The sequence below is a fragment of the Amblyomma maculatum genome, chromosome 2 (assembly GCF_055883805.1).
Source record: "Amblyomma maculatum isolate TAMU_Amacu chromosome 2, ASM5588380v1, whole genome shotgun sequence".
In the NCBI taxonomy this organism is placed as follows: Eukaryota; Metazoa; Arthropoda; class Arachnida; order Ixodida; family Ixodidae; genus Amblyomma; species Amblyomma maculatum.
The window spans coordinates 191907083-191979171 of NC_139345.1; the positions used below are offsets into that span (position 1 = coordinate 191907083).

Genomic DNA, 72089 nt, shown 5'->3' on the forward strand with positions numbered 1-72089 from the left:
TTTCCAGTTTTCTCCCGAAATCGAGGTGACGTTGCCATAAGCTTGTAGAGCTTCACAAATAAAGAAGTCATTCAAGCGTTCAGGCAGCCAGAGAAGTTTCCCCTTTATCTCCTTCGGTTCTGGATCCACAACAACACAGCGAGGGTTCTAAACCAATAAATCTCCACATGAGACTAGTTTTGCTTTAGAGTGCGCCGATTTACATGTAACCAAACATGCGACATTTGAAATTGTCCGATAGAGCTTATTTCTTCCAAATCCACCACGTTCCGAAGGGCGTCTCTGAAGTCTTGGACACGGTAGGGGCGACCGGCGAGGTCAGCATGCAGAAAAACAGAGTCGACGACAAGCTTACCAGGTGGGAAACGGGGAAGGCCAACACGGTGATCATTACTGCTGGCATTAACCTGAGCAGTACCTCGGCCAGAGGCCGATTGAACCTTTGTAGCGGAGAGCATCGTCAGACGCTACCACACGGTACAGCGTCTTCGTCGTTCTCTACAACTTTTCTTCTTCTTTATTGCCTAATTTATTATCAAATTTGACACATATAGAACATCACACACATACACACACAGAGTAAATATTACGCGACAGATACACTCAGTTCAGTTCAGTCGTTCAGTCGTGTCCGACTCTTCGTGACCCTATGGACCATTTCACGCCACGCTTTCCGGTCTCTCACTATCTTCCTAACATCACATAACTTCATCTGCAGTGCCTCGAGGATGCCATCTAACCATCGCGTTCGCTGCCTACCCCTTTTCCGGCGACCGTCAACCTTTCCCAACATCAAATCTTTCTCCAGCGACTCCTCTCTTCTCATCAGATGACCAAAGTAGCTGAGTTTTAACTTTAGAATTTGACCCTCCAATGAGCAGTCAGGGTTTATGGTCGACAATATCGACTGATTTGATCTTCTGGCAGTCCAAGGCACTCTCAAGAGTCTCCGCCAGCACCACAATTCAAACGCGTCAATTCTTCGGCGGTCAGCCTTTTTCACAGTCCAACTCTCGCATCCATACATCGCAACTGGAAAGACCATAGCACGAGTTATACGGATCTTGGTTGGCAGTCTGATGTCTCTGCTGTTTACTAGGCGATACACTACATGGGTTAAAACCACGCGATTTGGGCTGCGTGATCCATTACAAATCAGTCATTTGCAGCAACACTTCCATTCTCGGAAGCCACTCAGGCACTTCATCTTGTGTCTTGGGAACTAACCACTACTCTACAGCGGGCTATGTTTATGGTGGTTATGATTCAGTATATGTAGCTAACTTTGCTATTTCGTATTTTGCATATTTTCCTTGGGTTGTAGAATTTGTGGCCGTAATTCACCGATCGCCCTTTAAACACGCTGAATCTTTTTCCAGGCTATCACGAGGGTTCACAAATGTCCGGTATCTTATAATGCGTCGGTTTATTGCAGGCAAACCTCAAGATATCATAATTTACTAGTGCTGATGTGTTTTTCATCGCCTACGAATGCTTGTAAGTTTTTCTACGTACAGAGATATCCGGTGCACTAATACTTGTAATACTTGCTTTTAGCTTCACGTGCTCCCAGCGGAGCAGCGACGTCGATGAATACACTTCCGACTGAGTGGTTTCTATATGTAAACATTCGAGAAAGCTTCGCCCGGTGTGCGGCTGTCTGTGCAACTTTAGATTGTCAGTGATGTTTATTTTTTCTCAAGCATATTTTCGTCATTGCTAGCGAAGCGGTACGTCCGTGCTTCCACTTTCGCGTTGAATGCGGCAGATATTCAGTGGCCGATATGAAGACGCACCGCAAGATCGTACGAGTTGCAGCGACTGTTGCACGCGCAAAAGCGACGCGACGCGCGTATATGCTTGCTAGCGCACACTTAGGCGGCTTCGTAATTTCCAGGCATTTGTGAAACTAAACATTCTCTATATATACAGAATAGTTGTATAATATGTTTGTTATGCTTTTTTAGTTCCCTGGTGTGTCTGGCATCGTTATTCTAGTTAAGCTTCGTCGATCGGCCCGGCTTCTGTTCAGAAGCAGAAATACTCTGCCCGGTATCAGTTCCAGCAATGACGGGTTCGTCCGGTTTCTGGTTAATTGATACAGGCAGAACCGAAATGAAACCACGCGGAACTCTCATTCCGAAAATTCCTGTATAGTCCGCGGTGCTTGCTTCAGAAAAAAAAGCTGGACGCCAGGCTGGAAAAAGCATGCAGAGCTATAAAATGACACGACTCCTTTTGGAAAAAACAAAACACATGTCGTGACTCAAACTGCGGTCTTTACGGCAACAAGCAGACACTCTAACCACTGCACCACGGCTCTGTTTTTTCTTTATTTCCGAAGTATACATGAACAACAAATGGTCACACATAATAAAACACTTCAACTGCCCTTGAGCTGACGCGTGTGAGGTTAAACTTTCTTCAATTTTACCAGGTCATCCAGAACTTCTGCCCACAGTGGTGGGTCAGGGAGCGCGCAGATACATTCCCGTAGATAAACAGCACTTTCAACAAAATTTTCCCGTACACTTCGAATATTAATATCTTCATGCCTTACTTGCATTCGTGTTTTCCACAAGCTGTGGAGGCCCAGTAGCATTATTAAATCATAGGGTACGTCTTCGTTCTCCACCGATAAAAACCGGATGCCATAAGGGTTTAGTGGCAGCTCTTTTTTAATTGTTCCCAATGAAATACTGCATCCCAGCAGTCTAAGAATATGTTTTCGATTGTCTCTGGCTTCTTGCAAAGCTGGCAGTTTATCGTCCAAGGGACATAGATTCCTTTTTCGTGAAGCCAGTTTTTGACGGGTAGAGTGTGCGAGTGCAACTTAAAAAAAGAACGTTTTGGCAGCCGGTCGAACTGGCATCCTCTTCACTCGTTTTAAAATATCCTGCCTTGGGCCTCCATGGTACGGCTCCCGATACAAAGGTGCCGGCTTCATGATTTCCACTAGGTCCTTATACAGCTTTTTCTTGCCAACACTGTACAAATATTCAAGGGAAAAACGCACTTCTAACAACTTGTAAGAGAGAACTACCTCGCGCAAATATCCTGTGACAGCACCACGCATGTTTTCACTTGAGGAGACAACAAGTCCGGGTAACAGCGTTTGCAGCCGCACTTGCATGACTGTTCGTAAAAAGGTGTCATTTTGGTCGCGAAGAAAAAAAAAGCGCGATACCACTTGGCGCAGAAACAAATGAATCAAATCGACTCCTCCGCTTTTTAAAGAAAAAAATAAATTCGTTCGCCTCGTCTTTTCCCAGGTCGAAGTCCAAAGAAAAACCGCAAACACACGATGAATTTTTTTGAATGGCAGTTCGTGACGCACATAGAACATTCATTACATACCATATATTTGAAATCAAAAAAACATTGCAGATGAACGCTCGTGAAAGGATTGACAGTTGCCTTCCCTGCCATGCTTCCGCTTTCTCTCGCACTCTATTTGTTTCTTCCTTCCAATGTAAGCTAGGATCGCGATAACATTTTAGGGGCACACCCAGATACTGCATTGGCACGGAAGACCATTGCAATCGGGAGAAAGAAGCCGGTTCGTCATCCCATAAGCCGTGCCAAAATCCGGAGCTTTTTTCCCAGTTAACCCGACATCCAGTCTGGTCACAAAACTTTTCAACAACGTTAACCACTTCACAAATGCTCTCTGTTTTTACAAAATACTGCAATGTCGTCCGCGTATACAAGTAGCTTCACATGCGCCGACTGAAGCTTGAAAGCCGAGATGCATTCATTATTGAGAATGGCCAAGCATAATGGCTCGAGAGAGGCTGCAAAAAGCAGAGGAGAGAGTGGGCATCCTTGCCTCACCGAAGAACGCACTGCGAGACTGTCGGTGAGATCGCCATTCACTATAATACGCGTCGAGCAGTTTGCGTACGCCATTCTCACTCCCTCCACGATTACCGAGCCCAGGTTACAATGCTCTAGAATGGAGAAAAGGATATCGTGTGATACGCGATCGAACGCTTTTTCCAAGTCCAGCTGAATCATGGCAACCCGACTTCCAAGCGTGTCTACACATTCCAGTACGGTTCGTGCCACATGTATATTTGTGGCGATGCTGCGACCTCTTTTGCCGCACGTTTGGTGCGGTCCAACTAATTTGGCTATTACACTCTGCAATCTCTTCGCTAAAACCTTCATAAAGATTTTGTAATCAACATTTGTCAGGCGTATTGACCTACAGGACTTCACCAACAGGAGTTTCTCTGGATCATCCCTTTTTGGAATAAGGGCGATGTGTGACGTAGTAAATGATAATGGCACTTGTTTGAGTTCGTAGGCTTCCCTTATCACTTCCAATATAAGGCTGGATAGATGGTTTTTAAATGCTTTGTAAAAGGAGGCACTGAGCCCATCTGGTCCAGGGGCTTTCCCACATGGGAGGTCATCTATGGCCTTTTCTATCTCTTGCATTGTAATAGGCATTTCAAGGCTCTCTTTCACACGATCTTCGAGCGTTGGCATTAGCCGTAAATATTCTATTGGAAACCCTTCACTACGTTCGCGCGTATTACTCAGAAGCTCAGCAAAATGTAACAGAATCGCACACTTTATATCTTTAGCATCGTTTGTAATCTGCCCTTCAGGTCTTATTTGCCTGATTTCCTTCTGGCAAGCACATCTTTTTTCATCTGATAGCGCTCGCTTTGTCGGCGCCTCGCCAGCCCACAGTTTATCGCTTCTTGCGCGTATAACCGCGGCTCTGTACTTCTCAGCGTCGATTCTTTCTAAATGATATTTCACATCTCTTATTTGCTTAGTGAACTTTCCTGGCGCACAGCTTTCCATGCACAACAGGCATTCAAGTTGTCCATGAAGTTCCTTTTCTGTTTCTGTTTGTACCGAATAACACTGCTCTATACTATTGCTTTTATCTTCACCTGCTCTTTAAATCTTTCCCAGTTATCTGCATGGCTTTCTTCATAAACCTTAAGCAAACATTCCAAATCGTTCGTGATTGCCTTAACAAAGTCTTCATCCTCCAAAATTTTCTCGTTCAGTTTCCATAGATGCCAGTTGAAAACAGATTTCTTAACCTTCATTCCAAAAGTCGCACTAACAAGGCAATGATCACTAAACGAAATAGGTTTTACATTCTAGTCGGTACAAATGGGAACGAGATCAATAGATACATACAGCCTGTCTAGTCTCGCATGACTACCGCGTTGAAAGTGCGTGTATTCCGGACGGGTTCCAGAAGAAAACACATTTCCAATGTCTTCCAAGCAATAGTCATGCACAAATACATTCAACAATTCAGCGCTCTTGTCTTTCACTGATCTAATCTTCACTCGATCAGTAGCAGCACACACACAGTTAAAATCGCCCAATACAAGCAAAGTTTGTCACATTTCAAGTACGGCTAGACTGAATAAAAGAAGTTTTGACGATCACTTTCAACATTGGGGGCGCACATACAGACAGCACGCCAAACTAAATTTGAGAACAAAAAGTCAACAACCAAGAGTCGGCCACTTTCACATGCAAATACGCAGTGTACGCTTATTCCCAAAGTATTGCGAATGAAAAGAAGGCATCCGCCTGATGCCCCCACAGAGTGACAAACACACACATCAAAGTTTGCATGGAAAACAGACACCATGCGGTCTGCATGGTCCTGAGATTCTATCTTCGACTGTTGAACGGCTAATAAGTCGATTTCATTATCTAGCAACAGGCGATTCGACTGGCATTGCCGCCTTTGGGCTCCAAGCCCTCTAACATTCAAGGTTGCTACACGTAATGGGACATCTAGCTTAATTGCCATGCGCCTAGAGAAAAAGGCGCCCGATCCATGTGATGCCTACCTCAATCGTCCATGCGGTTCTGCTTGTCTGAGGTTCCGAAGCGTACGCGCTCGTATCCGGCCTCCCAAAGGGATGTCTGAATGCGTACTGAGGCGTGCCTGACCACCGCACTTGCCACCTTCCATAAACACAGTCAAAGAGCCACAGCCGAAAACAGGCTATGACATGACCTAATGCAAACACATGCATTAGGTCACGTCCAAAGTACGGAGGCGGTTTCCCCGCCTGCCGCGTCTCGGACGAAACGTTCAGCCGAGGCTTCAACGTCGAACCCCCGGTGCTTTCGATGGCGGCTCGCCACTGCCACCACCCGGCTGCAGATCCTCACCGGCGCTCTCATCATGGGGCCGCTTCCCAAAGGGTAGGCCGCTTACTCCTGCGTTGAAGTCCATAACGTCGGAGTTGGGAGACTCCGCGCTGCCTTGGCTTTCGAGCACAGGTTCTCTGGCGTCCGCCACGCTGTTACTTGGGTCCAGTTGGGAACCATTCTCCAGTGGTGCAGAATCCGTTGTCGCAACGGCCGTGGACGTCCTCCTCATTGTCAAAAGGGTCAACATCGGCCCATCATTCCTTGCCGGTTGCCCGGTTGTTTTGGCTGCCTCTTCCGCGTCCGCCTCATCCATCAGATGCTCGGAAGAATCTTCGCAGTTCCCACGACCAGCAATGCTCGCGTAGCTGCGAGAACACTGCCCTTCTTCGTGGCCAAAACGACGGCATGCACCACAACGCGGAACCTTACACTCTTGGCGAATGTGGCCGGTACTTCGACACCGGAGACATAACGGAGGCCTTCCAGGTACTACGACGAGCGCCAACTCACCGCCGACGTTCAGCTGGTGCGGCAAGTCGTCCAGTTTGACCCCCACTTTCATCTTCAAGGTGACAATCCTGGTAGTTGAACCCTTATTCGATATGCCATGCACGCGCCAGCGCTCCCTGGCCACTTCGGAAACCTTTCCATACGGCTCGAAGGCCACACGCACATCTTCATCCGGAACGTTGTGAAGCCACCAGTGGAGTTTCAGCCTCACATCCTGGTTGGCCGGATCAATAACGAGGCAGCGACGTTGCTTCACACTCAACTCACCCACGCCAGCAATCTCCTTCACAGCATCCGCGTCTTTCAGGGTGATGGCCCAGATGTGGCTCATGCGATACGCCCCCATGGCGATAACGTCAGGTAGCAGCGAACGCTGAGCCAACGCGTCTCGGAAATCTTCCACCCGGTACGGGCGGGCCCTGATATCCGCGTGCAAAAAAAACTGTGTTTAACACAAAACGCCCTGTTGGAAGACTTGGCAGAACAACCTGGTAGTCATTATCCTGTTCCATAGCCCTGTTACCGCGGCCAGACATGGCCGGTGAAGCCGCTCCTGCGCAGCTCGTCATTACACGTCCGTACGCTGTGGCGGCCGGAAGTGGAATTCACCACTGCACCACGGCGAAATGCGGCTCCACTGGTTATATCTCTATTTATGTAGTCGACACTGCTCTTTCGTACTTTGTCTATTATTGTAGGGTATAGAATGATTGGTCGTAATTAACCAATCGGCCTTTAAACACGCTGCATCTTTTTCCTGGCTGTCACGAAGGGTTGTCCGTGTCCCGCACCTTTACAATGCATCGCTTTCTTGCAGACGAACCTCAGAATGTCGCATTATACTAGTGCTGATGTGCTTTGCCATCGTCTTCGAACGCATGTAATTTTTGCTACGTACAGAGATATGCCACGCACCAACGCTTGTAATACTGTTTATTTTAGCTTCACCTGCTGCCAGCGAAGCAGCGACGTCAATGAATTTACTTCCGAGCAAGTGTTTTGCATACGTAAACACTCGAGAAAGCGACGCCCGATGTCCGGCTAACCTGTGCATATTTCGATGGTTAACGATTTTACTCTCGAGCGTATTTTTATCCTCGCTAACAAAACGCTACGTTCTTGCTTCCACTTTCGCGTTGAAGATGGCAGATATTTAGTCGCATATATGAAGATGCACCGCAAGATCGCGCAAGCTGCAGCGACTGCTGCACACGCGTAATCAACGCGATGCGCGTAATATACTTGCTAGCGCACACGTCCACGGCTTCACATTGTTACGAGGCACGTCGAGATGTTAGGAAGCGATGGTAGGTCGTAGCCGCAACAGTTCACCGTCAGAGAGACACTCACAGGAGAACCAGACGTAGCTGCAGCGTCGTCTTTCTCCACTAGCCCAGCACTTCGTCATCGTCTCTTTCACTGCGTACCGTAACAATACCCCCCCCCCCCCCCCCCGCGGAAGAAGCACGGTCCCGGTGCGTAGGCTACACAGGTGAGCGCGAGATATAAGGTTTCAGACGGGCGACATGCACGACTTCTGGATGATGGTTTGCAGGAGAGTGGCGGTTCACAGGGATAATCTAGTACGTCACGTCGGTAAGTTGCCGTAAGACTTGGTAAGGGTCCACGTAGCGGGGCAGAAGTTTCTCGCACATGCCTACACGTCGAGCAGGGAGCCAGAGGAGTACGAGGGAGCCAGGAGGGTAGTAGGCGTCACGGTGCAGGAGATCGTAACAGTGCTTTTGAGAACGCTGGGACGCACGAAGCCGGTCTCGAGCAATATGACGGGCGGCATCAGCGCGAGCGATGGCATCAGAAGCTTAACTGCTGGAGGAATCGTCAAGAGGCAGTAAGGTGTCGAAGGGAAGTAGAGGGTCGCGGCCGAAGAGCAGATAAAAGGGAGAGTATCCGGCGGTATCATGCCGTGAGGAGTTATAAGCGAATGTTATGAAAGGTAACGAGATGTCCCAGTCACGGTGATGGTCAGAAACGTACATTGACATCATATCGGTCAGGGTACAATTAAGGCGCTCAGTAAGACCGTTCGTTTGTGGATGGTAGGCCGTTGTGAAGTTGTGGCGCGTAGCGCATGAGCGCAGAAGGTGACTAGCTGCTCACACATATCTCTCACCCACATTATGTAGAGCCACACCATGGAGAGCATTCTGACAAAAGCTGATTTTGTTCTCTGAGCCATGTCTTGGGACATTGAAGTGAAATTGCTGTCATGCAGACGCATCCTTTATTGGGCTTGTTGCCATTTAAGATAATGAAAAAAAAAATGCAAAAGAGAAGGCACCTTGTTGCAAACATCTCTGTCAGCTGCTTTGGAAGACAGTTTAATACTTGCCTATTGATAGTAATTGTTCTTGAAGCTAATAGTTTAAATGCTAACTATATAGACTAAATCATTATAGGGCTAAACAATGAAACACCAGCCTAGGCCAGGCAACTCTCAACAGCCCGCAGCTGGATTAATGCACTGGGCTAGGGCACATCGATTTTCTGAAAGCTAGGACACCTGGTATATAACACACTGCATGGTCCTTTTTTTAGTTGTTTTAATGTCACAGCCACCTTCTGTTTTAAGTACATAACACAATATGCTAGGATTAGGTTTCTGGAACTTTATGATTAAAAGAATGTATTCTATTTCACACATCAATGCTTTCATAAAGCAGCAGCACCAAGAGAGCTCTTTGGGACAAACATCTAGTAACAAGTAGTGACAACAGGGCGAACTGCAGCTAATGTAAATACATTAACTGCCATCCTGGGAAATAATTACCCTGGCTTTAGTCCCACATAGCAACAGCTACACATGTTTCATGCTGAAATCAATCAGTTGTGAGTGAGCTGTTTTTCTCTTCAGGTAATGCCGTTGAGTCTCCACATTTCCTTTTCGCACCTGTGTCCCATATTTCATTTTAATTTTCCTTTAGGAGGATGGGGTGGGAGTCGTACCAAAGCTTGCATTTGTTCATACTAGAGGCTATTCAATGTTAGATCCTATTCCATAATTGGTATCTTTCCTGGGTTGCGCTGGTTCAGTCTTCACTACATTTTTTTAGCTGTATGCTGGAACCGTCGACCATATCATTCCTTTTTTAATGTTTCTTTCAGCATTTGTGATTTTAACGCCTAGTGAATGTCGCCATAGCAGATTCTCGTCTTTTATCCCTACTGCACACATATACATTGGCATATATATATATATATATATATACATCTTTACTGGGCTGACTTGGGCCCACAAAACAAAACGGCTTCATCAATAGTAGCAATCGTGCTCAACGGTCGTCGAACTATGAATGCACGTTCCTTCGACAGTGCTCAATTTAAATTCGGCGTAGAAACATCTAAAGAGATCAGCGAAGGCATACTAGAAAAGTCAGAAAAATGGACAGGCGATGCGGCGGCTACGAACCGTGCGAGCAAAGGTCAAATCAAATTTACAGTGGTGGCCATGTAAGCGCTCAAGAACTGTGGTGAAGCACTACTCATTTGGCAGTTGACGAGAGCCCATGATCACCGGAAGAAGCACGCCATGGTGATCTTGAGGCAAGCGAATAGCGCCGAGGTGCCGAAATCGTTAGCACCCCACAACACGGGTTGCGCGCCAGCTTTGAATGTCATTTGAGGGAGCATGCTATTGGACCGAAGGCGATGCCCGGGTGCGCCAATCGGGACGCTGGAACCGTCTGGCTGAACGGCAGTCAGCAAAACGATCGTACAACACCCCTTCCGCACCACGTCTGCAAGCGGACAGAAAACGTGCGTCCGCACACGTGCGGAGCGGGTCTAAAAAGCAACCGTACAGCGGCCTGAACACATACACAGTAGCATTAATTTATAAGGAACTGCATATAGACCTTTTCACAAACCGTCGTTTCAGTAGCATAAGAACAGGTTATGCCGCCATTTTGGACTGTGCTTGTGAAAGCTGAACTTCAGCCGGAAGCCGCGCATCTATTTTGTGCCCTTCAAAACTCCCTATTTGTACAGCTTCTTTCTTTCATTTCACCTTTGTAGTGCCGCATGACCTAATACGCGATTCATATGCTCGCATGAACGACCAATGTGAAGTAATGGTCAACGCAAACGCAGCCAGCGGACCCGGCGCTACGGCGTCGGCATTGATGTCAAATGCGGAGGGTTAGTCGAGGCCTGGCGTCAGCGGTAGTTTTTTGTTTTCTTTATTAACGTGAAACCATTACTTTGCTATGTTCAAAGATTTCTGTCCGCAGACCGTGTCCGCAGACGCCAACTGCAAAATTGTGTCCGCAGCATTTGCGAGTGATTGAAAAGCGGTAGAGGTTAATGAGTCCTGTTAATCTATAGAGGATTACGTAATGTTGTGTCCGATATAATAATTGGGCCAATAAGATAATGAGGCAATTATTTAGAGGCAGAAGACACAAAGGTGTGTATACGCAACAGTTGTGACTAATTGAGAAGTCGTAGAGGTTAATGAGTAGAGTCAATAAAGGGTCACGTAATGTGTGCGAAAAAGTAATTAAGCCAATGTGTTACTAGGTAATAATTAGAGGCAAAAAATGAAAGAGTAAAGGCAAATGGTGCGAATGGTGCCACACTTAAATGTATCGTATACTAAAATAGATAATTAAATCAGTCAGGCTGACGGCACGCAACCTGAAGACTATCCAAAAATGTGCATAGGAAGGGATTGGCGCCAAATCTGAAAAAACAAATGCTAAAGTAGTTACAGCAGTCAATTAGTATGACATCAAGAATGTGAAGTCATGCAACCGGAAGTAGAACCGAAAAAGGGCATAGGAAGTTTTTGGCGTGCAATTTAAAAGTACCGAAGACTAAAATGTGTAGACAAGAAGTGAATTAATGCGACATCACGCAACCGGAAGTAGAGCTGAAATAGGGATTAGGAAGGAATTGGCGCGCAATTTGAAAGCACGAAGGACTAAAATGAATTCAAATTGCGCGCCAATCCCTTCATATGCCCTTGTTTGACTCTTCCGGTTGCGTGATGTCACATTCTAGAGTCCATGTTAATTCACTTCTTGTATACCCATTTTAGACTTCGGTACTTTAGAATTGCGCGCCAATCCCTTCCTGTGCCTTTTTTGTGCTCTACTTCCGGTTGCGTGACGTCGCATCCTTGACGTCACCCTAACTGACTGCTTTAATTGACTACTTTAGTGTATGGTACTTTCAAATTGCGCGCCAATCCCTTCCTATGCCCTTTTTCGGTTCTATTTCTGGTTGCGTGACGTCATATGCTTGACGTCACACCTAATTCGGTTCTATTTCGGGTTGTGTGACGTCATATCTTTGACGTCACCCTAATTGACTGCCCAATTAACGAATTAACTTCTTGTTTAGGATTGGATTGGTTGGGTTGGTTGTAGGGTTTAACGTACAAAAACGGCTCAGGCTATGAGAGACGCCGTAGTGGAAGTCTCCGGCTATTTCGACCACCTGGGGATCATTAACGTCCACGTGCGCAGCATACGGGCGCCTTGCTTTTCGCCACTATCGAGAAGTGGCTGCCGAGGACGGCATTCGACCCCGCGTCCTTGGGAACAGTAGTCGAGAGCCGTAACCACTGCGCCGCCCCGGCGGGGTGGACTTTGGCCTCGCACTTTGGAGCGAGCGGACGCAATCACATGAGCTCCGCTACTTCTCAGCAAAATTCAATGTTTTTGGCCACTTGTATTCACCAAGTTTACCCTGGACGTTCATCTACCGCTCCGGACCCGGTGTGGTGATTTCCAGACCAAGGCAAGCAAAGTTTGATGATTATTCAACCAAATGCTTTTGGCCGCAACAGCTGCGACAGGCGACGTCGCGTCTCGCTAAACCCAACAACGCCTTGACTATGCCTTACACTGTGGAAGGCACCGACATTACTGCCGCGGAGTTATCCGATGGCTGATGGACGGCGTTCGAGAAGCAACACCGATACCGAAGACCATATCCGCCCTAGAAATAACCTGCCGAGGCCAAGATGCCAGCCACGACATCGACTTCACCGAATCCGCGGTCAGGCGGACACCCTCAACCTTTGACCAAAAAGCGTCCTCTTCCCCGCCTGTCCTCGAAACACTTCACGATCGTGCTCCCCCCACAAGGCACGATGAACCTCCACACCGTAGGCCCCGCACGACTTGCTCTTGCTATCTACGCTGCTGCCAACGTCGACCACCGCCTGGCGGTTGCTGCCGACCAAGTCCGTATCCGCCCCAATAACTACACAGTCACATTCAGCATGCGCGACAATGCCCGTGCCGTGCCTTACGCCAAGATTGGCGCCATTATCATCGACAAAACAGTAGCCCCGATAGCCGCCTAAGCCCCAGCCCCGGACAATTCCGTACGGGGGATTCTGTACCGGGCCTACAGCTACGACAACGATGCTGAGATCCTGGCTGAGCTCCGCGCACGTAATCCTTACCTCCTTATCATTGCTGCGCGCCATATGGGCGAGACACAGCACTTCGTCGTGACGTTCATCAACACCGAGCTGCCCCGACACGTGCGGTACTTGGGGTCTACTCTCGAAGTGTTCCCTTTCAAGTCTCGCCCGGAAGCGTGCTTCAACTGTCGCAAGCTGGGTCACCAAGCGGACGTGTGCCCCAATCATGAATACCCACTTTCCGCCGCAGCGGTCTCGCTCACGAGTCCCCATCAACCGGCCAACCACCTACTTGTCAAGCCATCTGCATTGTATGAAAATGCTCACATCCCACAGGAAGCAGAAGCTGCAAATACCGCTTCGTGCCTAGCCACAAGCCCAAATCCTCACAATCCCACACGGATACTGCCACTGACCTAGGCACTTTGCCAAGCAGCCTCCAGTCCCGTCCCCGAGAACGCGGCCACCAACCACCCTCAATGGATGAATCCTTTCCGCCACTGCAACGCAGCAGCCCCCAACTGTCCCAGCCACATCATCATCATCATCAGCCTGATTATACCCACTGCAGGGCGAAGGCCTCTCCCATATTTCTCCACTTAACCCGGTTCTGTGCTAGCTGCATCCACTTGAACCCTGCGAACTTCTTAATCTCATCCGCCCACCTAACTTTCTGCCTCCCCCTGCTACGCTTTCCTTCCCTTGGAATCCAGTTTGTTACTCTCAGCGACCATCGGTTATCCTCTCTTCGCACTACATGTCCTGCCCATGTCCATTTCTTCTTCTTAATTTCCACTAGAATGTCATTAACTTGAGTTATTTCTCTGACCCACTCTGCACGCTTTCTATCTCTTAACGTTACCCCTACCATTTTTCGTTCCATAGCCCTCTGGGTTGTCCTCAACTTAAGTAGAACTCTCTTGGTTAGCTTCCACGTTTCAGCCCCATAGGTGAGTACAGGCAAGATGCAACTGTTGTACACTTTCCTCTTGAGCGATACCGGTAAGCTGCTAGTCATAATCTGCGAGTGCTTGCCAAATGCGCTCCATCCCAATCTTATTCTTCTTGATATTTCCTTTTCATGGTCTGGATCTGCGGTTACTACCTGTCCTAAGTAGACATATTCGCCTACTATTTCCAGTATTTCGCTACCTAATGTAAACTGCTGTTCCTTCCCGAGGCTGTTGAACATTACCTTAGTCTTCTGCATATTGATTTTCAAGCCTACCATTCTACTTTTTCTGTCTAGGTCATCAATCATTATTTGCAGTTCATCCCCCGAGTTGCTTAGCAAGGCAATGTCATCAGCAAATCGCAGATTACTGAGGTATTCTCCATCTACCCTTATCCCTAACTGCTCCCATTCCAAGTCTCTGAATACTTCCTCTAAACAAGCTGTGAATAGTACTGGGGAGATTGTGTCTCCTTGCCTAACACCTTTCTTTATGGGGATTTTATTGCTTTCTTTATGTAGAACTATGGTTGCTGTGCAGCCACTATATATATCTTCCAGCACTTTCACGTACGGCTCGTCTACCCCCTGATTTCGCAATGCCTGCATCACCGCCGAGGTTTCAACTGAGTCAAATGCTTTTTCGTAATCAATGAATGCTATGTATAAGGGCTGGTTATATTCTGAGCATTTTTCTATCACCTGATTGATGGTATGGATATGATCGATAGTAGAGTACCGTTTCCGAAACCCTGCTTGATCCTTTGCTTGATTGCAGTCTAAGGTTGTCCTGATTCTATTGGCGATTACCTTAGTAAATACCTTATACGTAACAGACAGTAAGCTGATTGGTCTGTAATTTTTAAGGTCCTTAGAGTCCCCTTTCTTGTGAATGAGGATAATGTTTGCATTCTTCCATGCTTCCGGTACCGTCTATGACACCAGGCACTGCGTATACAGGGTGGCCAGTTTTTCTAGCACGATATCCCCCCCGTCCTTCAGCAAATCTGTAGTTATCTGATCCTCTCCAGCTGATTTTCCCCCCCTTTTCATAGTTTCTAGTGCTTTCTTGACCTCGTCCTTCGTCACTGGTGGAACGTCTGACTGTTTTTCCCTACCGCCAATCTCACTACGGTCCTGACTACTTTGGCTACTGTAGAGATTAAGCGGCAGGAACGAAGGGATGACTCTTTTCCCCCTCTACGTGGACGCAGTTGGAGCAGAGATAGGAGCAGGTCGTCGTCACAGAGACGCAGCGAGCGGACCAACTCCAATTCCGGAGAAGGAGGAAGACCTGCCAAACATTTGTCATGGAAGACGCCACTTACTAACGACATGCAACGCCGAGCACCCGACCCACAGGTAATGGTTTGGTTTGGTTTGTGGGGTTTAACGTCCCAAAGCGACTCAGGCTATGAGAGACGTCGTAGTGGAGGACTCCAGAAATTTCGACCACCTGGGGTTCTTTACGTGCACTGACATCGAGGTGCCGAGTTAGTCCCACAACTGCAAGAACAGTTGGCTCATTCTAATGCAAAAATCAAACAGCTAGAAACTATAAATGCGCAATTAAAAAATGACAAGCCGTCTGTGGCTTGCGCTCGCGTTGAAGTCACAAACGAAAGGCACCTTTGATACCTCAGCCAGATACGGATGACTTAGAGAATATTTACGAAGAGAGATTTGGAAAAATAAACCAGCGACTCGCCAAGGTGGAGGAAACTATCCTGAAATTGTACCACAGCTTAGCAAAGTAACCGACGCAATGGCAAAGTTTTCAACTACTTTCGAAACTTTTCTAGCTAAACTCGACACAATTACAGCCAGGAATGATTCACTAGTATCCCCTAACAACCTGATCATGACGTCTCCGACGCCAAATGTAGGCTCTTTGCCTCCCGCTCACACTGCATTCTCCCGCCCAGCCGACGGCGCTTCGGCGCGTCCGTCCACCAGCAGCATTCTCAGATCCAGCGTCTTACAACCCACGCGAGCTGAACCTTACCCAATACGCGATGGCTAGTGCACCTCTTATAGCGTGGCAATGGAACTGCAGGGAATTGAGAGCCAAAAGTAAGACTCTGGAATATGCATTGTTTGCCCAAACAAACAGACCGGTAGTCATAGCACTTCAAGAGACGAATATAGAAGTAAAGCTTGCAGGGTATACAGCATACAGTGAGAAAGTGTCGACTGAGCGCCGGCCGATCACAGCTACACTTGTAAATCGCAATCTAACTGCAAACTGACTAGATTCGGAAACACCGGAGGTCTCTCATACATTTATACAAATTCTACCGAACAAATGAGCACAATCTCCCCTTTACATTCTAAACAAATACAGTTCACCTAAAGACAACAGCACGAAAATCGCCACACTCTTCCGTAAGGCGCATGTAGCCGCCCAAAATTGAATGTTGCTGACTGTTGGAGCCTTTAACGCACCCCATGCAGAATGGGGCTACTCAGTTAAAAGTAGAAAGGGAACTAAATTATGGATGGCAGCTCAGACGCTAGGGCATACCTTACACGTCGACCCTGATAAATCTGCGCACATTGGTAACAATGTAACCAGGGATACGTGCCCTGACCTTACCTTTGCCAGAAATATCCCTGATGCGAGATGGGAAAATCTAAATATAAACATAGGAAGCGATCACTATGTACTATGTACCACTTTCCGAGCCACGCATTGCAAAATGCGTCCCCAGGAAGTCAAACACACGAATCAGGACGCCTTCAGATATGTCCGCTCGCAAATGCCAGTGGAAGGATTTAAGACAATAGGCGGAGCGTCCGTTGGAAGACGCCGCAAACACTTCAAAAACTGTGACACCGGTGGACAGTAGTTTCAGTCCGGACGCTAAGCTAGAAGCACAAAGTAGTAATCATGCTCGATGGCGTAAACATAAGCACAATTGACGTTTAAAAATTTGGCTAACGCGGCTTGAAAAAGAAATCGAGGCTTATTCTTGGGAACGTAGCCGATAACAATGGCATCAGACTTGCGACCGCCTTAATGGGCAACTGGTAAACAAGAACACAGGGTTTCTACTTATTCATTTACCCGACCTTGCGGGAATCAAGGCTGAATCCCTCACGAACCTACATAGGATCTCCCAATCTTTCCAAGGCACCGACGAAGAGCTCATGCAACATTAAAATATCAATACGTTAACACCTCCCAGGATATACCCACGCTAGATGGGTACTCAGGATTGGATAATCCTCACATGGATAGCGTGTTTAGAGTAGCAGAGATCAGAGCTGCTCTTAACCAAATTAACACCACCTCGGCACCGAGGGAAGATTGCATCACAAATAGTACGTTTCGCAATGTAGAGAACTAGTCAGTATAGGCTCTTACGGACCTCTTTAACAATTATGGGACAGGGGGCAGCATCCCTGAGGAATAGAAGCACGCGAAAACTTTTCATACCTAAACAGGGCAAAAGACTCGAGATGGGTAACCTCCGCCCAATCTCGCTAACCTCATGTCTCGGGAAGGTAATGGAACACGTCTTAACAGGCTCCTTATGTACACCGATACGGAAGGCACGTTTCCCCCGTCCATGATTGGTTTTCGAGCAGGTCTTTCTACACAGGACATCATATGGCAAATTCAACCTGACATGCTAGATCGCGAGCCATCCTAGGACTCGATGTAAGTAAGGCCTTCGGCAATGTATCACACGCTTCCATCCTCACTCACCTCTCTCAGATAAACGTAGGCAAACGGACATACGACTACATCGCTACCTTTCTGAATGCGCGTAGGGCTACTCTCCATTTCGTTGACAAAACTAGAGACAAAATTACACTAAGGACGAGAGGAACACTGCAAGGCGCCGTTCTTTCACCTTTTCAACATCGCTTTGAGTGGCTTCCCGCGTCTGTTAGATGATATGCCACACAACAGCATTCCATATACGCCGACGACATCACCATATATGGACTAATTCTGGCTCCGATGGAGAAATTACAGAATCATTACAACGAGCTATCGACACCGTACAGTCTTACGTGCAAGAAAACAACCTTACGCGTTCACCGGCTAAATGAGAACTCTTAGTTATAAGGAACAAACAAGCTTCACAGGCACAACCAGATTCTCGAGAACCTATCCAGGTACACATTGACAACCATCCGATACCTCCGGTAGCCATGATCAGAGTTCTCGAAATGTTGATTCAGAATAATACGCAGGACACAAGCTATACGCCGGCTACGCATCACGGCGCACCAGATAGGTGGGCTGGTGAGGCGCATTGCCACACGCCGCAGGGGTATGAGAAAAGCCGATCTGTACAGGATTATTCAAGCCTTGATGATAAGCAGAATCATGTACGCTTCCCGTACTATCATCTGCGTCGTAGGGACGAATTGCACTTTATAGCAGAATTAGAACAGCATACAAAGCGGCCCTTGGCTTGCCGGTATACGCCAACTCAGATCGACTACTGCATTGGGGAATTTTTAACACGCTACCTCAACTAATTGAAGCCCATAAGACAGCACAAGTGGCACGCTTGTCAAGCAGGGTTGCAGGGCGCGTAATTCTAGACAAGCTCCAAATACACCCTACTGAGGCGGTGTGCACAGCATCCCATTTATCGGCTGACATTACTAGTCGACTAGGTCTTAAACCAATAGCCAAAAACATGCTACCAGGCAGACATGATGTCCGCAGAAAGACAAGGGCACAGACCCTTGAGAAACAGTACGAGGAAGATCCACAAGCAGTGTACGTGGATGCAGCTCAACACATCAAAACCGGAGCATACGGGGCATGTATGGCCACTCCAAAATAGGCCTTCATTAACACCATAACATTTCATGCTAGCTTCATATGAGAGGCTGAGGAAGTAGCTATCGCACTGGCCATCGCGGATCCCCGAACCAAAACTATTCTGAGCGACTAAAAGAGCGCCGTTCAAAATTTCGCCAAAAAGTGTGCAAGCGCACTCGCGACGCGAATTCTGCGCAACCAATCTCTCAATAACAGCATCAATGTCGTATGGGTTGCGGCTCGCGCGGGTAACTCCGGAAACGAAGGGGTCGACCGTCTAGCTCGAGGCTTAACCAACCGGGAGACGGGAGATCTATCGAGAACGGACGCGCTCGTCGATGCGCCGCGCACATACGCGGAGATAACAAACTTTTGTCGCGAGCTAATATGCACTTACCCAGCCCCTCACCCAGGTCTCGACCGGGCGCAAGCCACGACACTCAGACGCCTACAAAGTCCATTCGTAGCCCCTACCGATTATCGTTAATTACGAACGGAGAATACAACCCTACATGCCGGCACTGCGATGACGGGACGCAGGCCACTCAAGACCATATACTGTGGGAATGCGCCAGTAATCCCCCTCCAAAGACACTCTTGCCAGCTCCCTCAGCAGAGGAATGGGACAAGCTGTTGGCCAGCCCAAGACAAACTACTCAACTGGCCCTCGTCACGCGAGCTCAAGAGGTCGCCCCCGACTGGAGGCCATCCTGGAGTCGCCCCTGCCCAAAATAATTCAATTTGTGGCAATAAATGTTTTTACCACTACCACCTGCCTTAATTAAGTATTTTAGTTTTTGGTACAAGCAAATTGCGCTCCAATCCCTTCGTATACCTTTCCTTGGCTCGACTGATTGATTGATTGATTTTTCTCTATGTTTTTCTCCATGAAAATAGCCTTGTCTGGATGACGCATTCCATAAGCTTTCCAATGCATGAGGTTAGAGAAATATGTCTGAGGTTTTTCAATTTTGATGGCGTGCCAGGTTTTGGAATTAGCACAACGTTGGCACTTTTCCACCCCTGAGGAAGACGACCGCTACTCCATACTTATTGCATGTAGTTGGTTAGTGCAGTTAGGGAGGCGTCTTTGAGGTTTCTTACAATTTTATTTGTTACCCAATGGAGCCGGGGGCTGATCGCGTCTGTAAGCTCAGGATTTCAGTTGTAACCTCCGCTTCTGAGATGGATGCGTCGAGGGCCTCGTTCGGAGGGCCCGCGTATTGCGTAATAGGGAAAGGTGTTATATCGCCAACATACGTATCTACAAGTTTAATTGTTAGTTCCGCGTCCGTCCCCTCGAACGCGTACCTTGCCTTTGCTGTTGTTGTGTTCGATTGTGTTTTCGAACTGTCGGGATCACTACGATATCGTAGCAGGCTCCACGTCTTTGAAAGACTCTAGTTGCCCTCCATTTCATCGCACCTGTTACTTCAGTTTGCGTGACGTCACATATGTGACGCCACTCTAATTGATTGATTTAAATAACTAGTATTTGATACATTTAAATGTGGCGCCGAGGCATTTGCTAATTAGACCATTTTCGCCTTTACTTTTTCATTTGTTACCTTATTAACGTATTGTCTTAATTATTTTTTCCCAAACATTACATCACCCTCTATCGATTGACACCACTCCTTAACCTCTACGACTTGTCAATTATTCACAACTGCTGCGGAATACTTTTACATTTTTGGCTGTAATTAATTACCTTATTAGATTTTGACCCAATTGTTTTTTAGGCAGCAACATTACGTCAGCGCCTATCGATTGACACCACTAATTAACCTCTACCGCTTCTCAATTAGTCACAACTGCTGCGGACACGATTTTGCGGATGCGGTCTGCGGACACTGTCTGCGAACTGAAATCTGTGAACATAGCGAAGTAACCCTTTCACGTTAATATGAAGGACTGGCCCGAAGGCAAGAAAAGCCCAAGTGCAGCGCGGGCACAGCGTTCACGTCAGTCTTTATTCCGCCGACAAAGTGTCGTGAGCAAACCCGCGACCAGGAACTCGCTGTAAAATCCTTGCAGTTGACTGCAGCTATGCACTGCCTTCTCAGATCGGGTGATGCAGGAAACCGTTGCAGTGTAAACATATCACATCGTCAGTGTTCACGCGGAGTGCTGTGTTGTGGGCACACTTCAGCCCACAAAATTATTATTTTGCGCTGGTTGTTCGTACACCCATACACAACACAGTTCTGGCCTGCAGACTTTCGATTGGCGTATGCCATTATTTACGAGGGGTATTATTTACGACGAAAATAAATGCAAACATTGATGGATATCTACCGCTTCCCTACTGAAAATATTGTGCGAGGCTCTGCGCGGTTATCTGTGCGTGGTTATCGACCCTCACAGCGCGAGGTTGTGCGATGCGAGGGTGTGCGATGCGAGGACGTGCGACGTGTGCACGGTGGGAGAACGTGCGACGTGTGCACGGCGCGAAGGCGTGCACACTGTGAGGACTTTTGTACCCGTGTGTGTGCGGCAAAATTTGTGCATAGCTATAAACATTCAGAGTGCACGGATGTGGGCACTCACTTAGTGCAAGGAATGAGTGCACTCTGAAGGTGCAAGACAGTCTGATCTCAGACGAGAGACATTCGGCATGGGAATGCTACCATGCTATGGTGATAATCTGCATGGTTGCAAGGCTCCTACATCACACCTCATGTTTGTGTTGCACATAATACTAATATGCCAGCTTTAGGCCTTGTGCAAGGCCTCAATCAGTGTCTGCTACAGTTATGACACAAAATGTTTTGCAGAAATGATGCTCTCCATGAGATGACTCCCCAATGCAAAGAATGCAAGCTTCTAAAAGATACATGTGGTCACCTGGATTGGCTTTATTGGCTGATACACCGTGGTCACAAAACATCTGCTTTCGGTCCAGCAGGTTCGAGCTTAGATACAGGTTTCCTTCGTCAGCTGCTCTTGGCCTGTGGGATTCGAGCTTGGATACAGGTTTTCACTGTGCGACGTCTGCAAAATGCAAAAGAAAGGCAGGACTATATTCCAAAATCTGAAACTTCCGCTCATGTCTTCACAAAACATTCTGAGAAAGGGGTAAGTCGGTGCTCTATTATTGTTTGATAACAATTCAAAAAGTTTCGATTCTGAACTACGGAATCTGAGGAACTGACACAAGAATTTCAGGCTGTTCAGCATCAGTCCATCACAAAATCTAATACCTTAGTCGAACAGATATTTCAAGGATCTTTGAACCATATCCTATCAATCAAAAACATTTGAGCATCGCTTCATGGAAAGCTACAATAACTAGAGCGAACAGAGCAGTGCAAAACTGGAGATTTAAATGGCCTTTGAGAAATAGAAGTGTGCATTCTTGAATATGGCTTAGCACGCAGGGCTAAGGAATTAAACCAAACCTGAAATGAAAGATTATGCAATCCTACTTATATGATCATAGAAGGAAAACAAAATTGCACACTGAACAGTGCGGTAAGTATATCATCATTGCAACTTTACAAAAACAGTTGATAACACATCTCCAAAAGTGCACGAGTAGTAATACTCGTGCACTTTTGGAGATGTGTTATCAACTGCATTTTGGAGATGTGTGCTGGGAGATGTGAGCCCAGCAGCGAATTATCGATTGCAACAGCGGGGTACAAGAGCTTACAGTGAAATGATGGAATCTTTCAATGGTGATCGAGATTGCCATGCAGAAGTGGCACAAGTCCCAAGTTTACTAAAAGCTTGGTTAGGATTCATGAAGGCCCCTTAACCTTCCTTCCAATATGGTCTTGAGAAATACTCTAGCCACCCGAGGCAGTGGAAACACTGCATAGGGATCAAGTTCACTGATATTCACAAACATGCCTTGACTAACACCTTTACTCCAAGCGTTCCTCGACGCCTTTTTTAAAAAAATGAAGCTCCACTTGAATTGCTCCTCGAGGGCATGAGAAAACAGAACATCTATAAGTGGCAATGACACTACGGGGACACCTAGACTTCCACTTGCAAACATGGGGCATCGCAACTTTCACACACTATGCAGACTTCGTTCTACTGCATACCCAGCCTTTCATGAAAGTGGATGCAATAAAGATTCACAGACCCACTCTCTGAACCATTGGCTCTGAGAACCTCAATCTGACTCGAAAATACTGAAACATCGTTTCAAGTACAACCAAGACAAGCCTCCTAAGGTTCTGCGGCTGACGTTGAGCATGGATAACTATCGTCAGTTGCAGATTTCAATGCTGTAGTTGATCATCGCATTACGCTACTGTGGTGTAGGCACATTTAAAGACATCACCAGATACATTAGCAACATTTCAGAGCATGCCGAGTGCCAAGTTGCAGAAAGCATTTGATGGCTAACAGCAAATGAACCATGTGCAGTGGTTTCTGTGAACCACTGTGGACAGTGGTGCCATCGTGGGGAATGTCATATTGTAAATAGGAAGACAGCCAGGTACCGGAGGTGCAGCTGTGCCATGGAACACCTGTGCTGCACGCATCAAAGGCTTTCTGATTGCCTCAAATATACCTGTATGTCTAGATGTAGTACTGAAGGGGGGGGGGTGTCAATTTTGTCTTTTTAGCTATGGAGAGATATTTGCAGTTGGTGAAAGGCATGGCTTTTCAAGTGCGCTTACAATTATAACTCCTAGCTTGCTTGGAAACAAAAGCGGAATTTGCTTCTAGAAAGTCAAATTTGTTGGCTCGGGTGCATGCGCTATAACATGCTTCTTTGCACCTGACATGTGCTCAACGCTCGCCGCTGAGCACTCAGAGGGCAAATTTGCAACTAGGTCACTAGAGTTCACAGCACTTCGAGCAGTTCTCAATGCCTAAATCCTGTTCTACATGAGCCATATGTCACTGGTAGTGAATGTTGATGTGAATTCTTTTCAGCCATTTTTCACAGATGCCTTGTTCATACAGTCTGCAAAATATATTTTACTAGGCTGTGACTTTTTTTGTAACATCCAAAAGCGACTCAGGCTATGAGAAATGCTGCACTGGAGAACTTCAGAAATTTCAACCACCTGGAGTCCTTTAACGTGCACTGATGTCGCACTGCACACGGGCACCTTGCTTTTAGTCTCCATCGAAAAGCGGCCGCTACAACCTACTAGCCTGTGACTCTAAAGGCAGCTTGTGGATGCTGTTCACAAGGACTTGACATTAGAAAATGAGCATGTTACACGTAGTGGCATGCTCTTTCCGGGCCAAACTTTGGCCTTATGGCCCATTCGGTTGGGGGGACGGGAGCAGAGGCGCCGAGCAGTACAGAGAAGTACAGGAGCATGCAGAGCGAAGGTGTAATTGTCCTCCCACGGGAACGCTCTCTGCGTGTCGAGAGCAGCGCACCACGACCATTGTGACCGCACTTCCCTCCCCAGCATTCTCCGCCTTCCCGCAGTAGCAGCAGTTGTAACCCGAGAAGCAAACACTCCGTGTAGAAGTGCTTGCTTTGCATGCCTTTTTTCTTACAGCGCGGCGATCTGCCTCCTTTGGCCCTTTCGATGCCAGCAGCGACTCTCAAACCTGAGCAATGTTTTTCAGCCGCCATTTAGAGCGTCACCGACTCGAGTAAAAAAAGGATGGCGCGGTTATAATGCTTTATGTCATGTGACTTCCTCTACACTTGATTTAGACGAGGGAGTTGCCGGCAGTGAATTCAGGTGCTCTAAGCGAAGGACAAGACCTCCTCCTCTACCATTGGAAGCCAGTGATTGTACTCATGCTCTACCACTGGAGGACACCCGCTTGTTGAAAGCACTTTAGAAGTGCTCTCGAGGGCGCCTGCTCTCCCACTCGAATTCGCCATTAGTCTTGTCCCCGTATGCCACTTGTGCTGTCTGGAGTGGAGAAATATTTCTGAAGGGTAAGTCGGAGGAAATGCTGAAAAGCATTCAAGGATCTGAACTGAACCTTAAGTAGAGAACAGACTTTTTTCTTCACTTTATGGAGCTGAGGTAGCGTCGAGTGGAGACATGTTTTTGAATACGGCCACAAGGGTAAAATTTAAATTAAATATTCCACACGCAAAACACTCATGTCCTAATGTCAAGTCCTCTGAACATTCAGAAGCAAACTCAATATTCACAGGCTAACAGAACATTTTCCCAGGCTGCATGAAAAGGCAGCTGTGAAAAACAGCTGAAAATGCGTAATTTCAGGCAATATGTCGCTGCCGCTGTGATACTTTCATGTAGAACATGAAGTATGCATTAAGAAATGCTGTGAAATTTAGTGACCAAATTTGTTTACTAAGGTTTCGTTTGAAGTTGCTACACTGGATCTTTGAGCTTGCAGGGCTCAGGGGCGAGGGAAGAAAATATGCGTGCTTCTTCGCTACATATACACCCAAACCAACAAATTCAACTTGCTGATTTCAGTTTCCAAGTAAAGCTAGGAGCCACAATGGTCACTGCACTTGAAAAGCCATGCCTTCAGCCTACCGTGAATATCTCTCCACAGAACAAGTGAACCAACCGCTTTGACAGCACCGTGTGTCCGAAGACGTACATAGTACCCTGATGTGACAAGCTAGCCACTGATGCCTGTAGCACAGATGTTGACATTGTTCACAAGGCTCAATAGCACTACTAGTGGCCCCAGCGTCCTTTATACGTACTTGCTAAGAACAAACATGGGGAGGAGGCAGCATTTGTGTACAAAAGGAGGAGGGGGCTGCTACTTTCAGGCAGTGTCTGATGCGTCCTAATCTAAACATCCTAAGTATAAACACATGCAGCAGCAAGCATGCAATGCATGTCTAAAGGTGTGCGTCCGTCGAGATATCTGCAGGCCGCCACCGAGCGTTCCCACTACGTCTCTATAGCCAACGCAAAATTGATCTGCATGCCCACAACCACATTTTTGTCCCAGCACCATCGGAGCGCTGTTTAAGTTTTTTAATGCAAACCCATAACTAGCCCTTTTACACGTAATTTCGTCCGTGACCGTTGTTGGCTGCGTTGGTTCCGAAAGAAGGGCAATCACGCCATAGTTGAGCATAGAGCAGCTTGGTAACATAAGGCATGCGGCTGAGCTCAATAAGAAGGATCAGATAACATGACATTTGGACAAAGCCTTTAACCTCAAGTACACTGAGTGGCTGCCCTTAGCTAAGATCAAAAGCGAAGCCAGCAGAGCATCTATATTTACTGTGGCTGCATTAGCTGTGCATCCCTGCCTACAAGAAACGTAGTACGCCAACTGTTTTCGCAGCCAGCGACACCTAATTTTGCTCGGCTAAAGTCTGCTTTGATTGATTTCCTGCTTAGCCAATGATGCCGATTATGCTTGTGTGGCCTCTGATAAAGATGCTCGAAATTATAATGCGGCTGCTGATTTCTCGGTGCCGGGTCCGCAAAAGCCATCCTTTGCAGGCAGAAGCCCCTTATCGAAAGATTTAGGGCAGTGATCGTGCAATCAGAAAGTTTGGTCAAAAATCTGAAGTTTTCTAGAAAATCGGAAGGGTTGGCTGCAGGTATGTACGCAACATGCCTTCCCCACAAGTGTGTCCTTGTCTGTGGAAGCCACCACGCAGAACAAACTTACTATTAGTCCTCAAATTTGTACCGTAGCTCAGCACTAAGTAGGTTCTGAAACACTGCTCATATACAGTGACAACTTAAAATGTGCAGCACCACAGAAGTATGTGATGATCAATTACAGCACTGGAGTTAGTGATAGGCCATGAATATGCATACTTGTTGTCAGAAGCTGGGATGTCAGGAGGGATGCCAAAGCTATACCCAGAAAAAATAATGCGCCAGAAGTTCTAAGTTAACCAGCGTTGACCTGGGCTGTCACTCAGCCAATGCTTCAGAGAACAGATCTGTTCATACTCACTGTATCCACTTTAGTAAAAAGCTTGTAAACCCGCAGAAGAAAGCCCACAGAGAGAGAAAATGATAAGATGTCAAGTGTTTACAAGTTGAGTGCCAGTCTATGAGCCCTCAAGGTCACATAACTGCCAATAAACAAAAAGCAGGCATTCAGGGCTGCGTGGAGTTGAAGTGAATGTATTCTTATGAAGTGAAGATTTCCTGTCACTATACTCAATCTCACAAGCTGTCTGCTGCACCTGGCCTATTCGAGATCATATAGATTATAGTAGGTAATTGTGCTCTTAAGTGCCTCTCACCCCCTGAATTGGCCAGGGTGAAAGTAGGAGCACAATGAGCTACTTGGACCCTTTGCAAAACTCAATGCGTCACCTATCTTATATAGTAAAAGCCTTGTGGGAGAATATTTTTGCACGTCCTGGTGCACAGTCACGTGACACATGGGTGACGTAGCGTATATGTCCCATACACATATCTCCTAGATTTTTTTCTACAGAGGCATGCTGCTCAGTCAAAAGACGCGATGAGCGGGAGTGTAGTGCTCACCGATTCTGTGCGTTTGCAATGTGTTGTTTTCGTTCTGTTTCTTCCGATAGTTTGGTGGGGCGGCGGTATGCAATGCGATGCGGGGATTCTGGAGTCGTGAGTCTGCTTTGTCGCAGCATGCCGCAGAGATGGTGCGTTTGATTTCTTCAGTCTAAAAACAATGTGTAAGAGTACTTGCCGTGTGCGGGGCTGCATATATATTGAGTACCAGAGTGCGAGTTATTTGCGCACACGCACGCCGATATGCGCCCATACACATGCAGTTTTGTAGTGACGCAAAAAAAGTAATTCTGTCAAGACAGAGCATCTTCTAAAGGGCACGTAAATTTTGACGTTAGATTAAGCAATGAAATTATACAAGATGTTTCGCATAAGGTTTGCTTTATGGGGTTTAATGCCCCAAGCCGACCCAGGCTTTTATCACATGAGGGGCTTAACTCAAGGTACAAAACCAGCCCATGTGCGGACACAGAAGCAGTCAAACCTTCGGTGCCACAAAAAAAGCAAGCGTGCATACCACTCTGTGCTTTGCCGAGGCAGCTCCAAGCCATCACTCACTTCAAACCATGCCCGTTGGACAGCCTGCCCCCCGATTCTTTCATCATTTCCGCACTGCTAAGTAAAAAAAGCAAGCGTGCATACTGCTCTGTGCTTTGCCGAAGCAGCTCCAAGCCATCACTCACTTGAAACCGTGCTGCCTGCGATGACCAGCCTACCTCCCCCCCTTCGATTCTTTCATTTTTCCGCACTGCTAAGTGAAAAAAGCAAGCGTGGATCCCAAGCAGCACATGACGACGGTCCAACGTTGGGCCTGAGCTGGCAAACGTCGGTCCTGTGAAGGCCCCGCGTTGCCTATGTACTCCCAGCCTCGGCTAATCCATCTTTAGAAGTTGGCGTCATTGGACCAATGTCTCGGATGTTTTCCCAGCCTTGGCTCAGCCACTTTTAGAGGATGGCATTATTGGACCAGTTTCTCGAATGTGTTCCCAACCTTGGATTAGCCACTTTTAAAAGATGGCATTATTGGACCAGTTTCTCGAATGTGTTCCCAGCCTTGGTTTAGCCACTTTTAGAAGATGGTATTATTGGACCAATTTATCCGATGTATCCCCTATCTTAGCACTGCCATTTTTAGAAGATGGCAATAATGGACCAGTTTCTCGGACATTCTCCCTGCCTTGGATCTGCCATTCTTTGAAGTTGGCAATAACGGACAAGTTTTTCAAAATTTTTCCCTGCACTGACTGTGCCATTTTTGGACGACGGCAGTATACTAGACAATTAATTTTCTACAATTGCTTTCCGAAGTAGGCCGCGCCGCGTTAAAACGTTTGCTACAGAGGAACATCGCTTGCTGCGTCGTTCGACTTTTTCTTACTCTGCGAGATCGACGCGATATTATTTTGCATGGCGTACATGAGCTCGCAGCTTGTGGGATATATACATGTATATCTTCTGCGTTAACTGCAGTAATTATCCATAAAAAAGGATACCTCGATCCGTATACCCATTCGATTCTCGGCAAAAGCAGGCGGTCGTCAACACAAGGTAATGCAGCTGAAGTAACGTATGTCCATTTGTTACCTATCTAATCGCTTGCTATAGCGCGTATACCTGACGCCCAGTCTTCGAGACTCTCGTGGAGCTGCTGAAAAGAGTTGTGTACGGCGCGCATTGCTGTCACTTATACGCGCGCGCTGGCTGTAGGCGAAGCTACGTATGTGTACCAGCAGGTACACGCATCACATTCGCGAGCCGTTCAAAATAAAGTGTCATCTCGATCTGCTGCACCGATCGCCGAAGACTGAGCGCCGGCACAACACAAAAAGTTGTGATCTGTGTATGAAACTTCTTTGCTACTTCTTTACGTGCACGCCAAATCTCCTAGAGGCGTTTGGCGATGACCAGCAGGTGGTGGTGGAAAACATTTATATCTGATACAAATACAAGAGCTGACCATGAGCAGGCCGTCGAGGAATGTCGAGGCGAAGACGTGCTGCATCGCAATGCATGCGATTGTATACAGCAGGTAGCGCGAATGATCGATCTGTTTCCATACGAAGCAGTTTCTCTGGCGAAATTTTCGCGTACAGCAAGCAGCAAACCCCTGTAGGTTCAACGTAGCGCGAGTCGATCGAGTGGCGCCCCTCAGCCGTCGTCACACTTCGGTAAATCCCCATATAAATAGCCAGAAATAAATACTACAGTTCAACGCTGCTGTCCAGCGACTTGTGTGAAGCAGTGTATACAAACGGAAGACACGCTGGTTTTCACGCACGCGCGCAGCACAAACTGACAATTTATTGGTGGCACACTCGAACTTCGAATAGGACACCAATCGCCGCATTTCGGGCAGTGTGTAGACACAAGAAAAACAGTCGCTAAAGTTACCCACCACGCGGCTCACATTTGAGCAGTTGTGTCAACTTGGTTTGTCCTATAGTTACTACCAATAGTAGATCGAAGCACATATGTGCAGCATCGTATCTGTCGTACCAAACCTATGCGAAAACCTCAGTTGATATGTCAGATATGCCGAACTTAAAATACTGACGTACCCGGGGTAAATCTTTAGGCTGGTGCGACGCATTTTTAGTTACAGCACTTAAATACAGCCGTATCTGAAAAAAAAAAACGCATCAGGTCCTTGCGATGTACCTGTATCCATAGCCCCTTTAACAGTTTTCTTTTTTTTTAAGTGAAAATGCGCAAAGTTTCTTCGGAGGCATGCGAGTGCCCCCTTTTGATTGTCTCCTATTCGTCCTTTAAAGCAATGTGCAGTCATGCAATTATTGAAGTGACTGTGACATGAGACTGCTCAGCAGTAACAGAAGCATATTTAGCGTGCAGGTTTGATAGAACTTCGCCTTACTGGCTATATTTCATTTTCAACAAATTCAGTCAGATATATGTCTGCAAATTAATTGCCTCCACAACTGATCTTTTGGTTCAAATTTAAATAACTAGGTACAGAAACAAGTTATAGAAGCAACTCGATTATACCGTTAGATTTGCTGTTTGGTCATGCACTTGGATATCACCAACGCTTTTGTCAGTACTTCTATGACATTAGCAAAACTGCACAAGAACACATATACATGGCAGAACTTCGGTGCCAAGACGACATTGGCTTATGACAAAAGGGCCATTTGTTCAACCTAAACCAGCTACACCAGTGTAGGAAATGTCAGATACCTATAATGTATTTTTGCTGCACTGGTGCAGCAGGTGTAAATTTAAAAAAATGGCCCTAAAATGACACCAAATGAAGTGTCCATTCCGCCACACTTTAGTAGCACTTGCAAGAGCTAACTTTTCTCTTCATCCTCCAGAATGTGCTACATCTTCCTTGCTATCATCTAATGCTTACATCTGCTCTTGAAGACGAGTAAGGATGGAAGTTCTATATTATTTAGAGTAGCTAACTTCCCACTGCATAATCAAAAGGAAAAAGTGTCTATAGATGTGTCATTTATTGCTGACACGTTGCAATGCTCATAACACGATTGAGATTCGTGATGGCACAATTACACAAAATGAAACATCCACAAGTAATTAAGCATTTCCATTGTTTTCTGCTAGCATTGAAGTTACATAAATGCATTTACTTAAACAACATCATTTCAAAAATGGCAGGATGAGCTTGAACACAAATTTGAATGCCAGGCGACTTCCACCAACATGTACAGCTGAGGAAAGAAAAATATAAACCTTGCTTTGGCATTCACATGCTTGTTCCTTTCATGTGCAAGGAGAAAAGCAAACCAGAACCTGTAATATGCACCTAACAAATAATGTTTTCAGAGTAATAGATCACAATATTTTAACCGCTGAAAAGTTCACACCATCTGAAACTGATGAAAGCCATAGCTCTAGTGTTCTTGAACTTGTAGTGTATTCGGTGTGCAGCAAGAAATTGTAATAGGTGCACAATCAATTTGCCTTCTTCGTACGGCACGGACAGATACATCAAGGCAGCCAATAAAATGCATTATAAAATCATGGTGTATATGCTTCCAATAAAATGCTTGATCGCACGTTCTATGCCGAGATACGCGCAGGTTACTTTGCTCGATATTCGTCAGCATTATGCACATAGAACCCGTTGTTGCTATCAAAAAGGATGGATACTAATTTGAGATGTGTACGGTCACTGCACGCTATCTAGCAGTTTAATTGTATTCACTTCATCCATCAGATCTGATGGAACAGGGCATTACAGGAAGCTCACAACACGCCTGTGCGAATGAATGTTTACCAAGCTGTATTCTAATATAAGGCACGTTTTCATATATCTTATGTGACTCCAGTAGGTTAGGTATAGAATAACTTGGATAAACTGTATAAGGGCATACACTTGTCAGTTTTGTGATGAGTGTGAGTTGACACTTCAAATGATAAATGTCTCGCTGCAATTAGCTCATGAACACCTATCAAGTTTTTCGTTTTCATTGTAACACTGTCGTCTTGATAAGAAAATTTGCCCACTGAAGAAACTGAATGTATGTTCTTTCATTGAAATAAGTTCATGAACTTTGAATGTCTCGGACTGAGAGAGTAATGAGACGTACTGCACACTTTTATAAAAATTCACTTTTCCCACAGTACACATTTCAGATTGAATTGAGTACAGATCCAAATTGAAGGCAGCATTTATGGCTGCTTCTGAAGATATACCATCACAGACGAGAGAAGTGAATAAGTTTTGCACAGTATAGTTAAGATTCCAGGTCCACACCGATATGAAGACAAAAAGATATTTCCACGTTCTTTTATAAATTTGCCTTCATGTGCAACATTTTGTACTGTACACTGCATTTAGACTCATATGCACCAGGTTAGAGCCACCATGAAATTCTGACCTCTAAAGCTGCACACTTGTGGAGAACTAATAAATCATTACCTTTCATTTGACATGTAGTTTTACACAGCATCCCATTGATACAAGCCTAGTAATAATATAAGATAACAGCAATCCAGTTTAACCTAGAACAAAAATTATATAGTATGACAGTTCCATATGGCTGGTTGAAATAACTAGCCTGCCTTGTTCAGAATTAGTTGTTACCAGTACAATAACTGCTCAGGACTACATTTCTAACTGATGCTCCACCTGCAGCACTGAAGCCCTCTCATAATTCTCATAATTTCATCCACATGGTAGGAACAGCTCTTCTGCTAATTATGATAACCTGAACCAAATGATAGTTGTGCAATATTATCAGCACCACTGGTTCATGGCGAGTATTGCATTTGTGACCATTCAATTCTGCAAAAAAGGCAATATGGTGATTGCATGCATTAACAGCCTCACAAGGAAAATAAAAGGAAGTTAGTCTTTGGATACATCTGTGCCAAGTGACACGCAGAGGCTTGCATGTTATCATTGAAACATCTGTTGCATTCAGCAGATCCTCACTGACATTCACTGACCAATAGTGCTGGATTAAGGAAAACGGGGGCCCTAGGCTAAAGTGCATGTAACTCCCCTACCCCCCACCCCCGTGTTGTTCCTTCCTCAATCCCATACTACACTTCTGCAGTATACTCCGTTTCATTCTAACTGCACAAACATAAAAAAAAAATCAAGATGTGATCCCTGTGATTAGTGCAAGAGTGGTGCGTTAGCAGCACACAGAATACAAGCGCAGTAATTAACATTCAGACATAGAAGTAACAAATACTATTCTATCCTATTCTTGGACTCATTCTGACTTTGCCTATTTTCCTCCCCTAAAGTGGCAGAAAAGAACTGAAGGAACTTCGTGAGAGATATGTAGGGTAATAGAAATGCTGGCAGTGGAAATTTTCCTTCTTATTTCCTCTATTATTCCAACTGCATATTTTTTTATGTTATGCACCACCACAGGATAGAGGGACCAACAGGAAACACTCTCCAATCCTATAAGCAATTGGTGCAGATAACCTCACGTGAAAGGGACTAGCTCCGAGAGTGGTGGGGAATTCCTACTTTTGCAGCTCAACAAGGTCTCACCAACTGCTAAACAATTAAGTCCAATTAGGTGGAGGCCCTATCTCTTCATTCTGTTTTTTTCTCTCCAAAACCTGTTGCTCATAAGTTTCATTGCTTATGAGTCCATATATGGAGCAGGTAAGAATGGGCCCCCTCCCCCTACCCTTGGAGATGAGGCCTGGGCTGCAGCCTTCACTTTGATCGAGTGCAGCTGACCAACACAGTCATGAAGCATCTTTTCTTGCAATTATGGCTGTTCTATTTGAATAACTTTATCACATGGTCAGGTAATGATAAGAACAAGTGGGCAAGTTGGTCAGACGTAGTTTCAACTGAGGCTGCTTAACAGCACAAGGCCTAGAAGAGATTTTCAGTACTGTATTCGTCCTCTAATATCCTCTAGGCCTTGTGATACTTCACTATGTCACTTGAAACTAGTCAGGTAATTAAATGAAATCTGGAATGATGCAAGCATACAGTAGCAATGGATATCACAAGACTAGGCCAGCTGCACAACACCAAGAGTCTATATGCCCCTGCAGTTTGCATAACCGTGCCAGGAATGGTGCCAATAATAAATTTCATTATATAAACTATACAGTTTTCCACTTAGATCATCATGTTCAAGCGCATGTCTTAAGCTTTATTTAATGTGTACTATAATGTTTGCACCTCTGCACTCATACATACTATCATTTGCATAAGTCATGAATTGGTGGCATATATTCACCATATATTTATTTGCACATGGTCTTATTTGCAGTTGCTCACTTCAGGGTATTGCATTAAAATGCAACCGTTATTTTAATATTTTTCACATTGAGTAAATATTCGTTGGAGCATCCTTCACGAAATCAATAACCTTTAAGGTGCTGTAACTAGTATTGTGGTTTCCTTACCGAAATGCTAAAAAGTTCCTAAAGAGCACTGAGCTGGAAAGCACGTTTTACATGCAAGACCAGTGCACTTTCTCGCGTAGGCTAGAAATTTCAGCAAGCTAAAGATTGGCAGGTCATCTTTTGCCTTGTATTATTCATCATTGATTGCCTTTGTGTAACTCCTCTTGATCGCATTCTTGTTTATGGCATAGTACAGCAGTTACAAGCTTATTTCACTCTAGTTATAGCAGGATGCTGGTTTACGGGGCACTGCTTTAGTTCCTTTAACCTAATATATTCTATAAATTGTTTCCATGGAGCCTGAGGGTTCCTTGGAGTGTTTATAGGGCTCCCCAAGAACCTCTATTTATGTATTACTTGAATTACTATAAAACCCCGGCCCTCAGTCCCCAGCGACTGCGAAACAATTGACCACGGCGGCGGTCAGACCTGTGACGCAGCAGGGGGTGCTAAGAATTTCTGGCTCCGCTGGACAGGCCGCCATTAGAAACTGACCCTGGAAACGTTTAACGTTAGAACCCCAGCTAGTGAAGCAAGTCTAGCAGTGCTGTTAGAGGAACTAGAGAGTATGCAGCAATAGGATGTCATAGGGCTTAGTGAGGTTAGGAGGCCGAATGAGGCATATACCGTACTGAAGGATGGGCATGTACTGTGTTATCGAGGTTTACCGGAGGGGCGAGATCTAGGAGTAGGTTTCCTTGTCAATAAGTGCATAGCGGGCAATATAGATGAATTCTATAGTATTAATGAGAGGGTGGCAGGCATAGTAGCTTAATAAGCGGTATAAGCTGAAGGTTGTACAGGCCTATGCACCCACATGTAGTTATGATGACCAGGCAGTTGAAAGCTTTTATGAAGATGTAGAATCGGCAATGCAAAAAGTAAAGACGCAGTATACTGTACTAATGGGCGACTTCAATGCCAAAGTAGGGAAAAAGCAGGCAGAAGACCAGGCAGTAGGTGACTATGGCATTGGCTCTAGGAATAGCAGGGGGGAGTTACTAGTTGAGTTTGCAGAGCACAATAACTTAAGAATCATGAATACCTTCTTCAGCAAACGGAAGAACCAGAAATGGACATGGAAAAGTCCAAATGGGGAGACTAAAAATGAAATTCACTTCATACTATGTTCAACCCCCACCATTATGCAAGATGTAGAGGCAATTGGGAAAGTGAGATGCAGTGACCACAGGATGGTGAGGTCCCGAATTAGCCTAAATGTGAATAAGGAACGCAGCAGATTAGTAAGAAAGAAACCCACCAACGAATTAGCGGTGAGGGCAGAAGAGTTCAGGATCTCGCTACAGAATAGATATTCAGCTCTAACCGAGGATGGCGACATTACCCTAGAAGCAATGAACAGTGACTTCAGAGATATCATTACTGAGTGCGCTGTAGAAGTAGGCGGCAGGATAGTTAGAGAGGATACCGTTAAGCTGTCTAAGGAGATGAAAGATTTGATTAAGAAATGCCAGAATATGAAAGCTTCAAATCCAACAAACCAGATAGAATTGGCCGAGATATCAAAGCTAATCAATAAGCGCAAGGTGGCCGATATAAGGAAGTATAACATAAAGAAAATTGTGCAAGCTGTGAAGAATGGGGGGAGCCTTAAAGCGGTAAAAAAGAAATTGGGCATAGGCAAAAGCCAGATGCATGCGATAAGGGACAAGGCGGGCAACGTCATCACGAATAGGACAAGATAGTCAAAGTAGCCAAGGAGTTCTATATAGATCTTTACAGTAGCCAAAGTAGTCAGGACCGTTATGAGATTGGCGGTAGGGAAAAATAGTCAGACATTCCTTCAGTGATGAAGGACGAGGTCAAGAAAGCATTAGAAACTATGAAAAGGGGGAAATCAGCTGGAGAGGATCAGATAACTACAGATTTGTTAAAGGGCGTGGGGATATCGTGCTAGAAAAACTGGTCACCCTGTATACGCCGTGCCTGGTGTCATCGACGGTACCGGAACCATGGAAGAATGCAAACATTATCCTCATTCATACGAAAGGGGACTCTAAGGACCTTAAACATTACAGACCAATCAGCTTACTGTCTGTTACATATAAGGTATTTACTAAGATAATCGCTAATAGAATCAGACAACCTCAGACTGCAATCAAGCAAAGGATCAAGCAGGTTTTCGGAAACGGTACTCTACTATTGATCATATCGATACCATCAACCAGGTGATAGAAAAATGCTCGGAATATAACCAGACCTCATACATAGCATTCATTGATTATGAAAAAGCATTTGACTCAGTTGAAACCTCGGCGGTGATGCAGGCATTGCGAAATCAGGAGGTAGACGAGCCGTACGTGAAAGTGCTGGAAGATACTATATATAGTGGCTGCACAGCAACCATAGTTCTGCACAAAGAAAGGTGTTAGGCAAGGAGACACGATCTCCCCAGTACTATTGACAGCTTGCTTAGAGGAAGTGTTCAGAGATTTGTAATGGGAGCAGTTAGGGATAAGGGTAGATGGAGAATATCTCAGTAATTTGCGATTTGCTGATGACATTGCCTTGCTAAAGTAACTTGGGGGATGAACTGCAAATAAAGATCGATGACCTAGACAAGTAGAAAGGTAAGCTTAAAAATCAATATGCAGAACACTAAGGTAATGTTCAACAGCCTCGGGAAGGAACAGCAGTTTACGTTAGGTAGCGAAGCACTGGAAGTGGTAGGCGATTATGTCTACTTAGGACAGGTAGTAACTGCAGATCCAGACCATGAAAAGGAAATAACAAGAAGAATAAGATTGGGATGGAGCGCATTGGTAAGCACTCGCAGATTATGACTAGCAGCTTACCGGTATTGCTCAAGAGGAAAGTACACAACAGTTGCATATTACCTGTACTCACCTATGGGGCTGAAACGTGGAGGCTAACCAAAAGGGTTCAACTTAAGTTGAGGACAACTCAGAGGGCTATGGGACGAAAAATGGTAGGGGTAACATTAAGAGATAGGAAGCTGCAAAGTGGGTCAGAGAAATAACTCAAGTTACTGACATTCTAGTGGAAATTACGAAGAAGAAATGGGCATGGGCAGGACACGTAGTGCTATGAGAGGATAACCGGTGGTCGCTTAGGGTAACAAACTAGATTCCAAGGGAAGGAAAGCGTAGCAGAGGGTGGCAGAAAGTTAGGTGGGCGGATGAGGTTAAGAAGTTTGCAGGGGTCAAGTGGATGTAGCTTGCACAGAACCGGGTTAATTGGAGAAATATGGGAGAGGCCTTTGCCCTGCAGTGGGTATAGTCAGGCTGATGACGATGAGGACGATGACGACGATGAATCTTTTTGTACTAAACTTTATTTTCTGCAAAGTGGCTTGTTGAGAGAGTTGGTTGGGCATTATATTAAAACAGTGCTAGGAACATGGACATTTTTTATTTTCTGACTCATCACGTTATTTATTTGAGACTTTCATTATGCAGCTGGCCCACATAACTGAATGTGAGCATTTTTTAAGTACTGTGAATCTGCAGACTTTCTTTTCAAGGTAGGTAGGCATGACAGTAAGAAAGACAAATGGAGTTTCTCAGCCGTAATTGAAAGCTATTTGTTTTCTTCACAGTTGAAATGATTGACTCCTGATTAACCGATCATTAGGTTCTGAGGTTGTTACTCATAATTTTTAGCATTGCATCTGTGGCAATCAGGCAGTACCCTTGAATGACCTAAATTTAAAAAAAAAAAAAAAAGCCGAAATAAATATTTGATTAAATGGTGAGTACTATTGCAAACTGAAGTGTTGCATGACCCACATGTGTGTCATTACAGCAGTTCAGATCTGCTTTCCTGGACACTGCAAACACATCTATTATACTGGGCACGGGGGTTTATGACCCTTTCAGGACCAAAAACTTATGGCCAAAGAAACTTGCATGACTACGATAACTTCATGAACACGTCATTTCCTGCCACAGCAATGTGTATGGTACAAAAGGAAATATGAGCCCTCTCAACTTTTTAAAGCGTGCAAATGAGACTGACAAAAATACACACTTGAAAAAGTTCCTTCACGAGTGTTTCCTGTAGCGAAAAAGCAGTGGAAAAAAAAAAAGCCTTAAGTATCCTGGGATACTGTCCAGCCAGGAACTTCATTAACCATGGTTGCTGATGGGGCTGTAGTCAAAAATGAATGCTGGTTTGGGAGTGTTACGACTATTCACAGCTTAGAGGAAGGAAGCTGACATTTCCACTTGACCATCATCAATGACCAGTTAACTTCACTTATCCTTTTGTGCACAATATGCTTTGTACGTGGAGCACGGAGCCAAACTGGTTGATGTCAGAGCACAGGACTTATTTGGCATGTGGTAATGTGATAAATGCCAAACCCCTCTATTTTTGAATCAATGTTATATTCTTATGATCAGTCGATTTTCCCTTTATTTGCAGAAGCCAGTGTTATTTTAATGTTATTCTTGCAGTTTTTAGGAATGAAATGCAATGTGTCACCCTATACATCTGCACTGCACTTTAATTGTGAGAGCACATGCTGCCAGAAATGCCTGTAAATATCTGTATGTAATCTAGCATATAAAAGCCCTATCTTCAGTGAAAGTAACCTGTCATGAAAATGGAGTAATATATCAAACAGGTGAACAAATTTGTGATTTGTGAAGTTTAACATCTCAAAGGGACACTAGAGCTATGAGGTCTATTAAGTTACATCCTCCTATTACATTAATTTTTTGTAATAATGTCCATTGTGCACCACTTCATGCAGTTATGCCGCATATACCAATTTCTCTCACCCAAAACTTATCAATCCACATTAATATAGCCTTGTGTGCTAAATCCTTCATTGTTTTATTCTGTATGTCTATTTTATTAAATAGAATGAGAGATTTTGGTGGAAATGGGGAGCAGTCGAAGGCCCAACTGCAGCCCTGCCAGCACGTTTGGGTGGCTCTGAAAAGAGCCGTTATCTTCGAAGTCCAAGCTCCAATGTGAGGCTGTAAGAAATGATGATCTACCAGTTGCTGTCCTTGGCACCAATAACTGTGGCCTGCATCTGAATATGAGGCTGCAAGTCCGATCCTCAGCAGCATTTCGATGAAGGCAAAAGACACGGAGGCATACCATGCTGTTCCCTCTTGATAGAGGTACATATTTTTTCATGCTGAAATAGCCATCTGACCCGTCGCAGTGACTTAATGGTTAGGGCGCTTGGCTGCTGAACCCAAGGAAGTGAGTTTTATCTTGCGGCCTTTTTTCAATGGACGCAAAAAGCAAGGAGCCCATGTAGTGTGTGATGTCAGTGCATATCAAAGAACCCCAAAGTGGAACAGCTTCCCAGACAATTCCTGTATGGTACCCGCCGGGATGGCGCAGTGGTTACGGCGCTTGACTACTGTTCCCAAGGATGCAGGATCGAATCTCGGTATCGGCGGCCGCTTTTCGATGGAGCCGAAAAGCAAGGCGTCCGTGTGCTGTGCGATGTCAGTGCACGTTAAAGAACCCCAGGTGGTCGAAATTTCCGGAGTTCTCCACTGTGGCGTCTCTCATAGCCTGAGTCGCTTTGGGACGTTAAACCCACAAACCAAAACAAACTTCCTCTATGACGGTTCTCATAGCCTAAGTTGCTTTTGGGCATGAAAGCAAACCAACAGCAATAAGAGATTTCACTGCAAGTGGAGAAGAGGAAAAATAATGTGCCCTCGCTTGTATTTAAGCTTCAAGCATTGAACTTGGTTCCTGATATACGAGAGAGGCCACATCTTAGCCTCTTGACTGAGAGCGCTGTAACGCCTTATGTGTAGCCGAGAGCTCTCAATTGGTGTTTTGAAGAAATCTCTGCCATTTGGCAAGATGCCAGCCTTGACATTATCTTCATGCACTTCAGCAATGAGAACAGCACAGTTGTCTATTAAGAAGCAGTCGCCCACTTTCACATGTCGGTCAACTCTTGTACAAGTCTGTGTGCACTCCCTTGCTTCTGACATTCTGCGGCTGAGCTGTGCCAGTGGCTTGTTCGTAGTTCTCAGCTTCTTCTTAACCTTTCCTAAGTAACTTTCGAAAGGAAAAGCACTGAAATCATCCACAGGCCCATGCTGAAGACACTGCTCTGCCAAGTGCACCAAACTGTGTACGTTGTACACCAGCTGCTTCACCCCATATAGTACACCGAACTGCTGAACAAAATACCTCAGCAAGTCCCGGGCAAAGCTGTTCAGAACTACATGGTATTCAGGTGCAGCGAGTATTCGCAAAGCCACATGTAACTGTAGGAAGTGTTCATACTTTTCTTTGGGCAGGAGAGATTTCAGAACAACAGGTCCTAGGTAGAGCAGAAATGTTCTGAATTCAGTCGCTTTCCAACGATCCAACTCCTCTGTTCCTCTGGGTTTTCGCTGGAAGGAACTTGGAAAGGCTTTAGCTGTTTCTCGCAACCTGTTGTTGAGTTCACTTCGCTCATCTCTGCTCAGTCGGGCAGCGTGCCCTTGCGAGACCCAATTTCTTAACAGCCGCCGCATTACACCCAGACAGACAAGGTGCATGTATTCCGTAGGAAAGCATGCCACCATATCAATATCCAACTTGGTGAAAGGGGAAACACCAGTGTGGTGCCGCTTATCTTCTTGTGCACGAAATGATACATCACTTCGCTGCGGTGCATGAAGGTCAGGAAATGTGAGCCTGTTTTCCACATAGCGACCCTTTTGGCTGCATCTTTCACAAGCATGGTAGCCTCCGTGTCCTATAATTGCCTTTACAAAGCTCCTTGCTGGGGCATCGCAGATCACAGCTGTCAGTGTCACAGTGGCACTAGTCCCTTTCACAAGTAAACCGCTGCTGCTCAGACTGTAGACTTCGTCTAGGAATGGAGCGAGAAATTGCTCCAGACAAGGTGGCTTCCCTGCACCACAGTACACACTGACCATAAATGGTGCAGAGTTCTTGAAGTTCGTTATGCGGCAAAGTATTGGCCACAAACCAGTCTGGCTGCTTTTATACAACGGCAGGCCATCTATGTTAGCATGCAGCCTGATGTTCTCGGGCACAGGTCCTTGCCCAATCGCTTGCTGGATGCCTTTGGCAAGGCCGAAATGAGCAAATGTGTCATTCTGCTCCAGCTGTGATCTCCTTTGCGTCCGCAGCACGGTCCTTGCATCTTTTGGGAGCTCCGGAATCCCGCGACGACGGCAAAAGTCGAGCATATCATTAAGCAAAGCATGTGTGATGTTGTGCTTGTTAGCTATGACAGCCAACTCCTCAGTCGCCGAGAGACTATGAAGAAAATTTTCATCAGGCTGACCCACATTCTCAGCCGCTGGACTGCTAGATGTCTCATCACTTGACTCTTCCGAGCTTGTGGCATGATCATTTCTTGAATGTTCTGCAGCATATGAATCATCCATAGAAAGGTCTGAGCTTGAAGCCTCATCACTTAGCCTGCTGGCTGTGCTCAATGTGCTGCTCCCTGATGCATTATCACACTCGCGCACAAATGGTGCTGGTGGATCTGCAGGTGGCCCGCTTCTACTGGTGCAAGCGTCGTCGGCGCAGACTCCGATTCTCCGACGCGTGGTTGCTTCGGACGGTGGCAGGGTGCGAACGTCGAGTAACGGTGCTTCACTCTGAGATTGTTTTCTGTCCCCGCGTTCTAAGCGTGACGACGCAGAATCGACCGGCCGCCCCGGAATACCGAGCTCTTGCAAGATCTCCCGGTATTCTTTCTCGACGATGCGGTACTTACGCCTTTTTGCGCTCATGACGAAACGCAACGCTCAGCGGTGAGAGACGAGGACCGAAACAGGTGCACAAAAAGACAACAGATGGATACGGGCCGCACCTCTACGCCACAAAAACACAGCGATGACAAGCGAGCGCGCGCTCGGAACCACGTTGGAAGAAAGAGGTGCTCCGAAGGCGCCGTGCGAAGCCGAAGCAGCCACTTAGTGTGGGCGCCAGTGCACTGAACTATGGTCACCATAACTGTACTGTTCCGCACGGAGCGGCCGCCAAGGGCAGTGCCGGTGCTGAGGGTCGCTCGTTTTGCTGGCGCTTCTAACTGGGCGAACCTGCCACAGGCGCTTCATTTCGACGCGTATGATGTTCGCTTGCATGAAACTACTACTTTCGCATTCCACTCAACAATTAGACCCCTAATTCTCGAAACAACTGTCTCCTTCGCGCTTGGCTAGATTTCAATGTATACTTTAACAGCTAGAGCAACTGCTTATATAACGGTACTGAGCTGAGAACATATAGAAGTAGCGGTTTGGCGCTGCTTTCACGCGTATATCGTGTTACGGCACATGTTAAATGGTGTAATAATTGATTTCAGAGTTTTCGTTTGTGAAAAGCAGCATCCATCTATACCAGGATACTTCTAAAACACCACGTAAGATACAAAAAAAAGTATAAGCGATGAAGCGCAGGAAAACGACTGCGCATGTGATTGGTGTAAGCTTGGGATGCATATCAACTATCGGCAAGCACGTATGAGTATACATATACGCCGTAGGTATAAGCTGTCTACGAAACATCTGATGCCGATACAAAAAGTACAAGAAAGAGTGTTGGCGGCGCACTATAACGGGATGACACTTTAATTGCATATCACTGTATGCGCTTCCGATGCCCCGCGCGCGCCAGGCGTCTTCTGCTCGAGCACAGACGTTTCCCATACAGGAATAGCAAATACAGTTTATTTGCGCAGAAGGCAGTGTGAAAATTTATACCAGCTCAGAATTAGGTGTTTACATAACGAAAAGAAGCATATATCATGTTAGAGGTGCCTGAATGCTAACTGAGGTTACAAAATTTCAGCGCGCCTGCCGCTGCTCCGTCCACTGACTCTGGCGGCCTCTTCCGAGCACACCAGCCGAGCTTTTTCGCGGCCCAGACTTCGAAGCACTACTCTCTTACACTATGCAAAGAACCTCCTCGATCCGGACGCATGGAGAGAGATAGAGAGAAAGAAAAAGAAATACCCGGATGCAAGTTGTCACGAAAAAGCGCCAACACTGTGCAGAAGAAGAAGAAAAAAAAAAAAGGCTTGCAAACAGTTGTCACGAAAGAAAGCCAACATTGTGCAGAAAAAAGTAAAATGATTTAACGTTACGAGCGGTACGTAAATTAGATATAGCCACAGCAATTTTACCCATGAGCATAAATAATGCATATTTCCTTTATAACATCCATTCGTTTACAACTTCATCTACTTCAGCACCACGGCATTAGGTAAACACGCGTGTGTTTGCTTTCGTAACTTGAAAAAAAAAAAAAAAAAAAAAAAAAAACACGATGTGTAGCTCTTTAAAAAAAAATTGAAGTGCAGTAAGAACATAAAAACAAATCATGGTGCCGTTGTCAGCACTCAGCTTCAAAGAGCTGTTCTCCACTGCTTTACGCACTATCCCTGTAGGCATCCCTGGGCATCCCTTTAGCGCGCAAACCCGTTATCCCATTATTCCCCCGGTCATTTCGTGGTTCGTCTCCGTCGGCTACGGAAGCGCTTGCTTTGTTTTAGGCTCAACTTTGGCGTGGCGTGGCGACTCGTCTGGGTGACCCACAGGAGCACGAAGGAACTTTTTACGTAAGTATGCATGTTGATCTTCATCCCCTTGCATATTAGTGGTCAATTAACAGCTAATTACTCGTGAACTTAATGCCACGAGAAACAATGAGCCCGACTCGCAAGTAGCCCTTATCTGTCCGTAGACATCATTGGTTGTATTTTGATTAACGCGTCTCTGTGCATCGCTTCTGAGAGGTTTCGTTTATATCGGGTGTGTGCATGGATAACATTCGTTTAGCGCCAAAAATTATAGGCTTGTTATAACAAGCCTATAATTTTTGGCGCTAAACGAATGTTATGCTACTACTGCTCGTCATGGTTGCGATGACAGGCAAGTGCGAAGTAGTCGACAGCTTTTCATCGCAATTTTCGCGTTTGTAACGCTAATCGCTATTTAATATATGCGCTGTCATAGAAACCAGCCTACATGTCTTGTGCTTGAATGACGAATGTTTCCACGGCAGTGCTTTGTTTCGTTGCGAGTCCTTGTATGATGAGACAAATGTGAGCAGAACAGATGAGCGAACACAATTCTTTTTCAGCGCTGCCAGAAGCAATGCAAAACCTGCCAGTTATCTGCTCCAGAAGGAGTTTATTTATTTATCTATTTATTTATTCGTTAATTTATTTATACAGGTGCCTGCAGCACCTCAAGGGCATTACTGCTGAAGTGGGGAGGGGGGGGGGAGGTGACAACTGGAAGAAAACATGTATTCAATAAACATGAAAAAAAAAAAAAAAAACTTAACAGCACAGTACAGTTGCTAAAAGCAAGAAAGTAACTTTTTGTCCCCTCCCACTTAACTGAGTTTTCTATCGCAAACCACGGTAAAAATTTTCCCACTCCTTTCCTGCTGGCATCCTACTGGTTCCCAGTAGTATTAGAACCACCAGCAGCTACTAGTAACAGTAGCTGATGGAATGTGTAGCAGCTGGGTTTCTGTCGTGAGCTGCAGAAAGTCAGACTTTGGTGCATTGTTTTCATGGGGTCCTTTTGGCCTAGGAATCATGGTGCAGCAGCTACCTTGGGCCATACAACCAAAACAATGATGACGGCAGAGGTTTTATTTCATGAATCTTGCTTTATTATTACTTATGCCTACATAAGCTCTGCAGTTCGCTTGGCCACCCCTTAGTTTGAGATTGTGGTACTACCGCAGGTGTGCTCCAGCTCCAAATCAGATGGCGCCATGAAGTTAGCTGCACAGAAAAGGACTTGTTCCGAAAAACATGCTAGCAACACCATGCTACTGTTATTTACATTTTGAAAGCAGCCACTCATGAACCACACATGTGGTGAGAATCCACACGGGATCAGGTCAAGTGTAGTACAGTCAAGTCTACTTATAACAGATGCACTTATAATGAACGCTCACTCGTTATGAACGAGGGTCGGGGTACCGTCAAAATATGCATTAGGGCTACGAAACTGTCTCAGATTAAATGAACAACCGTGACCATACCACTTTGTTACAATAAAAAGAAAGGGGAAGCCTGGTGACCCGCCACACCACTGCAGTTGAAAGACGCACGCTTGCTGCGAATGCGGAGAACAACGAGCACATCCCAGGTATTGGCGCATCTAGTGTCCACCTACCATAGGACAGGTTACAAGGTCTGTCGGTGCACGTGTACCCTGGATGGGTAAAGAACCTAATGTAAAAGCAAATGAGTGGCAATCACGTAAAAGGACCAGTCAAAAACCACCATCTCCGATTTGAGTTATGAATAATAGTCGAGGTATGCGGTGCTCGCCCACCAAGACCGGCGTGTGTGTCATTGACAGAGTCGAATCTCGAGCTTCTGCACTGCTGCCACGTGGAGGCGGCACACAAGAAAACAGATGTGTAGTATGTCCTGTGCACACATGCACTGTAGTAGCTTGGGCACTGCTATCTTGTGGAGAATCGAAGAGTTGGGGGGCAAACTACGAAATAGCATAAGCGCCTCATTAGCTATCGCTATTCCGCGTTCATCAAGCAGCTGGTCCGCAGACTGTTTCGGGCAGGAGCATATGATCACGCTGCAAAGCTTAGAAGGCAGCTTGATAGTGTCCGATTTGAATAAACAGATGTCCAAAAACGACTCTTGGAAAAAAAACAAATGCCACTTCTGTAGAAGTTTGCATTCTTTTGGCTGAAATAAGGGGAGTCCACTTCACATGAACTTTGGATACAACGAACAACATCCGTGCGATTGTTATAAGTGGGCTTGACTGTATAATCACATAGCCTTTAATGAAAATTTTTCATGAATGGTGCTCCACCAGAACTTGAGAAAGGGTGAAGGTGGGTCACACATTGTGTGCACTAGTGCATATTGAACCTAAACCCACACATACCAACTGTGTTCACTCAACACTGAGAACACCATTTCTAGGAGCAGTGTAAGTACATGGCCTTAGCATGAGGCCGTAAGTGCTGGTGCTACCAGTGAGGTTACAGGTATACACACCGTTAGCCAGACCTGGCTGCTCAGTGCTGAATGCTTTTGTCTTGTATGGAATGCCACACAAGACACACCTATACGCTGCAGTAGCTATAGTAGTATCAAGACATCCAAAAACGAATTATCATTGAAAGCTAGCCTACTTGGGCTTCGATTGGCATTACTGTAAACAGTGCAGTCAATAACCAAGTGATGAAGTGGGGCACTTGTGTGACACTGCAGCAAGTGTCGCAAGGATTATATTACCTAATTGCTTCTGAGAACAGCCCACATAGTATCGCAGTGTATGCAACAGATCGAGCATCCAAATGCTGCTACACAGTGTATGCCATTAAAATTATTGTGGTACACATTACCGGAAAGCTAGCAAGAGTTCACGGTCACCAGTACTCTGCAAGCAAGTCTGTAATAACCTTTCTGTACATTGGATTCAGGTGGCATCACAGACACCATGACCAAGTCCAAGACATAGCTTCCACAGTGCATGTCGAAACAGGCACCAATAAGCAGATTAGGGAAACATTCAGCTTTCCACCAAGCTTCTAGTTTCAAACGCAGTGCCTGATGCAATGTCCGTGCTGCCAATCTAAACAATAAATAACAAAGAAGCCAACAGACACAGAGGGAGGCATAGGAGAATGGTAAAAAAAAATCCCTTATGCTTTCCTTTGTTTCAATGGCTGTTGGCTCCTTTGTTGTCTGTCATAACGAAGCCCCTCCCTACATTACTTTGCAAATCTGAAACATGTTACACAATAGTATACATTTCATTGAAGGTTATCACACCCGGAAGAGTTGCTTGTGATTAGCATCTAAAATTTTCATAAAAATCCATTTTCAAAAAAACAACTTGTAACAATTTTTGATGTGAGAGTGCAGTTTAAGGTAGCAACACAACGAAAACAACAATGCTCTCATCATAACAAATTGCCATATGCAGAACAGCAACAGCAAAGCACTGAAGAAAAAAAAAAGATTTTCTGGATTGTTTTAGATGTGCTACGATGACGTATTAACATAGAAGTATTCACAAAATCCCTTTGTCTGTGCTTTGCTCCGTTCTCGTCCTTGCCGCTCTGAGCGCAGTACTCCTTTTTGTACCAAGGTAAGCGGTGAAAATAAATTAAATATATCGACTATAGCATTAATATCAGCACTGCGCGTTCTGCCTCCCGCGAAACTGCCGGCGAAAGTAACTTTCCTCTGAGCATGCTGAGCTTTTTTCTCGCAAAGCTGCACTGCGATGTAGCTCCTCGAACTATAACCATAACCAGTAAAGGCAAGCATAACTTAGTTTTGAAAACGAACATCGTACTCTACTGCTACTGCGGCGTAGCGCATTAGCTCGGCCGGAGCTCCTGCTTTTTTTTTTTTTTTTCTTGCCTGTTTATATATCTCCAGGCTTGCTTCGTAGTTTAAACGTAACTATTATAGTACCGCTTCACGGGCAGCACTAACAATCAGAGGCTTTTAAGGTCACGTTTTATTATTATTTTTTCTTTTTTTTTTTACTTGCGTACAAAAATACGGCCCATTTGGAATTACGGGGTCATACCACCTCACTTCGGTAGTTCACTCCGTTTTCATCAGTAGTGGCCATCACTGCCGGACATGCTTGCGTTACTGTTGGTCTTCGCCAGTGTCATAAATTAGTCCTCGCAAATCTGCCAGGTAGCAACAATCCAATCGGACATGTGTTTTTACGGGTCACAGATAAGTCAAATATACTTAGGCAGAACTACGGGCCAACAAAAGTGATCACCTCACTTGGTAGTTCACTCGATTTTGATCAGCGGCGGTCATCATTGCCGGGCTTACGTGCCTGAGAACCGCTGTGCCCGTTTGCGTTGCTGTTTTCCATTCATTTAAATGAGTCTTAGCAAAACCGCCGGACCTGAGCCCTAACGCGTTACACAAGTCGTGAAGACCCACAACACGAGAGAGAAATAAGCTTTTACTCACAATTGCAGCGTGGTGCTAGGCCTTGTAGAAGAGTCGTTTTACATTTTTGCGTCTTGCCAGATTGTCATATCGCTCAAATTTACGTAGAAATGCTCTAAAATAATTCATACCAAACATGTTAAAAGCGCAAAATACTCGCGGTGCATCGCGCTCGTAAACACGCATTGGTACACAGGCACGAACATCTGTCGCCAAATTCGGCACTCCCTCAAGATATTACACTGCGTAGACTTCAGGACAGCCACTTTTGGCTTGTGGAGGCTCAAGTGGCTCAAGCCTATGGCTCAAGCCGTAGGACGTGGTCATAGGTGCTAGAAACCTGCAATTGTCAAACTGTAATGCAAGAAATACGTGACATAATAAAAATTATTTACATTATTTAAAAAATAACTTCTTGTACATAATTGTATTCGCTGCACTTAGAGAGTTAATGCCGATTTGTCATAAGACGCGTGCGTCGTCTGCTGCGCTAGCAGACAGCAGAAGTAAACAGTAACGTGCACTATGCTATAATAAAGGAAATGTTTCTTCTAAATGATAAAACTTCTTGTGTCCCTGACGCTTGGAATACCTCATAGCGATATTCCACTATGTGGCTACTGCTCGAGAAAAAAAAAAAAAAAAAAAAAAAACAGACATATGCTTAGCTTGTTTGGAAAATTGCCTGTTCTTCGATCGTCTACCGTTGTATTTCAGCCCACTATAATTCTTATAATGTAGCCTAGACTTACCAGAACCATGTTTTAAATATTGGTACATAGTTTCCGTTCTTTTTTTTTTTTTTTTTAGTGAAATGCGTAAAAATGCGGTAAGTGTATGCAACAAGCTTTTGTATGGGACTGCATAAACTCAAATGCATGCTTTTGTACACCTTCAAGCCAACTGAAGATCGTCGGGTCGTCTGCTGGTTTCAGCAGACACCAGTACAAACCAGTAGCTCCCAGCCAGCACGAAACGAGCAGGAAATTTTCACCTGATTTTCATGGTTAGGATACATGTGACATGAAATACTGGGTGAAAATCTCAAGCAATGTGTTTCCTGTCTCTCTTGCTCGTTTGGCCTTTTCTTGCATTTTGCTTTTTTTTTTCATCCCCGTGCTCCTGGTAAAGTGCACTCAGTGCAATATTCAAGTTCTATGCTATGATGCTGGCTGTGATATGTGCATTTCGTTCGCATGACGACAGGCAGAAAGATTGCTTCAATAAATCCCAGATTGCAAGCACTTGTGACACACGTAACTGTCAACTTGCTTTTGATGAAAGTTCAGGAGTGTGGTGCGGCACAGAACGAGGTGGATGTGAGAGTAGCGATGTCAGTTGTAGAGGGGCACTATAGTTTATGGCTAGCCTAACAGGAGTACTTAGAGAATATCACAATAATTCTCTTGGCTGTAGGGCTTAGACACTGGGCTGCAAAAAGTTTTTTACACTTCTCTATTAATATTTTGTCCTGTTTTCTCCACGCAGCATGTCGAAACCATTCGCATTGGTTAAATTCCCTGATGAGGAGGACAGCTTGGCAGCTGTGCCGGTGGGCTGGCTTGATGGCGACAGCCATTGCTTCTGGCCTATGGCCAGCCCAACGGCAGTGATTCGCCTGGCCAAGAGCCAGGCTGATAGAAATTCCAGCGGGCACCAATGGACACGGTGCCCAGTGACAGTGGTTGCCTCTTGCCGTAAGTATAGTCACATTGTAGACTATGTAAAGATGATGATGATCTGGCTAGCAATCGTAAAGAGCTCTTTAAGAAATTCTTTGAGCCTTCAACTCTATGTGACTAAATTACGACTAAGAAGTTGTAATTTAGCAGCCACTTAGCCAGTTATCAAAAAACAAAGAGGAATGAATTGTTCTCTGTAAGCCGATCGAAGGCGACTTTTGAAACATACTAGTGCCTTATTCTTGAAGTCCTACAGTTTTCAGCGTAACTGCTGGAGTCAACATGCAAAATAATTACAGTTAAGACAGAAAAGTTTAATGCGGTTCAGTTTTTTTTTTCTTCCAGTTTTAAGTAAGCGTGCTGCAGCAGCTAAGCGTCAGGCACTTTGCTGCTGGGACGAGTCCCTGTGTTACGTGCATGCAGTGAAATGGAGCAGTGCAGAATGTGCTTGTGCAATATAGTATCAGTGCTTGTTAAACTATCCCACTTGATGTAAATTAGTGTTCTTTCACAATGTTGTCCTTCTGTGCAAGCATTGACCTTGATGCCCCTTTTACACTACACGAGCTTGAAGCTGCACTTCTTGCTAACGCCACTCGGTCGGCTCCTGGTGAAGATGGAATCACTTACTCTGCTAACGCAAAAGATAACGCAAAAGAGTACCTTCTCAACCTCTATAACACCGCCTGGGAAGAAGGCTCTCTGCCATCTCCTCCGTAGCCATGTGTTGCATAGTTTTTAAACCCTAGAAATTGGAAACACGTTTTAATTGTAAATATAAAAGAATGCCTCTGCCACATGAGTGTTTCAATGGCATTCAAACATGGATGGAGTCTGTTGGCTGAACTGACTGGTGACTGCAGTTACAAGGGCAGCTGAACAGGCGTCAATTCGGCAAAGTAGCCTAGAACTTCTTTTACATACAGCAGTATCATGCACTTTCGGATGTGTATGTGTTATGGCCAAGCGTTGAGGAATGATATCAATGAAATTTATAAAGAAGGGCAGGTCGTTCAACCAATTGCATGTTTGTGCTTCTATGGAAGTCTATGATCCTACTTCCAAGTTTTGATGACCGGGGTTGTTGCATATTTTAAAAAATGCGATATGTAATTGTGATCAGGAAGCCCCTTCCATTAAGAGTGACCGCCATAATTAAATGCTCACAAGATGTCATGACAGACAGCAGAGCGTCAGCAATCAGGTAATATGTCAAAGAACAGATTTCTTTTATTTTTATACATGACTAGCCATATTAGCAGTGTGCATCTTAGGGGAGTGCTTGACGAACATTGCTACCAAGCAAACAATAAATGTAATATGTGTTTTTGCCGGCATAAAGGCATGATCAGTTGGGCTGGGCAATAGATGTCTTACATATAGCTTATTATGCGGCAATCTGCCGCGTCATACCGGCAGCTACAGCAGCACTATCAGCAGTCTAGTGCTTTCAGACCCGCAATGCCAATGAAGCTGATCAGCAGATGGTTGCTTGATCTGTCATAGGCTGATCGAAAACCACTTCGTTGAGGCAATGGCCTAAGTAGTTGCACTTGTCTGTGCCTTAACCATTTAAGAAAATGAAATAAACAGCACTTCAATGTTCAAACTTTAACGTTTATGAGCAGTGAGCTATGCCAGAAATTTCAGTCAACATGGCCAGTTCTACAACAGGTAAACCTAGCAAAACATTGAGTTGGCCATGCTAGTTGGCACAGCTATACCAACTAGCTGTATACCAACCTATGGTCATAATACTACAGCGTAAGAAAAGAAAGAGGGATCAGAGAAAGGAAAACACGGGACAAGCGCTGACTTACAATTAAGGGTTTTCTTTACCAATGATTTGGTATATAAAGAAACACTCAAAGGTGTGAAAGTGTTGATGCAGATAAACCATATAACACAACACTAAAGCCCACTCAGATATGTATGCAACCTCCAAGCATTCTCAAGAAAGGCAATCTCCCTGTCACTTAGAAAACTTTTTTTGCCTACGCAGTTATCTTGGTCCAATATATAAATCATCAACCAGTTCCTGTGTTGTCTAATCATCATGGGTGTAGTGCAGGTGTAGTACAAATTTCATTCATTTCATATTAATTCTTTGCAGGCTCTTACAAGAGCGCCGAAAAGAAGATGCGAAAATATGAGTTCACATCTGCTGTGGAGACGTCGGCAGTTTCTGGTAATTATAATTCCTGGAGTTATAATTAACAAAAAATTATTTGCATACTGAAGATGATATTAATGTGCAATTCTTTCTTTAGGAAACGAGGGCCATGAAGATTGGCCCGTGGAAGTGGAGCTGCCATCACCTCGTATGTTATGAATTGTCATCGACATTTAATCTATAAGCTTGATTTTAGTTCAGATTGTGAATATATGGCAGTAGGTGCTTGCAAGAGCTGCAAAAAAAAAAAAAAACTGTAGCTCATTGCACTCTCAGAGAAATAGAACACATTTACCGTATATTCTCATGTCAGTATACAGATGTCAGTAACCATTTCTTGGCAAACTGCCAGTTGCCCGCAGTTCTAGGGTAATTTTAGTTTACTCAAGAGGTAAAGATGCAGTGTTGAAATTTCTAGTAGACTGCTTGAAATTGGAATGTATAAATTTCTTGAGTTAGGCAAGCATGGCCAGATGTACACGTGTCACATGCTCATTAAGTATTGAGTGATTTTGGCTCCTTGAATAAGGAAAAAAATAGTAATATCTTGTTAATTTGGCCTTCAAGGGATCAAGAAAAATTTTCGAATTATTGAATGATACTATATACTGCCAAAAACCTCCTGCATCACAGTAGTTTTATGTGATGAATGCCAGAAATATGGTTGTCTGTACTTGAGAGGTAAAAACTTATTAACATTGATCATTTTCCATGGCTACATCAAGTACTTTGCTTTGTGCACAATGTCAGGAGTGTTGAAGAATTGCTATAATATGATGCCTGCATAGCCCTTTTCACAGTGCAGTACAGTAGCAGTAATGCCTCTTCACAAATGGCACTGCTGTGTTTCAAAAATGCTTGCATGGACCATGGCTCTTGATGGCAGCGGCAGAATGTTGTGAATTTAACAAAAGTGAAACAGTGCTGCTGGGATATATTTGACAGACGGGGGACTTTTTATCCTAGTCACTCTTCTGCTATAGTGTGCATGATTGATGCGTGTGCACGGGCGCCACTGTTCCATGCGACTCAAGCTGGGAGGTCTATTTTGGGAATTGCTGTCTTTCTGGGTTGCATAAATTAACACAACTTGGGGTTTGAAATAGGTGCCTTTTACTGTTACCTGGCAAAGAATGGTCAAACAAAAGCACCACCTCACTTTAATCTGGACAGTATGAAGGAGCACTGAACAGGGTAAATGGGGTACACCTCAGTTTGCAGGTCGAGCCAACGTTTCGACAAGTGAATTTGTCTCCGCCTAGACGAAGACAAGTCCACTTATCGAAACGTTGGATCGACCTGCGAACTGAGGCGTACTCCACTTACCCTTGTTCAGTGCTCGTTCATACCATGCAAACCATCTTCTTCCTCTCGTTCTACCTTTAATCTGGACAGTTTGTTTATTATTTTTTGTGCCTCCTGCATTACCACTAATGATGTTCGTGTTCCAGCACCTCTGAATGAAGGCGCTGAAGTGCCACTGTCTGAAGCTGTCGGCAGGGAAAGTGCAGCCCTGAGCTCCGAGGAGGCTGCCAATGAAAGTGGGACTGTTGAAGGTGATATTTTCACTTTGTTTTCTTTTTTTAATGTAAAATAACCTAGAGCAAAAAAACAGGAATGCTAGCCAAACATGGGGACAATGTGAGAGGATGGGACAAATGTTTGTCCTGTCTTACCAATTTTTCCCTGTCTGATTTTCACTCCTATTTCTCTGCTATCAAGTAATGCTCTCAGCTAGAGGTTAGACCTGTTTAGCCTTAAAAAAAAAGCAGCAAATTTTATTTTCCTCAGTATATCCTATGCTAGTGAACTGAAGTTGGCATTGCCAGAAATATCTAGAGAATAAATATTTAGGAAGGTATTACACGGAGTTCACGATCAGACTGAAATTATGTTCTTTGAAAGTGATAACTCTGAAAATGTTTACTGGTATTCTTCAAAGACAGTCCCTACTGAACCAAAGTAATGCTAAAACATACAACCTAGTATTTCGATTCGCTTTCAGCTTTTGTCATTCATACTGCACTGGCTGCTGTAGTTAGTAACTTTTGTTGTCATCTTTTGGATCCTGGCATTGCTGCTGCCTCTCTCTGCCTACGATCACCAGAAAGCCATCACCATTAATGTACTGCGTGCAGTGGTCCCATGTTCTGTGCTTTTTCTTCTTGCAGAATAATTTATTCACTTCCAGGGGCATACAGGTCAAAGGGGCTCATATTTTAACTTTTGTTGTCTTTGATAGTATCTTAAAAGTTCATTAGCTGGAAGCGAATGCAGTGCCTCAGATGGAGTGTAAAATGTGGAAGAAAATTAATTTGGACATCATGCAGCCCCTGTGCACTCCCTTATAAGGTACCCAAAACCAACAGGGTGGCACGCTCTCATTTAGGAAAGATCTCAGCAGTCTAACCACCTTCTGCAGCATCCGCTGCCATTCATCTTTTCTTGCATACAGCAAGATTTATGTGTGATAAGCAATAATTACGACCTTTTTTATTTCTCAAACATTCGCCTGTGCCTAGCAAGAAATGTCAGTTGGTCGGCAAAAAACAGCCCGATTTATAGAGATGGTGCCACATTTTCTGACTTAAAATTCCATTTTTATTTGCATACTTCAACTTAAAGTGGCAATAAGCTGAACAGTGTTTACCACAAAATGCTTTCATTTAGTGCACACAAAAATGCTTGCACTATTTATTCTAATACTCTCAGAGCGTCTCACATAGGACTGTATGCCATGTATGACGTCATGTTTATCTTGCTGACAGATGCCAACAATGAGTCACTAGATGATCATGTTTGACATATATGCTGGCAAAAGTTTGCTGTTTGAAAGAGGCAGTTGTTTCAAGCTGATTTTCCAGCGAGTTAGCTTGTGGATTAATATTTGGGCATCGTTTGAGGCATATGTCTGCTTTATGCCATTGTGATGGAATACTTCATTTAAATGTTGCCAGCATATTCGTGGAACAGGAGATATTAAAAGGGAGTCTTCGCAAATCCCAGTTGGCATGCAATATATTTGCCCCCCCCCACCTCCTTCTCAAATCGCTATCATCTGGTGTTGCTTGATCATGAACCCACCCTGGTTTTTTTTGTTGTTTAGTTCACTTTTGTAAGCACTTGTTTGTATTCTTGCTTTTGGCAACTACCTTTTTATTCAATGCCTACCTCTCACTTATACTGGAAACTATAAGCAAAATCCAGATGGCAAAACTAGAAACAGTAAACTAGTCACAAGACCAGCACTACATTCAATTCTCGTGTCCAACCCAGCTGGACTGTGCATAGAATCACGCAGCAGCTCACAGGTTATTGGCTGCCCCCTGCTTCGGCATCAGTGCGGCATAGGCATACTTTTGCTCTTTGGCAGTAGAAGCTCGTGGAACCCCTGAGCTCTGCAGAACCCAGTTTGAGAACCCCTGATTAGTGCATAAACAAAAAGAAAGCCTAGGAGTGGTACCTTGCAGCTTGCGCAGTTACTTTGTAAAAGGTATGCAAAACAAGATTACCTGCTTAGAGGTCTGATCAGAACTAAATTTTCTGTTTAGTGATATTGCAGATGACTGTAGTGTAGCTCCTAGCCTTTGAAACATGTTACTGTGCATCACCCTTTATGCACTGCATTTTGCATTGGAATGTGATGAATTACTGTGGCAAATTTTTCTTAGCGTTCCTTTTTCAGAATTCTGTGTTGTTCCTTTTTGTCATAAGCAATAGGCAACTGTGTGCAGTGTCTGCAGTTCGATAGTGCAGAGATGTATGAAGAAAGCCTATCTGAAATATTGAACATAATATAGGGGTGCCAGCGGAAACACAAAGATGCGTACACAAGAACGAAGAGGTAGCTACAGCACAAAAACACACATCTGACGCATGCGCATCTGCGGTGGTGCTGCAGATGCGCATGTGTCAGATGTGTATTTTTGTGCGGCAATGCTTCTTCAATAAACCACAGTTGATAGTCCAGCATCCGTCTGTAGCTACCTCTTCGTTCTTGTGTACGCACCTTTGTGTTTCCGCTGGCACCCCTGTAATTATGTTCAACATGCACCAACTGGCCCAAGAGCTAATGTTATTGTATCTTATATATTTCCTGTATTTATTTACGTCCACATGGTGGTGGGCTCATCTTGGATTTAATCTTTACTTTGTCCTCTGATGTGGAACTTGACACATGATTCACCTTTTTGTTGCATTTTGTTTATCAGCCAAGGACAACAGTGCAATAGAGATCTTTGCTGCAGCAAGTGTAATGCATTAGCTCCCAAAAGTACTTGTAGTTACACAGAACAGACTCCTACCTCCAAAATTTTTCTAATATCATCTTGCCATGAAAAACACTTTTCAAATGATGCAAAGCTAAATTACAGGCGAAGGCCTGCTCTGCTTCCTGACTCCCTATTAGCATGTGCTTCTCATGAGAGTAGAAGAATACATTAATCCTTTCTGCAATGCAGTAGCAGTGGAAATGCTTCTGAAGTGCCATAACCATTGGCAGAAGCCCAGACTGAGGAGGCATTTGCAGAACAATATCGCAGCTCTTTTGCTATCTGTCACACGTAGAGGAGCTCTGTTTGACCTAAGTGTTCATCAGTGTGATGACATTTATAACTTTTACATTAGGCTGGCAAGGAATAGATGCATGTGTTATGAGTGTCTCTGTGAAAGCTGTAGAAAGTTAGGAGCATAAGCAGCATGTTGCTTCTTGCTGTTTACACTCATACTGTTTTATTGGTGCCTAGGGCATAAGTGATGCTATCGGCCTTAGGAAGCTGTACTCTCACTGAATTTATTATTAATTGCTTCAATTACAGCTGCAGTGCTCAGGGTTCTGAGGATTTTGCTTGAGGTCCGACAGCAGCAGCGGGAGCTGATCCAGCGCGTGCAGCGCATTGAAGATAGCCTGCTGCTGCGGTCGGACCGACAGCCAGGCCCAGGCACTGCGCAGCCAGTCTCCCCACCAGCACCTCCTCCCGCCCTTGCTCTGCCCGCCTACACTGCAGAGGAGCTGGAGGCAGCCGACGCTGCCTTGCAGGATGATGGTGTGGCAGCTGCACTGGTAATCTAATGCTTTTTAATAATTCTTAACTGAGAAAAATGAGTACCTAGTCAGGGTTTGCAATATAAAGTAATTCAGATGTTTGTGAAAAAGGTGCATGCCATGCTCTGTGGATAACATGCTCATCATATTCATAATTCTTACTGATTTGCTTGAGTATGTTGTCACTTCTGCATGTTTTATTAATGTAAATATCTTGTGCATGAAAGCTGCATATACAGATTACTGGGTGCTTCAGTGAACATTTTCAAAAATTCTGAATAAGGGGAGGCTAGAAAAAATAGATTGTAGGAACGCATTTCCTGATGCAACAGGCACAATGTACGGCTAAACTTTAGTAGTTACATGGTTAACTAAACTCAGTTATTAAATCTTTAATTTAATTGCGATTTGGTGGTTAGTGGCAGTGGGGAGTTCAATTCCATCAATCGTGCCATACTTTTTTTCAATAAACAAGTTTCAAAAGCACTGCAGCATGAGGAAATTACACACTTTTTCACTTGAAAATGGAAATTATTGTAAGAGGCGTGGAAGCTCAGTGAGGATGGCAACGTTTGCTGAGGCTTGTTGCAGTGACCATGGCACTAAATTCGAACTGTGCTTTATTTCTCTTTATTGCTCTAAGAAAGTAACGTCTACACATTTGTCTATTACTGTCCTTTTCTTTCCATGTAAATCTGATGCAAAAGTGCTTGCAGTTTGAACTGAGCACTGCAACATGTCCGCAGTGGGTGTCACATCTGCAGCGACACTCCTGCATGTCTAATGCATAAAGTTTCAGTTTTGCTTCAGGAAGCATTACAATTGCTCGTGCTGCAGGGCTTTTGGCAATTACATTTTCATTTCAGGAATTGATACTACTACATGGTCTTGTATATGGTCTCAAACCGCTTTTGACACTATACCACCAAACTGTGCAACAACACTGATGTTTGGGCCCGTTGATGTTGATTCATCAACGTATAGTGCTCACAGCACGAAAAAAATGAGGACATGAAGAAACACACAACAGGACGAACTTCCAACTAAATTTTATATAAAATAAAAACAAGCTTAAGTATGGTGCTGTTATTGCCATGTGGTAGTCAACCGTGTTTGTCCTGAAAGGCCATTTCATTATCATACAGAAACAATGAGGGGGGCTGACACATTGATCTCCCGCTTTTCTGATATGATATACCTCAACAATATCTCTTTCAGTCTGATCTTTCTCGCACCCAAGAAACTTGGTTTTTCGAAAAATTAGCTTACACTTACAGTTTCTGCATTCAGTGGCAAGATTACTTCCTTTACCGTCTTTGATTTAATCATATTGCTCCCTGGCTCTCTCATTAAAACAGTGTCCTGTTTGACCAATGTAAACTCTATTACAAGTGAGTGGAACACTGTAAACTACCTTTGTAGTGCACCGGGTGAACCAGAGTTGGTGCTTGATACTACAATGCGGCTTTTGCTCTTTCATCATCATTGGACAAATTTTTTAGAGCTTACTTGATGCAGAGAAGAGCATGTTTACATTGTATCTTTTTGCAACCTTCTTAAATTATGAATACTTTGCGAATGCACGGAATGACTTGTGTTGTCAGCCTCTGATCTTGCTTATCTTGCTTTTTACTGATCTTTTTCTTTTTTAGCAGGCTGTCTGCAACTGCTAAGTATCTGGAGGATAGCCGGACATGTGCAAACGCTGTGCTTGTATTTTAACGCTCTGAGATATTTGATGACAACATGATTTTTCCAACGTGTAATTGAGGCAATTCATGGCAACTGCTCATTTTACTACCTTCCAATGAGCACTACTATAGGGGAGGAGTGCCTTTTGTGATCTAGGATTATACATCCAACATATGTGCCCTTTCAAAATTGAAATTCTTAGGTCACGGAACTGTATGCTGTCTTCATGTGGGAGCTCATGCACAGCCCATGAGTTCACAGCCCTGTGTTTTGTTTATGTTGTGGTGTCAAGTCCTTGTTTTCGAGCTGTTTTTTATCCCCACTTTTTCCTCTCTTGCCCATATCATGCTTTCTTTCATTACTTGATCTGCTGCCAAAAACAGGAATGTTAAGACTGCTTAAAGAAAAGTGGTTGCTAGGCATGCAGCTTTACTCATGTGCTTGGGGTACATAATATTAGATCATGCTCAGTTTCGGGATAATGGGCCCCGTGGCAGCGGCTCAGTCATTCAACTGCTGAACCCAAAAAGAGTTCTAACCTGGCTGCAGCAACCACTTTTCCATGGAGTTGAAAAGCAAGGTGCACGTGTGCTGTGCGATGTCAGTGCACGTTAAGGATTCCAGATGGTTAAAATTTGCAAACCCCTCTTCTACAGCATGCTCTTAGCCCGAATTCCTTAGGGACTGCAGCCCAAATACATCCAGCACACATATCTGCTAAAAGCCTCAAGTTATAACATGATAAGAACGACCACTTTTGCTCAGCACCTAAATTTGTCTGCTCCTAGCAAATTAGAAAAAAAAATGTCTTTGTTTGCAGTGGTAGAGAGCTGTTGCATCATACAAGAATGATGCATTAAATAGCAGGCACAATTGTATGAGCTGATGACAATTGGTCACACAGTTATCTCAGTTATTCTATTCAGAAATAAACTAACAGTACTTGTTATTTTATGTCTAATAGCATTTGCGCAACTATGATTTTCTTTCTTTTCAGCGACAGCAGCTGCTCCGCCTGGGGGGAAAAGGGCTAAAGGAGGTGGCGGCCAACGCCATGACGGCCATCATGGGGGTGTCCGTACAACGCCTGTACAGTCTGCACGGCCGAAAAGGAAAACTTTCCTTTATCGGCCTTAGATTGTGCAGCGTGGTCACAGGTATATTTTTTTATTAATTACAGTAGCTTTTAATTTTAAAACATGAGCGAAAGCACATGTAACAGGCTTTGCTGCAGTTTGTTTCCATCTGTAAAATCTGTTACCACTTTACCCAGCTTACGACTTCTTTTTTATAACAGATGAATATTTTGTTACTGCAATTGTTTGTGGGGCTGGTTGCAGTTTTCCTCAGTGGGCATCTAAAGAATGAACAGCAGATGTATTTTGAAAAAGCCCTCAAACCAGTCAAGTCCATCTTTTCTCGCAGCATTGCAGTCATGTTGCACTGGCCAGCTATTTGTGTTCCCCCTCTAGTCCTTGAAAGGTGGACCATAGTGTCATAGTAGCTATATACAGTTGGTTAGAAGAGCTTTCTTGCGAGAGCTTTTTCTAAAGTTGCATTTGGTTGCCTATAGTCCTTGAATTATGAGGCCCATTCCGTGTAACATTTACTTGTGTGTCCTCTTCTGTTTTTTTCAATAAAACTTGTTGCTGGGCTGGTTCCTCGTCCTTTTGCGCTACCTTTTATTCTTCTGTTCTTCTTTCAGTGAAATAAGCTTGATTTCTGTGAGCCAACAAAGTGTTCCTGTTGGCCTAAAATGTCCATTTATCTTGTGCAGATGTCATCTGCCAAAAGACAGGCGTGGATGTTGCTGAAGCGCACGGCTTCATTAAGAAGTGGTTGCCAGGGTCAGTGGACCGTGGTGGCGGTAGAAAGCGGCGCTTTGCCGAAACACTAAATACAAGTTCTGCCGCCAGCCTGGCAACCACACTGAACCCCTGTGCTTCGGCGACGTCCAGTACGGCGCCCTCACTGCCTCACCCGGCCCACACCTCCAGTGCTGCCCTGCAGGGCCCTGCTGGCACCTGAGGCTGCTCATGAGTTGCCTCTACCCGGTGTGCCAGCGCTCTTCTTGGTGTTCTACCGCTCCTCCTCCCGTCCGTGACCACCAAAACGACTCATATGGCCCTGCTCCCCTAGCTCGTTCCCACTACAGGGTGCCACCTCCTCCGCAACAACCCCAGCGGCTGGACTTTGCTGATCGCTGCGATCCTGTTACCGAGGGCTATTATTTGGACCGTGCTCGTGAACCACCCGTCTGTTACCGCTGTGGTATGCTTGGCCACATATCCAGATTCTGCCGCCGCCGGTACCCGCCACCACGCTACCAGTGCCAATGGACAAATCGCCGTTCTACTGTGAGCCCAGAAGTCCATGACCCGACCTATCCCCCTCCTTCGGGCTCCTACCGCTACGTACCACCATGCAACGACTCGCCAGTTTCTGATCGCAGCCTGACTCCTCCTGCCCGCCGCTCCCGACAATCGCCTTCTCCCCGCCGTTCTTCTCTGCCACCGGGAAAGTAGCGTGTGCGGCCGATGGAGGTGCGGTCGCCAGGTCATCGATATTGCCAATTCCTCTACCGGTCGTTATGCTGAAGAACCGCTTGGAAGTGTCAGTGGATGGTGTTTGTGTTATGGCCTTAGTGGGTACTGGTGCTACAGTTTCCATGATGAGCTTAGATTTTAAGAACCGTCTCGGCCGCAAAATTATGTTTGGCTGGGATAGAACTGTCATATTTCGAGGTGTAGGGGGAGAATCGTTGGTTCCGCTTGGTATTTGTTATGTAAATGTAGCGATGGCTGGACACGAGTTTAGAACTGAATTTACGGTGCTCCCTCGCTTTACGCACGACGTTATTCTAGGAGTTGACTTTTTACAGCAGTGTGGCGCAACTCTCGACTTCAACAGTGGAGAGATATCAATAAGCCCCAGCCTTCGATCGGCCCTCATAGAAGAATCGCCGCGGGCGGTCCAAGTGTTTTCTGTCTTCGAAGATACCGTCGTTCCGGCGATGTCCGCCATCTTCGTCCCAGTTGTGTCTTCGGGTGCGGTTCCCAATGCCTTCGACGCTCTGGTGGAACCCACTTCCCTTTCCGGTGCCAAAAAGAGTGTGTTGGTGCCCCGCAGCGTTGTTCGAGTGAACGAGGGCCGTACCACGCTTTGGACTGTCAACCATACCAATGAACCCGCCGTATTGCCGCGTGGTTTCAAACTCGCCGACTTTGAAGAACGCCTTTCTATGCACATCGCCGCGTTCAATGAAGGCGTTGCTCGTTCAACTAGACGTCCCGATCATGCTGATTCCCAGTTTAAGTCTATGATAAATGAATCGCTACCCACCAACGACCAGCGAATATTGATGGAGGTTCTTATGAAACATGCGGACGTGTTCGACTTTGCTCGAGATCAGCCACCACCGATTCCGCCTTCCCGCACCCATCACATGATCGACACTGGATCTGCACACCCGATTAGACAGACACCATACCGTGTTTCACCTTCAGAACGTAAGATAATTGACGAACAGGTCCGTGATATGATGCAAAGAGGAAGTAGTTCATGTAGTTCACAGGTAGTTCATGTCGCAAGAATGTACACAGGTAGTTCATGTCGCAAGAATGAAGCGCTGCCACTCTCGCTCGGGACTCTGACAGCCCAGGGGCTTCGTCTGCCAAGGGGGAAATGTCAGGGATGCGCACAGAAGAGGAGAAGGAAGTGCAAAAAGAGGCTCTCCGGGATAGAGAAAGAAGAAGAAGAAGCTCACCATCTGTTACTTAGCACATCAGGCTAAGGTGCAGAATCGCTCTTTAAATAAACCCTAACAATATGTTATTTTTAAATAAATGATAACACTTTGATTTTTGTTGCGCCTCATTTTATGCATGTGTATATAAAGGGTGCCGTTTGGCAGTAGTAAAGCATGTGGCTTGTATAATGCAAATATTAGCTGGAATGCACTGAAAATGCATGGCCTGAATTCTGGGCCAGCTTTAACAGATAGGCTAAACAATTGTCTAATTGTGGCATGTCCACTTTTGGTAGACTGGCTGAATGCAGGTTCAATCATGGCATGAATGTCGGGCCAATGTTATCACATCGGCATAACACTGGTCTAATCATGGGTGAACGGCGGGCCAACATGAATATATGGGCAGTACAGTGGTTCAATCATGGGTGAACGGCGGGCCAACATGAATATATGGGCAGTACAGTGGTTCAATCATGGCATAATGTCGGACAAATGTAGGCTGAAGAGTGGTCCAATCGTGGCATGAACGTCGGCCCAACGTTGGAAAAAGTCTCTTTTGGCCTAAATGCCAATGACGGTCCGACTTTCGTGCCGTTTTTTACCAATGTAACGCCAGCGCTGGTCCATTGTTGGTGTGCTGCTTGGGATACTGCTCTGTGCTTTGCCGAGGCAGCTCCAAGCCATCACTCACTCGAAATCGTGCCCGTTGGCCAGTTTGCCCCCCCCCCCCCCCCGATTGGAGCCCAGCCTCTGGGGCCTGCGACCAATAAAGTATGGATGCATCATGTAATGACATTTGTTTCAAAACTTCTGGCTTTTCCTAGCTTAAAGTAAGCTCGCATTTTCAGTAAGTAGCACTTTAGTGTATAGAATGCAGTAAGAATGCAGACAGCTTCAGCTTGTCCTCAATGTCACTTTATTAACCTAAAACTGAACATGAGCTATGAGAGACATCATGAAGGAGGGCTCTGGGTTAATTTCCAGAGCCCTCTTCCACAAAGGTTCTTCAAGCTATGCAGTGGCACCAAATGTGGGCAAATTTGCATTTTGCCTCTATCAACAGGCCACAGGCACCATTCTACTCCGCATTCTCAAACTCAACAGCCAAATGTCATAGCCAGTAAGCAACGGCAGCAAGCAAAGAAAACACTGAAGAAAACTAAATGTCCAAATAAACATGAGGGGTCACAAATGCAGTAGTGGGTTCAGTTTCAGTTTAGTCGTTCAATCGTGTCCGACTCTTCGTGACCCTATGGACCATGTCACGCCACGCTTTCCGGTCTCTCACTATCTTCCTAACATCACATAACTTCATCTGCAGTGCCTCGAGGATGCCATCTAACCAACGCGTTCGCTGCCTATCCCTTCTCCGGCGACCCTCAACCTTTCCCAACATGACATCTTTCTCCAGCGACTCCTCTCTTCTCATCAGATGACCAAAGTAGCTGAGCTTTAACTTTAAAATTTGACCCTCCAATGAGCAGTCAGGGTATATGGTCGACAATATCGACTGATTTGATCTTCTGGCAGTCCAAGGAACTCTCAAGAGTCTTCGCCAGCACCACAATTCAAACGCGTCAATTCTTCGGCGGTCAGCCTTTTTCACAGTCCAACTCTCGCATCCATACATCACAACTTGAAAGACCATAGCACGAGTTATACGGATCTTGGTTGGCAGACTAATGCCTCTGCTCTTTACTAGGCGGTCAAGGCTAACCATTGCTCTCTTTCCCAGAAGCAGGTGTCTCCTAATTTCATGGCTGCAGTCTCCTTCCGAGGTAATCTTGGATCCCAAGAACAGAAAATCTGTCACAGCTTCCACTTCTTGTCCATTGATGCTCCAGGACTTGATAGGGCAAGACGCCATAATCTTTGTCTTTTTAATGTTCAGTTTAAGCCCAAACTTCTCACTCTCTTCTTGTACGCGGATCACAAGTCTCTTGAGTTCCACTTCACTTTCTGCCATTAAAGTGGTATCATCCGCATATCTAAGGTTGTTGATACGTTTTCCAGCAATCTTCACTCCAGCTGAAAACTCGTCCAGACCGGCCTTCCTCATGATGCACTCTGCATATAGGTTAAATAGGCAGGGCGACAGTATGCAGCCTTGCCTCACTCCTTTCTCGGTCGGAAACCAATCAGTAAGACCATGCCCAGTTCTGACTGTGGCCTCTTGCCCTTAATACAGGTTCCTGAGGAGACAGATGAGGTGAATTGGAACTCCAATCTCTTGTAGAGCTTGCGACAATCTTCTGTGATCTACGCAGTCAAACGCTTTCGCATAATCAATAAAGCAGAAGTAGATGGGTTTCTGGAAATAACGGCTTGAGGGGCGAGTTGGTGCATCATCGTATTCAGATATGTGGCGCAAACAAACACAAACACAGGAGAAGATACACTACACACGCGCACACTACCAACTGTAAGAAGAACCGGAAAACACTTCCTGGAACTCTCTGGAACTCTGGAACTGTCTTGCTTTTTCCATAATCCAGCGAAGGTTAGCAATTTGGTCTCTAGTTCCTCTGCCCTTGCGAAACCCAGCTTGCACGTCCGGAAGCTCCCGATCCACATACTGCTGCAGCCTACTTTGGAGGGTTTTCAACATCACCTTGCTAGCATGCGAAATAAGCGCGATCGTGCGGTAGTTGGAACAATCTTTGGCACTGCCTTTCTTTGGAATGGGGATATAAACTGACCTCCTCCAATCCTGTGGCCACTGCAGGGTTGTCCAAATCTTCTGACATAATGTATGCAGAATGTTAACAGCGTCATGGTTGAGATTTTGAAGCAACTCAGCTGGAATGCCATCAATTCCGCTAGCTTTGTTCTTAGCAAGGCTGGCTAAGGCCCATTCAACTTCACTCTTCAGGATGTCCGGCTCGAGATCAGTAATCACAACAGTCTTATGTTGGGTTTGCACATTCGGGTCCTTCTTGTAGAGTTCTTCTGTGTATTCCTGCCACCTCTTCTTTATCTCTGAGTCTTCAGTGAGGTCCTTGCCTTGTTTGTCCTTTATCACGCCCAGCTTAGCACAGAAGCTTCCTTTGATATCTTTGATTGTCTTATACAGAGCTCCAGTGTTCCTTAATTGGCTGCTGTCCGCAACTGCTTGGCACTGTATGTTCAGGAAGGCATTCTTATCTGTCCTTGCTATTTTCTGTAAATCCGCATTGAGAACCTTGTATCTTTCTCTTTCCCCCATAACTTTTGCCATCCTCCTTTCCTCGGCTATTTGCAAAGCCTCTTCAGATAACCAGTTTGCTTTCTTGCATTTCTTTTGGTTTGGAACTACCTTAGCAGCAACTTCTTTTATTATATCTTGAACATGAGTCCACATCTCTTCGGGCTCTCTGTCTTCCAGATCTAATTCTTGAAATCGATTCCTCCCTGGGTAGTGGGTTAGGCAAATAAAACACTACACATGCTGAAAGATGTCTTCAGTGCTTACATCAATGTCCGGCTTCTTGCCCACCACAGCACAGCACAATTCTAGCAAAGGGTATAGAGCTTGAAGCAGCCATTGCTTACGAAGCCACATGGAGTTTGCTGTAAGGTAAAAAGTACCATGACCCAACAAATTAGTGAAAACGTAATATAGTGCAACACGTACATGCAGCGGCTTTGTGAGCAAGAAATAAAGGCACAGAGTAGGAACACCACAATACTGTTTTTTTTTCTTGAAATGATACACGACATGCTGGTGCAGGTAACTGCATGAAATATGCCTCTGCCTGCTAAATAATCTTAATGTATTATTTTTTAATTTAAAATTTCGCTTTGGGATTCAATTAGTTGAATGGCGATTTCCGACAATGCCAGAGAAGAAACAATGCTGACATCACCCGAGACATACCTACAGTGAAATAAAATAACTCCTTTCACTCCATCTCATCGCCAGCCTGGCAAAAGAGCAAGTCAGGCATCACAGTGCCCTTAGTTACAAATAAAAAAGCATTTACTTGACCTTAATTGCAAGTGCATTTTAACAGCCTATCCATAATTCACCAGTTCCCACTAAGTTCGAGACCAGACAAGACCTCCCTTTCTTTATGCTTTACATGGAGCGAGCACCTTAATTGGTACTGCAGGGCCTAAAACAGGCCTGCAACTACAATACTACTTTTCTAAGAGATGTGGAACTTGATTAACATTCATTTTATGACCGAAGTAGCAAAGATTGTATTTTATCTTGAAAGAAGCAGCAAGAAAAAACAAGGGTATGAAAGGAGACAAACGGGCACTAACTTACAACTAGTGTTTATTGAAGCACACATGAAATATATAAAGAAGTCGTGCAACAACGCAAACCACTCAATCACTGATAAGCAAAAAGCAAGACTTGAATCACTAAAATTTAAGAACAGTTCCTTATCTAGATAACCCAACTCACTGCATGGTAACACATTCGTTACGTAGTTGTAAAATGTGTCTAGGTTTAATGATTTCCCACCTGATTTGCAATGGATGACAGCCAGAATGTGCGCAGCAGAAAGAAACTGAAAGCAACCAGTGCATTCTTTACAATGCACAGCCAAGTTGACCTCTACCTATATCTACGCAAATGGACCCGTTCTGAAGTTTTAGTGACTCATGTTTTGCTGTCTGCTTATTGGTGATTGAGCGGTTTGTGGTGTTGCTTGGCATTATATATTTCTTATTTGCATCAATAAACATTAGTTGCGAGTTAGCATCTGCTTGCTTCTTTTCACGTCCTTGTTTTTTCGCGCTGCTACTTTCAAGATGACACCTTACCAACTCACCCAAATTGCCATCCTTATGATTGTATTTTAGTCAGTGAAATTTTACTTCATGTGACACTAATCAACACACATGACCACGTTTCATGAAACTTAAGGCCAATCAATGAGAGCCTCATCATAAAGCATGAAAGTTGGCTCAGATATGCAGCTCTCTATGCCAACACAGCTTGCACAGACATGATTTTCTGTAGTAAGCAAAACACTGGGCTGCTGCAAGGGTGGTACAAAGCAAGCAGAGGGTGCTCCGACACTGAGAAGAAATGTGGCACCGAATCTTGTTGTACATGGGGACAATGTTTTGGGGCTATGCAGCCGAGTCTAGGTACGAACGGAAAGGAGAAAAGTTTCTGTCCCCTTGCCATGAAGAGTGGTTTCCTCACTATTTGGGCTAGGAATGTACTGGGTTGAAGTTAAGGAGGAAGTTGGAGAGTTAATGCAAGGTCCCTTGGGCTGAAGTAACCCACTCTACATGGCAAGGGGAAAGAGGTATGTTGCCTCCTCCTTCCTGCCTAACTTCAGCTGCATAACCACAGTTATCTCCGAGTATAGTGACGTGCTACCGTGATCAAGACTTGTAGAATTGAAAATTGAAAGTAATGCAGGGGCATGACATGATTAAAATATCTATGGCGTCCAGGTGAATAGCACGTTGCACTCCAGGGTTACTGACGGCGTATTTACTTATTTTATATGTAAAAAAAACAGTAGTTGGTGAACCATAAATATAATACTTCTGCTATTGTGAGGATTCCACAGCTATGTAAACTGCATGAAGAAAGTGAAACTATCAATAGCTTGCACTGACAACTCACCAGACACCCACTGGTGAAATAAAAGTGGAGCAAAATTTCCAATCTGCATTCACCACATTCATCATGAAGGTATTGCAGACACTAAGCATAGTTCACCATCATATCCAAGCCATCTATAAAGCTACCTAGCTTGTCACATGAACACTTCAGCAGATGACTTTTCAATGGTCATATTGAAAAAAAAAACGTTTATGACCTAATCAGCACTTTTCTCAGAGTTCACTGCATGGGGGTGAGTTTGTCAACTGCTAGTGTTTCAGAAAAGGGGTCATCAAACTGTAAGTAACCTGAGTTGAGTTGCAAACAACGAAATTTCGGAGTGGTGAGGGGCAGACTTTGTGGCATTACGAAGGTCATCTACTAATGCTAACAGTAGGCAGCCTTGATTTGATGATAGGGTTCAACATGCCAAAGGAACTTAGATAATGAGGGTCAGCAATAGTAGGTAGCTCTGGATAATTTTGACTATCTACACTTCTTTAATGTGCACTGACACAGTACAGCACATGGCATCTTATCGTTTTGCTACCACCGAAATGTAACCACCCCGGCTCGGACCGAGCCCACGTGACCCTGTTCACTAGTCAAATGCCCGAAACACTGAAGCCACCACAGTAGGATGTAGGCAGCCTTGAAGAGGGTTACATTTGCAAGCATGTTTTGTACAAGCCAAGCTTATATAAGCTGGGTATGGCCAAGCTGCGGCTAATGAGTAGCACGAGGCTCCTTGCAAAGTCCAGGTGCAGATCACGACAGCTTGGCACCTGTCCACCACTCACCATTTGCAGTATTTCTGCTTCTACAGCCAGCTTCTCTGTTCTTTCTCATTTCAGTTCCAAGCCACCTATTGTTTAGGATTCTTTTGAACAATGAAACAATGTGCCACCCTTATGGACACACATCTAACAGAGCTGCTCACGACTGTAACCATGCTCATTCGAGAATTTCAATATGCTTGCTTTACAAATGGGGCATTAGAGGCATATTAACAGTCGTGGCATGAGTTATTCAATGTGACCACCAGCTTTGTTAAATGAAAAAGTCATTCTTATCGTTTACTTTGCGCTTTGTAAAATGTTGCCTTTTTAGTCAAGAGGTCTCATTAAAGGTATGGCAGCAGTTGCTGTAGGCCCATAGCTAAAGAACTGTCTGACATATGCTCGCATTGTACTAGCTTGCTCGTACATGGAACTGAGCCTTAGCAACCTTTGCGGTGATGCAAAGAGATGTTTGTCCATGCTAACATCTCGGCATTTCAATAATGCGCAGATCAGTGTCTTCATGCCTACTTGTGCTATGAACATTCCTGTCACTAGCACATATTGAAAGTAAAAGGAATGACAGGAGGCAATGCGACATATGCCAGCAGAGACACGTTCACCTGCTTTTCCTCTGCACATACAGTGAATTACAATCCCAGAAGTGAAATGGTCTGCCTGCTCCGCAAAAGAGCACCTGCATCCAGTACATATTGCGTCCCGACTCTGCGTTTGGAACTCATGCCAGCGCAAGTAGGTGGTGCCCATGGACTGAAAGAAGAATTGCCTGTTATTCCGTGTACTAGTCCGTGCTTCGTCTACACGTGCCCGCTGTTTTTAAACCTGTAATTGGTCTGCATTTCTCCCGCTGCTTCTTGGGATGGTATTGACATCAACAGTTTATGCCGTTCTTTCGTACAGCCGAGTGCAGGCAAGCAGGGTAAAATTTCTTTGGCACTATTCTAAAATAAAAGGAAGTCGCAGTTCACCTTTTCACAGTTTGAGTTCAGGAATGGCTTTAAGTTCATGAATAGCACATAAAGATGGTTTCGCACAAAGTCTTCTAGTCACACTCCGAGCTGAGGTCTTTAAAAAAGATTATTGCATAATACTGCTGCTCTTAGACTTGCTGTCCTCAAGAGTAAGCACTAGTTCATGACAGCAATTTGCATTCATAGCAGTGGCAAGTAACGATCATCTATTATGGAGCACATAGGGCAGAGTCAGCACAGCAGAGCATGCTACTGGAAATGGAAGGTGCAGCTGAACAAGTACTCAAGCAAACTTAGCCGGTTCTGTTGATTTTGGCAGAGCACTCCACTGCTCCAGGGACCGATCTTTGCTTAGCAATCGCTCCCCATCTGCATTGAGAAGATGGGACCTGTATACCGGATCTGCATTTGGAATACAGGTACTCCAAAAAGAGCAGAAAACAATGTTCTGTAAGTCACCAAACCCTGTGATAGGAATTGACCATTAGTAAAGTCTTGTCATCTATCACCTCGATCTGCTCATAATTTAAGTAGCCTTATAAAAGTCTGCGATTCTGCAGGAACCTCTAAAATCACACCAAGAATTCAGTGCCCATAGCAGGCACAACACGCATCTAGAGATGCCAGGTAATGTAACTCGTAAGAAATGTTATGCTAACTCTTCTTTACCTACTAAGAGAGCAAACGGTATTTCTGTCATCGAACCTTCTTTTAAACACTATTTCAAGGCAATGGCAAAAGGCATTTCGAGTCAACTGGAGGTCTAACCTTGTACAGTGGCGATGAACGAGCCCCTGAGGCTGCCATGTGCCAAGGTGTAAATGCGCTTCGCTGCAATGTACGAGTAAACAAGCGGAAGACTGGAAGCTTGAACAATCTGTTTCCAGTAAACAGTGACGTTTGGGTGGTTAGGTTGGAATACCAAGCAAGCACTCTGCCCGTAACTTCATCTACTAGATTTTCTCTCAAAGGTATAACCAGCAAACAATGTCTGCAACTTAAGCCAGGAGTACAATCACAGCATGTTCTGAATGTTCTGAAGACTTCGATCATCACATTGACTTTTTAATCATGCCAGTCACCTCAACATCAAATCAAAGCAATATATGTGGCAGCTTATGGAACCCTCGCACATACGAAACACACCGAGAAATGCAAGCCAGTCAGTCTAAAGGCAGCCTATCATCAGCATATTGTTCATGGCCTTCACAGTGCCACCAAGTTTGCTCCCTCACCACCCTATGAACATGCAGTGTTTGCACCCCAACTCGGGTTACACAAAATGTGGCGGCTCTTTAAACGAAATAGGAGCAGTGCACCAAGAGCAGCTCCCATTTTGTCAACTGACGAATGTGCAGAATAGGACCAGAAATATGTATTTCTCATGTATTCTATATAGAAATATCAGAGATATCTAGGAATCTAGGAAGATAGTGGTACCAGTGCAGTAAGCAGTCTGCCCCTTGTGCATCATGAAGGGCCAATGCTCTCGAACTTCTAAACCTTTTATCATGCAAAAACATGCTCACCCGATCAGTTATGAATTGTGAAAGGCTACGCACTTTAAAGTGGAAGCACTTCCATGCAAAAAAGTAAAAAGAAGCTAAATGCAAAATGTGATGTGACTGTTCAAACAATGTCTGGAGGTGCATGTGGCAACCAAGCAATTCATAAATGTGGTAGCCATTCATAATCTAGATCCAGACACAACACTAATTCCATGTCAACATTTACAGCTGCTTCTACAAAACTTGCATAAATTTAAACAAAAACACCACAACTGAATGATACTTTAAGAAGCAAAGGCCTATTTTGCTTGGAATTCTGCATGCACTCTTCATTTTGAAACCTGCATGAATTTCATATGCCCACATCTGTGATGAACCAGTGGTATACTGAGTACGGAAAAACTGCACACATTTTGATTCACGTTTCATATCAGAGAAGATGCACTTTACACTTTACTGAAATTTCTAGGCTGAAGGTCTGAGTTTGGTGTCTGTCATTTATATGCGCTTAGTAGTTATTGGGGATTACTTCAGTCACGAAAAAATATGAAAAAGAAAATGTCAAGCCAATACAGGTTAAAAAATTCAAAATAGCTGAAAACTTTTTTTTCCCCTTCTACTACCCAAGGCTCGACAATGGAGTTTAAGTACGGTTGCTGCTGAATCATACTGCCGTCGCATGTTCGCCGGCTCCATATCTCATAATCCGATATATTTATGGAACATAAGAATAATGATCAAGCCCTGTTGTAAAGCAGGTAGGTTTTACCGCTTATTCAATCCGCGTAGTTGCAACTTCACAAGCGCCGGATCTTCAACTGCAGCGCAACATAAGGCCCGGGTCGAGGAACTTGGAACTGGCCCATTCTAAATTCTTTCCGAAGGCTGAATTGCAGTAGGCGCCAGCATTGTGCACCCCGAAATGGTCT

General features: G+C 44.9%; 2 protein-coding genes across 2 annotated transcripts; one reads left to right on the forward strand and one right to left on the reverse strand.

Moving 5' to 3' along the window:
* Nucleotides 1–39650: 39650 nt before the first annotated feature.
* LOC146200784 (uncharacterized) lies at nucleotides 39651–42893 on the reverse strand. The gene has a single exon (XM_084595595.1). The coding sequence runs from the start codon at nucleotides 41783–41785 to the stop codon at nucleotides 39695–39697; it is 2091 nt and encodes a 696-aa protein (XP_084451721.1). The 5' UTR covers nucleotides 41786–42893; the 3' UTR covers nucleotides 39651–39694.
* A 16591-nt stretch (nucleotides 42894–59484) lies between these two features.
* LOC146200785 (uncharacterized) lies at nucleotides 59485–60696 on the forward strand. Its single transcript, XM_084595596.1, has 2 exons — nucleotides 59485–59733; nucleotides 60354–60696. The coding sequence occupies exons 1-2, from the start codon at nucleotides 59631–59633 to the stop codon at nucleotides 60602–60604; spliced, it is 354 nt and encodes a 117-aa protein (XP_084451722.1). The 5' UTR covers nucleotides 59485–59630; the 3' UTR covers nucleotides 60605–60696.
* Nucleotides 60697–72089: the final 11393 nt, after the last annotated feature.

Coding starts and splice junctions, on each gene's coding strand:
- LOC146200784 (XM_084595595.1), bottom strand. CDS start 41,785: ATGAGCGCAAAAAGGCGTAAGTACCGCATCGTCGAGAAAGAATACCGG.
- LOC146200785 (XM_084595596.1), top strand. CDS start 59,631: ATGACGGCCATCATGGGGGTGTCCGTACAACGCCTGTACAGTCTGCAC. Junction 59,734..60,353: donor ATTGTGCAGCGTGGTCACAG/GTATATTTTTTT, acceptor TATCTTGTGCAG/ATGTCATCTGCCAAAAGACA.